This window comes from Hyperoodon ampullatus (genome assembly GCF_949752795.1).
Source record: "Hyperoodon ampullatus genome assembly, chromosome: 2".
NCBI classification, from domain to species: Eukaryota; Metazoa; Chordata; class Mammalia; order Artiodactyla; family Ziphiidae; genus Hyperoodon; species Hyperoodon ampullatus.
In genome coordinates, this window is record NC_136915.1 from 49,187,153 (window position 1) to 49,246,889 (window position 59,737).

The 59,737-nt window shown below is 45.1% G+C and overlaps 1 protein-coding gene across 1 annotated transcript; it reads right to left on the reverse strand.

The window, feature by feature from the left end:
- Window positions 1-801: 801 nt before the first annotated feature.
- On the reverse strand, window positions 802-41,623 carry C8B (complement C8 beta chain; the record flags this gene model as incomplete). Its single annotated transcript, XM_079697494.1, has 12 exons — window positions 802-953; window positions 3,113-3,181; window positions 5,393-5,546; window positions 14,372-14,535; window positions 16,829-16,957; window positions 19,224-19,464; window positions 23,578-23,775; window positions 26,307-26,439; window positions 28,871-29,012; window positions 31,434-31,575; window positions 34,524-34,680; window positions 41,532-41,623. The coding sequence occupies 12 exons, from the start codon at window positions 41,621-41,623 to the stop codon at window positions 802-804; spliced, it is 1,773 nt and encodes a 590-aa protein (XP_079553620.1).
- Window positions 41,624-59,737: the final 18,114 nt, after the last annotated feature.

Genomic DNA, 59,737 nt, shown 5'->3' on the forward strand with positions numbered 1-59,737 from the left:
CAATGAGAAGCCCGCGCACCGCAACAAAGAGTAGCCCCCGTTTGCAGCAACTAGAGAAAGCCCATGCATAGCAATGAAGACCCAACGCAGCCAAAAATAAACAAACAAACAAATAAATAAATAAAAATTTAAAAGAAAAGGGTTTAAAACCCTAGAGCTTGAGTGCCCAGGTTTGCAGCCCAGCTCCCCCACTCCTTAGCTGCATAACTTTGGACAAGTCACTTAACTCTTCTAAGCTGATTCTCCTGCTGCTTAATAGACTAATAAAGCATCCACCTTATAAGGTTGTCATGAGGATGGAATGAATGAATGAATGCACTGAGAGCACTGTGGCCGGCACACACTAATCATTCAATAAATATGAACTGCCAATTGCCAATTGACATTGAATGAGACAGTGTGCTCCTCAAGACAGGAACAGTTTAATACCTATTCATGGATTCATTATTGGGCACCTACTATGCGCAGGTCAGTGGTGGATTGTGGGACTTGCACACGGACAGCTCCCAACACAGTTCCTGGCTGGTAGTAAATGGGAGTGAAATAAAACTGTAGAGATGAGCAAAGTAAAGATTACCAGGATGTCTAAGCCCTTCAGGAGACTATAATTACTGTTTAACTTACCATTTGTTCAAATCAGTGTGCATTTTACAAGTAATATCTTTATTTTAAACATTCTGAATGGCACAGCCCTCCACCTTGGGCCAGCTCCAGATGGGAGCAGGCATGGGGGGTGAGCTGGCCTGATTCCTTGCTGTGTGCAGCCCACAGTAGCATCACCTGCTAGATGCTTTCCCCTCCTTAACAGTTAAGTGTTTCGGAAGCAGGGCCCAAGCAGGGGCTGCCCCTATTTTGAGGAGGTGGATTGTTGCACTGCCTTTGTCTTGTTTTATGTCCTCCAGAACACGGAGACCAGTTTGACCAGCAATTCCACTTCCCATCAATGGGGACATCTATAAGAAAGAAGGTCAATGAATATTAATTAGCCCTTATGACACTCTGGTGCCCTATAGGAGGGGTAAGGTGTATAAACCCTAGGGTTTTGAGAGTCTGAATCTCTGATCTCCCCACTCCAGTCCACTGTCCTTCCTTCAGGCCATTGGCTCACCATGTTCCCTTCCACCACAGGGCCTTTGCACACACTGTTCTCCTTGCCCCAAATACACTTCCCTCCTCTATTTATCTGGTCAATCCTATTCACCCTTCAGATCTCAGTTTAAGTGTTATTTCTGCGAGGAAACCTTCCCTGATCCCTAACTCCCCATCACTACTTCATATTTTAAGCTCTCAGAGCATTTTGTAGCAGTTACAGTTGAAACTTTAAATGTATTTCTGGGACAAGTCAAATGATGTTGGTCTGTCTTTCTAAAGAGCAATCTCCATGATGACAGGAACTATAATCTGATTTGCTCACCACTGAACCCCAGCACCTAAATTGGCACATAGGAGTCCCTGAGTCCATATTAGTGGAATAAATGAATAGTTTCCAGCTTAGACACTTCCCAGCTATAGGATGCTGGATAGTTTACTTCTTCTCAGTGTATCAAGCGGGAGCTCTGTTATCTATGTGGCCGTTGTGTGTTTTAAATGAAGTAATAACACTGTGCTCTACCCTCCCTGACATTTGCCTTTCCCTTGAGGATTTCTGGTTGTTGATGAGACTGGCGAATAATCAATCACATCCGCCATGATAGATCACAGGTCTGGCTGAGCCTCTAACTTGCAGTGTAATTCTGGGTACATTACTTAGTATCTCTGGGCCTCCCCATTGATAACATGAGGTAGCTGGAGTGGGAGGTTTCCAAGGTCTCCTCCAAGCAGTGGAAATCCTGTGGCTGTGCCATTACACTCTTACTGGGCAGGCCACTGTGGGGGGCCTGGTTTAGCTGTAGTAGGAGAGGGAGTGGAGACACCCTTGAGCACTTTGCTGAGGAGAGCAGCAGAGCAGGCACCAAGAGCAAAGGTTACAGAGTCAGACTCACTGGACCTGAACCTGGGTCCCCACACCTACTAACTGTGTGGCCATTGGGCAAGTTAGCTAGCCACCCACTGAACCTCAGTTTCCTCTATAAAATGGGGGTATTGACAGTATCTACTTCATGAGGTTGTTGTGAGGATGAAAGGATTGAATATATGTGAAATATAAAGTAACACTATTTATTTTGCTCTAAAACCAACTAACCGATACTTATTTTGCTCTTACGATGGGTTAGGCATCCTTCCAAGTGCTTTATATGCCTCATGAGAGACTTAAGACAACTCTATGAGGTAGTTAATATCATCATCTCCATTTTACAGATGAGGAAGTTGAGGCACGAAGAGGTCAAGTAATTTGCTATTAAATGATGGAGATGGAATTTGAACCCACACTGAGTCCAAGCCCTCAGCAAGGTGCCTGGTACATAGTGGACTGCTTAGTAAATGTTTGGTGTTTTTATTGGATGTGCCATTTCCTTTTTTAACAGTATCACCAAAAAAGTCACAGAAAGGAAAAGAAAGGGGAGGAGCGGGGGGTGGGGGGAGGCAGTGCTAAGAATTCTTAGAAAATAAACCGGCTAAAGGATCTGAGAACTGGAAGAGATCTTCATCATAGTCCAGTCGTTCAGTTATTAATTCAACTGCAGCAACTGTGTGGGAACCTGCGGACCCATAGGTAAATGGGACATGATCCCTACTCACAGACACAGGGGAGGTAGACACACACAACCCAAAACAGAATGTGCTAAAAGCTGTAATAGATACATGTTTGAAGTCCTATGGGATCCCACAGGAGAAATTAATTCTTCTTGGATGAGAATAATTTTTACAGAACAAGGGGCATCTGTGTTGGATTTTGAGGGCTGAATAGGAGTTCACTATATAAAAAAAAAGATAAACATTCCAAAATGATTCAAAGAGATGACTCGAAGAGGCCATGCATTAGCAGTCCTGTAACATGGAGCACTCTCAGTTGTGAAAATAATAAAATATAAAATCAGGAGTCAAGATGGATCTCAAGTTTCATAGTGTCCAGCTCCCTAGCCCTCTCCCCGACTTTGCTCTTGCTCTTTTGAATTATTCTCTGGACTTCCCTAGACTTCCCTTCCCCAACCAACTCTCACAGGCTCCTTACTTTTCCGATTGGTGATCTCACAGGCAGGGCCTTGGAATCCAGCAGGACAGATGCAGTCACAGCGTGTTCCTGAGAAGATGCAGAGACAGTATGAATCATACTACATGAAGTAAGAGCTCCTAGACTTCACCCCTCCCTCCACATCGTGGCTTTTCCATTAGGTTAAAATAGGGCAAACATTTAATTGAATGGTTTGAAATAAGAAGGTTCAGTGCCAAGAATACCCACTCCTTTCTTGAGGGTCCTTTGCTCATGAAAGGGTGTTTATTCCACTACAGGGAATGATGTCGAGTTGTTGAGGAAAATTACCCATTAGCTGACCTTTGACCTAGACATTGGTTTTGGGGGTCAGAAGCTACATTATTGAAGTCCCTGGGGCCAATGGTCATTGATGCTCAATTTCACCACAAGTAATTGTCTAGTCTTTGCTTGAACATCTCTAGTGATGGGGAACTCACTACCCTTAAATGTCTCATATGCTGCCTTAGGCCAGTTCTGACATTTGGGAGGTTTCTCCTTATGTTAATCTGTCACATGTCACCCTGAAGCTTCTCTCACCTGAATCATATGAACTGTCTTTACAGGACTGTCCCTTATAGGCTGGGCCCTGTCAGCATTCCAGCCTCTGGCTTCCTTTTCTCCATCACCTCCAAAGTAAAGCTTCCAGTGGGTCCCAGTCTCTAGGTCCAAGTTACACACAAGGCAAGGGGGATTTTAGCACCCCTAGATCAAAACCTGGTGCCGGTGAATGCATCCCACTTCCTGCTAAACTGACCCTCACTTACAGGTCCTGGTCCTCAGGCAGAATTTCCCATTCTTAGGCTGTCACTTACATCTGCTTTGCTCATTTCCATCCCATCTGAGAAGCTAGACACACATCCCTCCATCTCAGCTGGGCAGGTGGAATCTTTCTCCCTGAGAACAGATCTTCTGTCATGTCCCCTCTGTTGAGTTTGCTCCAACCATGTGGGTTCTGCCTCGAGTCCTGCTGGCTCCCTGGGCTGGGATATACTGTACCCAGCTGCTCTTGATGCCCTGTTTTGGCATCATGCTGGACTGGACTCTTTCTTAGCCCATCACAACAGGAGCAGAAGATCCCAGGCCCCAGCCTCTCTCACGTTTGCCCTGCCCCATGCAGTGACCCCGGATGTGACCCTCAAGTTAGCAATCAAGTTCTAGTGGGCCATCCATGCCACACACACCCCATCTCCCAATCGTCTCACCATGTATTGGTCAGGATATGCACAAGGTGTCTCCCCTGCTCAGCCCAGGGAGGGCCTCTTCTTTGACCAGGACAGAGTCCCAGAGTCCATCCCCACTCCTTGTTACAGACCACACAGTCTCAGCCTGCTCCTGCCTTCAGTTTAATGCTGCTGTCACCCATGTGTCCCTTGTGGCTAGAACCTAGGTATTCCGATGGCCAGAGCAGCCTGTTCTAGATGCCTGCATTCTGACTTTCTGGGAGATAGTCAGACTAACACCGGTTCTAACACTGGTGCATTTCAGTGCAACCCTCGGGTCAAGGCTAGCTCTCCTGCTAGTCTAAAAGCTTGGCAAAATCATGGATCCTATCTGTCAGTGAATTCACCTGTAGAACAGCTTCCCAGTCCTCACTCTACAACGAATTATCTGCTAGGCTTTTTTTTTCAGAGGCCAATCCCAGTGATTTGCTTTAACTATTTTGGGCTGAGGCCCAGGGTTTCGTGTTTGTGCAAAGCTCCCTGGGTGATTCTCAGGTGCAGCCTGAGAGGACATCAGGTGCCTTGCCATAAGTAGTACCCGAGTGCAGCCATCTCCTTGGTCCAACCCTACTTCACTGTGCTCCAGGGAGGTGATGCTCCATGGTGAGTCACAGCCTGGCCACAGATTAGAACTACCCGGAGAGAAGAGGGTTTAGCCATCCTGATGAGGGTCTCTTCTCTAGAGAGTCTCACGTAATGATCACATTTGGGGACTGAGCATCAGTAGTTCTAAAGATCTCCAGTGGTTCTAATGCCCAGTCAAGGTGGAGAAGCTCATCTTTAAGAGGCTCCAAATGGCCGGGGGAAGGGGGGAGAGGCGCTTATATTCTTTCCTCTGAGAAAAAGAAGGGAGCCTTATGACATCCCTGGGGCCTGAGGCAGAGGACTGGGGAATGACCTGGAAATTGCCCTGGATATACACACGAAACCCTGACCTAGAAACACGCCTCTGGAGGGTGTGTGGATTTGATCACGTGTTCTGGCCCCAGAGCCAGCCCCTCCAGATGACGTCTGCCACAAGCGACACTGGAAACGGTACCTTTCAGGACAGGGACTCCGTTCCCCTGGCAGGGAGCACACTGGCAGGAGCCGACTTCCTTCTGAAACTCCTCCAAGGCCCGCTTCATGTTCTGCCTCACTGTGCTGGAATAGGCGAAGTCCATGGCGGTCACCAGTTCGTACAGAGGCTCTGTCTGGGAAGGGAGCAAAGGCGTTTACTTCAACAGAAAACATTCATCACATAGAAACATGAAGCAAGGCTCTACGGGAATGCGCAGGTTTGCTGCATGCAGACCACAGTGGATTCATACGCAACTGGATGGATGCCCTACCCTGTCTCAATTCCCACCCCACCCGATATCCACAAATAAGCTCATTCGAGTTCAGGTCAACAAACACTTGCTGAATACCTTCTAAGTGTCAGGCATGAAGCATAAGTCATGAGTAAGATAAAATCCCCACTCCCAAGAAACTCAGAATCTAGAGACAGAGACAAAAGGACTAACAGATACACAGTGGTTACAGGTAACAGTGGTAACTTGTAATGGGTAGAGAGGGGCGGCTAGTTAATCTGTTTTTGGTTGGGGAGGGGTGGCGGTTTGCAAGCAACTCTCTGAAAGTATCATGGGAGCATTGTTCCAACGTCACTCCCCATCCCCACCCCCAACCAAACCTGTGAAAATCCTTCGTGGCATGTGAGAGCCACCATTAGGGAGCCATTCCCGAGCTCCACAGAACACCTTCCCACCATGAAACGCTCAGAATACTGTCTATACTACCTCATCTGATGCAAATTCTATCTCTTCGCTCCTTTGTGGTCAGCGTCTCGGGTTGATGTCCTTTTTCCTTCTTCTCTAATTAGATTGTAAGCTCCTGGAGATCAGACCTGTATACTGCTCAGCTGTGTCTCCGGGGTCCCGCCCAAAGCTTAGTGAGGGCCGCTAATAAAAGTGGGTGTAAGGGGCTTCCCTGGTGGCGCAGTGGTTGGGAGTCCGCCTGCCGATGCAGGGGACACGGGTTCGTGCCCCGGTCCGGGAAGATCCCACATGCCGCGGAGCGGCTGGGCCCGTGAGCCATGGCCGCTGAGCCTGCGCGTCCGGAGCCTGTGCTCCGCTACGGGAGAGGCCACAACAGTGAGAGGCCTGCGCACCGCAAAAAAAAAAAAAAAAAGAAAAGAAAGAAAAAGTGGGTGGAAGAATGAAAGGGGGATGGGAGGCCTCAGTAGGGCAATAGCAGCTGGCCTGGAGGCGAGGCTGTGGCGAGCAGGGTGAGTGATGCTCTCAGTGGGCACAGCAGTGTTTGAGAGCTGGAAGCCACAGAGAGATGTGGAATTGTTTGTGGGCTTGGAAAAACAAAGGCAAAGTCCAAAGAGGTAGCTAAACATGGTCAGAGCCTCTTGGCTCGAGTTTCAGCTCCAGGGCCAGGTTCCTCTCCAGATTTTGTTTGTGATTCTGCCCTAATCTGGCCCTGGAGCCTTTAGGGTCTGTCTAAATGCAGGTAATCACGCCTAATAGAAGCCTCCAGTGGGAAGAAAATTGCTTCCATTTCTTAATGCATCCGATGCTGACCTTCACTCCAGCGGGCAAAGCAAGGCCCCTTGGTGGTCCCAGTGTCTGACCGTTTTGTGGTCAGTGAATTGATCCAGAGGCTGTCTGCAGAATGGCCCAGCCTGCTGGCCACACATGGGAGGGCGGGGCTACATGGGGGATTGTTGTACACCCACGATGAGCTCCTCCAACAGCCTGCTCTCCCTGCAAGAGCACCTTGAAAGTCTGCCTTTAACCCCCCAAGCATTTTTCTACCAGTACCGAGATCTGCTCAGGAAATAGAGTAGGTCAGTGGCAGAACCGGAATAAACCGTCCACGTATACTGTGTGCCGAGAGCTGTGCTGGTGACTTACACATATGATCCCACTTCATCCTCACAGAGGAGCCATTACTAGCCCCATTTCAGGTGAGCGTTAAGTAACTTGAACAAAGTCAAAGAACTCATAAAAGCGCATTGCCAGGATTCTAACCCCAAATCTGTAGGTTTTTTCCTACTAACTAAACCAAATCTGTGTTTTATTTCATCACATGATGACTGGTGATAGAAATGGCGATTATTCCCATTTCCAACCTCTATCCCAGGGTTCTCTATGATGGCTTGCCTTGGAACTTGGCAGCAATTCTGCAGGGTTCCCTCCACAGCTCCATTTTCAACTTAATATGGCTCATTTGTCCCTTTTTTGGTTTGCTGGTTCTTTTTTTCCTGTTTTTCTTTTTCTCCCTTTTGTCCTCTTCTTCTTCCCTCCCTCTCCCCCTCCTTTCCTTCCTCCTCCTTTCTTGCCCATCTTTCCCCAAAACACAAAATCCCAACTACTCACATTGATCATTGGGTCCTTAGCACACCTGATCTTGTGGAAATTTTATTGATCATATTGCTGCACAGAGATGGTGGGTGCTGTCTATGAAACTCCATGCAGTTCTCTATAATGGACCCTGGTGACTGCTGTTCTTAACGATAACAAATAATTATTGCCATAGCTACCATTTATTAGGTGCTGAACTAAATATGTATGTTATCTCACTTAATCTTCACAACAGTCTTATGAGTCAGGTAGACTTCTGTATCCCCACTTTACAGATGGCAAAGCTGAGGCACAGAAAAGTTAATGAGATTGGCCAGAGTCACCGTGAGTAAGCAGAGGGCGGAAGATTTGAATTGTTACCATCGTGGTTTGTATCCTTTCAGTATATATTTTTGGATAGGTAGATGGACAGCTATTTACACCAAATTGGTGGCATAAGAAAAGTGAAGTTTTACATTCCACTTTTTTCACTTAACATCATATATTATTGAATGACATTTTCCCATGCCATTCAATAATCCTTGATAAAATGGTTTTTTATGGCTACTGAGTATCCTGTTGTATTGGTGAACTACACTGTATTCAACTCAACCCCTGTTATTGAATCTTTAGGTTGTTTCCATTTTTCTTTTTCCTTTTGCTACTACAAATATGGTTGTCCTCCTTTACCAGCTGGGATACTTTCCAAAACCCCCAGTGGATGCCCAAAACCATGAATAGGACCAAACTCAACATATACTATGTTTTTTCCTATACACATATACTATGATAAAGTTTAATTTATAAATTAGGCGCAGTAAGAGATTAACAACGATAACTAAAAATAAAATAGAACAATGTAACAATACACTGTAATAAAAGTTATGTGAATGTGCTCTCTCTCTGTCTCTGTCTGTTTCTCTCTCTCTCAAAATATCTGATTGTACTATACTTACCCTTCTACTTGTGATGACGAGAGATCATAAAGTGCTTAGGTGATGAGTTGAAGTGAGGTGAATGACGTAGGATTTGTGACATAGTGTTAGGCTACTGTTGATGTATCATCAAAAGTATCATCTGCTTTGGGTGGTGCTAGATCACTGAACCACGATCATGTCAATGGCTGGATGTCAGGAGCAGATGATGTTGATGGTTGGGGATCCCAGGTGGGGATGGAACAGGACAGTGTAAGATTTCATCACACTACTCAGAATGGCATGCAATTGAAAACGTAAGTTGTTTCTTGCTGGAGTTTTCCATTTAATATTTTCAGACTGCAGTTGACCATGAGTAACTGAAACTTCAGATAAGGATTACAGTAACATAAAATGAGGCATGTCTTTATAGATATATCTTTACCAACTTTTTAAGTGATTTCTTTAGTCGATTCTTCCATTTAGGGATATTGGATCAAAAGCTATAAACATTTTTAATGTGTTGGATATATACAGTTAAATTCTTTTCCTAAAGGGTCATACCAATTTATATTCCCATTTCATCATATAAAAGTTCCCATCTCATCGCTCCCAAGGACACTGAGTATTACAGATTTTAATCATCATTAATTTGACAGGTAAAAAAGAATACTGGGGACTTCCCTGGTGGCACAGTGGTTAAGAATCCACCGGCCAAGAGTGGAGAGTGGCATGGACATATATACACTACCAAATGTAAAATAGATAGCTAGTGGGAAGCAGCTGCATAGCACAGGGAGATCAGCTTGGTGGTTTGTGACCACCTAGAGGGGTGGGATAGGGAGCATGGGAGGGAGACGCAAGAGGGAGGGGATATGGGGATATATGTATATGTATAGCTGATTCACTTTATTATAAAGCAGAAACTAACACACCATTGTAAAGCAATTATACCCCAGTAAAGATGTTAAAAAAAAAAAAAAGAATCCGCCTGCCAATGCAGGGGACACGGGTTCGAGCCCCGGTCCAGGAAGACACACTTGTGCTGCAGAGCAGCTAAGGCTGTGCACCACAACTATTGAGCCTGTGCTCTAGAGCCCACGAGCCACAACTACTGAGCCCGTGTAACACAATTACTGAAGCCTGGGTGCCTAGAGCCCCTGCTCCACAACAAGAGAAGCCACCGCAATGAGAAGCCTGCACACTGCAACCAAGAGTAGCCCCTGCTTGCCACAACTAGAGAAAGCCCGCGCGCAGCAACGAAGACCCAAATGCAGCCAAATAAATAAATTAATTAAAAAAAAAAGAATACTGTATTTTTACTTTAATTTTCATTTTCCTAGAGAAGTTAAAATTTTGCATATTTATCATCTGAGTTCTTCTGAGAGTTGTCTATTTCCTTTAAGATATGTTTCTTATACATTGTATCATTCCTTACACAGGGAAGATTTCATGTGTGGCAAAATTATTTTGTTGTTGTGTTATTTCCATTTAATTACATTTATGGGTTTCCTTATTTAGAATTCAGAATTTATTTTTTCCAGTGAGATCTGGCAGTCGAAGTCTGACATTGTCTTACCAGGTCATGCTAACAAAGCATCTGCATTATAACTGAATCACTCTGCTGTACACCTGAAACTAACATAACATTGTTAATCAACTATACTCCAATATAAAATAAAAAGTTAAAGAAAAACACAAAACCTTCTCTTCATCAGAGTAATTTGCTTTTAGGGAATCTTTAAATAAGTTGCTTTAGTAAGGTGTGATGGTCATTATCACTGTTTACCAAATATATCAGCTGCTTTTCCTTCTGGGCACTTGGCAGGGCTGTTTTTCCCTGAACCATCCTTAAGGGCAGGTTTGCAATGCGACTTTTTCTGAGCAGTGAAAGGTGAGCAGAGGGAACGCCCCTTCCAGGTTGAAGCTTTGGGAGCAGAGTGTGGTGACTTTTCCCATTCCCTTACCACTGCTCTCGTGCTCTTGGGAGCACAGGACAAGATAAAGCCTCCATCACCTGGATCCCTGAGAGACATTCAGAAAAGGTCCCTCACCAATAGGGACATGATGTGTGATTGAGCAATAAACTTTTGTTGAACTAAGTCATTGAGATTTGGGGGTGTTTCACTGCTGCAATACCTAGGCTCTCCTGACCTCTAGATGAATCACTCACTACAGTATTTTCTCTTCTATGCTTAACCATGCCAAGCTCCTTACCATGGCTTCTCCATCAGCCTGAATCCCAGACCACAACCTAGCACCTCGACCACTATAGAAATGTACATGGATGGTAGGCTTTGTGACTAGGGTTGCCAGTCAAATACAGAACATCCAGTTAAAATGGAATTTCAGATAAACAACAAATAATTTTTTAGTATATATCCCATGAAATATTTGAAAGATACTTATCCTAAAAAAAAATATTCCTTATTTGTCTGAAGTTCAGAATTAACTGGACATCCTGCATTTTCGAGTGCTAAATCTGGCAATCCTCTATGTGACTCCTTTAATATCTCAGAATGTCTTGGGGATTTTTTCATCCCTTAATGACCATTTCACTGGGCCACAAGCTTTTTCCTTCAAGATCTTGTGGTTGTCACTCCATAATCTTTAGGCATTTAGCACTGTGAAGAATTCTAAGACTAGTACGACTTTTATTTTTGTAGGATCTATTTGTTCCTCAAAGTCAAAAATTTCACCACAATGTGTCTCAGTATTGTTTTATCTTCAGTACTTTTACCTCCTTTTCAATGAGCTGTTCATTTTGCATTATCAGCTCAGGGAAGTTTCCCTTATTATGTGCTTGATTAATGCATCTTCATATTTAATCCTGGATCTTTCTCAGGAAGAAGTCTTTGGTTTTTAGATTTCCACTTCTGTACTCTCTGTCCATCATATTTCTTTTATATCATTGCTTTAATCTCTTTGTCTTTTGCTTCTGCATTACAGAAACATTTTTATAGCACCTTCTACATCACTGACTCAATTTTCTGCAGCGTCAATTCTGTTCTTTATAGTTTCCAATGTAGTTTTTGATTCTACTACTGTGCTTCTGGCTTTCTACATTCAGCCATTTCCCCTTTCATCTGATTAGTGTCTACACATCTCAGCTTCTATTTTTTATTTCATAAATTCCTTATTTTCCTTAATTTTATTATAACCACAAAGCAAATATATTCTAAAATTTACTTCTATTTTTAGATGTATGCTTGTCTTTATCTTTTTAAAATTAACAAAAATTTTTATTTTATTTATTTATTTTTGGTTGTGTTGGGTCTTCATTGCTGCGTACACACTTTCTCTAGTTGCGTTGAGCAGGGGCTACTCTTTGCTGCGGTGCGTGGGCTTCTCACTGTGGTGGCTTCTCTTGTTGTGGAGCATGGGCTTTAGACACACGGGCTTCAGTAGCTGTGGCACACGGGCTCAGTAGTTGTGGCTCACAGACTCTAGAGCGCAGGCTCAGTAGTTGTGGCGCACAGGCTTAGTTGCTCTGCGGCATGTGGGATCTTCCCGGACCAGGGATCGAACCCATGTCCCCTGCATTGGCAGGCGGATTCTTAACCACTGAACCACCAGGGAAGTCCCTCGTCTTCTTTATCTTGAATGTAATTTCAATATTTTGTGTTCCAAGTTCTCTTTATGTATGTCCATTGCTTTATCCACCTCTTCTTTGAACAAAGAGCCATCTCTCTGTAACCAAAGTTCACCACTAAACACTGTGAATGGGCTCTTCTGTGGTCTCTCTTTCTGCCTACCCAGCTCCTATAGGAACTGTGTTTTCAGATCTTGATCTTCAAGGCTCGTTTATGTACACAAGCCTTGGCCAACACTCTGTGTCTAGGAGTTCCTTATCGAGTGGTCTCTGCCCTCCTGGAAGGCAACTGCTGCTCCAATCTGGTAAGCTCACTCTGCTGAGAATTATTTTGAGATAATGTGAAGTCATATGCAGTTTTCTCTTGCCAGAAAGAGTCCATGCCCACAATAGATGTTTCCAACTCAGGTTAGCGATGTACAGAAGAAGTGCATAAAACCTTCAACAAATTCACCTCCTCCACCGCTGGAAACATCTCTCATTCTCTAATCTCTTTCCCCTTTCAACCTCCACAGCCTCTCACAACACTACACTGATAGTGGATATGATACTTTCCAGGGCATCACATACATGCTGGGAAGCCTCTCTGTGCCTTCAGTAAAGTGCTGTATCTCTGAGAATGGTGGCAGGTCTGTTTGAGATGCTTAGCACGCTAACATGTGTGTGCTCTCTCTCTCTCCCTCTCCCTCCCTCCCTCCCTCCCTCTCTCTCTCACACACACACATACACACACACACACGTACACACAAAACACACATCCCATATCATATCACATGCTGCTGGACACTCAACATTCCCAATGCCCAGGCTGGCACTTCCAACCTATTCAGATAGGTAACCAGGGCAATCCATTAACTGTAAGTTTAAAAAAAGATTCAGGTAAGATATAAGTAAAAAGCAAAGACCAGGGATCTATTTTCTCATGAACTCTGTTCTCTCCCATGCCCGTCTGTGATACCAACCAATGTCACCGTGCCATCAGCCAATCCCAGATCTCTCTGGAGCTGCCTGCAAACTATGGTTGACTTTATCCTTCTCGATGCTTGCCAGCAACTGTACCCTAAGTGTCACTACTGAATAAGTGGCAGAGGAAAGGAATGAATGGCAGCCTTCTTGTTCTGCAGAAACTGTGCATTTGACATATAAATAGAGATATTGGAAAACTCCCAGGGTTGGTAACTGCAGAGCCCCTCATCAGAGCTCCAGCCTCTTAACTCCTCTCCTTGGCTGCAAGAGTAAATCTCCGGGAGGGTGGATGTTGGACCATCAATGACTGTACAGACAATGGCAAGAAGAGGACAGTGTAAGATGTGACATGGACACCGTGCTGAAGTCCCCATAGGCAAGGACCTACCACTGCCGATTTGTATGACAGTCTTGTTCTAGCAAACGTCTTTTTAGTTTAAGGCTGCAAAACTGCTGTGGTTTGGGTGACAGGTGGTTGGGATCATTATCTTCTATTTACCAAACCCACAGGAGGGGAGGGAAGAGGTAAAATTCTCAGGTCTGGACCTAATAGAGACTCTTGAGCAGTCACAGGTGGATGCAACCTCGGTGACCTTGATTTTTATCAGCCACAAAATTAAGCATACTTAATTTGCAGACTCATGAGAATTAGATGAAATAACATTCCTAAAGTCCTTGGCAGAGTATCATGAACATAGTAGGTGCCCAAAACATGTTAGTGATTTACCATGATGTATTATGCTGTCCTGTAAGATAATAATGCACGCAAGCATCTTACTGTTCAGCACAGACTGTACTTTTCATCCTTGCACCCTCCTCTGTTTTCCTCCAGTGCCTTAGTTCCTATCACATCACAGGAACTCAGCTACAATTTGTTGGTTGCATGAATGAATGTTTAAATGAACAAATAACTGAATGAGTGATTCCCAGATGAAATGGGAACAATCTTGATTTAAGAATGCTGGAATTAGAAGCTGATGGTTAATTTCCTTTAGCAACTTGGGGGTCCAAGTGAGAGGGAGTCAGGGTTCTCTAGCCGGTGTTGAGCATTGTATTACAATTCGTTCACTCCAGATATATTTTCCAGTATAATGTATGTGCCTCAAGATTAGGGCTTGGGTCTTATGGAGCTCTGTATTCCATACCCTGGCTCAGAGCAATCCTTCCGAAGCTGTTTTCTGAACAGAGAGAAGGATTGGTAGGGCAGTTGCATGTACCTTAATTTTGACGATGTCCGGGTTGTACTGCACCGCCTCTCCCCATTCCTGCATCAGTTCTGCTGTCGGCAGCTCCTTGTATGCCAGGGCAGTGATGTACTCACTTGCCCCTCCTCGCACAAGGACAACCAAGTCATTCACCATGGTGTTTCCCTTGTTTCTGCCTGGAATGGACATGGAGACCTGGCACATCAGGGGATCCATTTTCACACCTTGGAATTTACTGCAACCTAACTGACAACCTGGTTACCATAATATTTATGGAGCTTGCCTAGGAGATGTAGGTGGACAATATGCATCCCTGCCAGCAAGGGAGTCACAGTGCAAGGGGCAAAAGGGCAGTTCAATCATATATGACACAAGCTGGGGACAGGACAAGAAAGGGACATTTATTTTTAGCATCTGTAAGTGCCAGTTGCTAAATGAGTCTATGGAAGACAGATAGCTGATAGATAGATAGATACATACATACATACATAGGGATAGATTAATAGATCATAGGTAAATAGATTGGTAGGTAGAGAGATAGATTATTAATCATTTACATGTCATTCACTAATCTAATGTTGTACATGTATTAACTCAACTAATCTTCACTATGAAATAGGAACTATATAATCCTTACTTTGCAGATAAGGAATCTTAGGCACTAGGGTGAAGGAGTTTACCAACATAACCCTGCGCAAGCTCTAAGTGAAATCATTTCTTTGTCTCAGATGACAAAGGTGGGAAAATTTGTAAAGGGTGAGCATGGGATGTAATAGGTACTCACTAAACAGTGTCTATCATTATTATTTTGACTTCTCATGGAGTTTGCCAGAAAGCCTCCAATCCTATCAGTGAGTCATTCCTATCCTAATTTTTCCATGTGTCCAATGCCAAAGGAACTGGTGGAAAGTTACTATTCCATTCCACTCTGAGCTTGCAACACCTGAGCATCAAAAAAATGGGGTCTTGTATACTACTGGTCGGACTGTAAATTGATATAACCATTTCAGAAGAACTCGGCATTACCTAGTCTAGAAGAAGTATATACTCTACAACCGAACAATTTCACTCCTGGGTATATTCCCTGGAGAATCCCTAGCACATGTGCACCAGATGACTGTGTGAGAATGTTCACAGCAGCATTGATTATAATTGCTTGGCACAGGAAATAACCCCAATTTAACAACAGGATGAACAAAGTGTTATATTCATACACTAAAATACTATGCAGCAGTGGAAATGAACTATAGTTATATACAAAAACATGGTGTTGAATGAAAAAACAAAAGAACTGAAAAGATTACATTCCATTCACATAAAGTTCAAAAACAAGCAGCTCTAAGCCATATTGGTTAGCAATACATGTAAGTGGTAAAACTATCATGAAAGGAAGCAGGTGTTTAACATGGAAGTCAGGATGGTGTTATCTCCAAAGGGAGGGAGGAGTTGTAATTGCCAAGGGTCTTGGGGTGCTGGGCAGTGCTCTATCTAGTAACTTGGATGGAGGGGGGGTTACTTTACAAGTTTCCTTTAAAGAGCACCTATGTTTTCTGCGTGCCTCCCTATGTAAGATGCGTGCTCCAACCCAGCCCCACCAAAATAAACAACAGTATCCACCATGTATCAGTCACAAGAAACTGTTCTAGACCTGCAGTTCATTTCGTTGTTGTTTCATTTTGTTTTGCCTTGGCTGTGGAACTCTTTCTTCACATATGATCACATATACAGGGATAAGCTTAGTAAGTAGAGCAGATGAAGGAGAGCTGTCAGGGTGCAGAAGGGGTCAGGATTGGAGCTCTGCTGATCAGCCTCTCTTTCCTACTCCACTCGCTGTGTCAATTCCCAGCTCCCTTGCGTGGTCTCCAAATTCTCTGCTCCCAGACACCTGGTTCTACACACTGGCTTCAGCACTCACCTCCTGGTCTAACCCACCATGTGGACTCTGCTACATGACTTGTGGCTTAGCCTGTCCTTCTAGTTTCCATCTCTCCCATTGTTTCAGGTAAGCACTAGCTGCCTCACCTGTCTCCCCCAACTGCCTCCACCTGGCTCCTACCCCTCCAGCCTAGAGCATCCTTTCTCTAGCCAGGCCAACTCCTGGCCCCCAGAGGAAATTTTCATTGTTAGATTTTTTTCTTGCCTGAAAACAACCTCAAGTTGCAATTCAAATGATCCCTGCCCTAGGAAGCCTGTCCTGTTGCTCCAGACCGGGTTTGGTGCTTATCACTGCCTTGTCCTTGCTTCTTTGTTTGCCCACTTCATGTGAGTACCATGAGGATAGGACGACCATCTCATTCATTTCGGTATACCCAACACATAGTAAGCACTAGGTAGATTTTTATTGAATGAATTATTATTTTAATTGAAATGCCTTGGAACACCCAGTCTTTAGCTTAAAGAGCGACTGGGTCTGGGGTTCTAGAGAGGGAAGGATGATCAGCAGAGAAGTCACATGCCCTTGCTACTCACCTTTTATCTCATTGAGAATGCCTTTGCACTTGCCAACCGACACACCCAGCTTGACGTAGACCTCTTCTACGGCAACGCCAATTTTAAAATCATTTTTGGCACAGGCCTGGACATCCTTAAGAGAATAATCTGAAGGAAGCAAGAAAAGAGGCTCATGACCTAGAAGGTAATTTGTCCTGTGCCTTTTCCTGTGATTGATTCCAGAGGCCTAACCCTTCCTGGAGGCCCACAGGGACTCAGGTATAAATTAATGGGTGGCCAGCCTGATGAAAAGAAATGCAGGTAGTTCCTAGCACCAGGGTAGAGACCTCATTAGAGATCAGCATCGACTTCCCCTTTCAGCCTCTTCAAAGACTCTGAGGGTTTTTGCTGCTCTCCAAAGATAGGACATGCTCAGAATCACTTTCTAAAAATGTGGCTCCTTATCAAATCTCTAGGGATTGACCCAGTGAGTAGAGGCTGCTGCATGCTGTCCCCTTCCCCTGACCCTTCCCACTCTACTCTTTGATATAGTAGAAAGAATTTGTTCATTGATTAGTTGAGTTAATGCTTACGAAGTGTCGGGTATAGTGCCTGGCAAAGAAAAGGAGCTGATTTCCCTTATTTCTTCTCCGTTTTTGGACCATTGCCCATCTGTTCCTTTCTAATTCTCCCCAAGGCATCTTCCTATCCTGGGCTTGCTGAAGTCTTCGGTATGACTTGTAAACACCTATCTGTAGCACTGTGAGGTCAGGAAAAGGAGAGGAGAACAGCTTTGGTACCTGGGATTGTCTAGAAATGTTGGTGTAGCTCAGTTTTCCCCAAAGCATGTTCCTTGAAACAGGAATTCCATGATGATACCTCTTATAATTCTTGTAACAATAAGAATGACAAGAAACCGGGCTTTTGCAGTCAAGCCAGTGTGACAAATGTTGTATCAAAAGAGGTGGAGGGGTCACTTGATTTCAGCACACCTGTGAAACTCTAAAAGTGGGATCTATTATATGTTTACCCAAGTCGATCATAGAACCTTTCTGTAGGAAGCAATCTGAGGAACTATGAAAAGTGCTTTTGAAACCTCTGGTATGGAGGACAGTACCCTTGATCTTGGCAAAACTGAGGCCACACTGATCTAAATTTACCTTGTACACCATGTGTCCTCTTGCAAGTACACTGGACCTGTAACCAAGCCCTGGCTCTGCCACTGTAAACTGTGTGACCTAGGGCAGGTCAGTTAACCTGACAAATGCCATGTTGGAGGAAAGAATACTGGATTGGGAGGAAGAAGTCATACCTTAGACTTGAAGTTGATTGCAAGTGGGAAGACCTATAATATCTGCACGGAGAATGGACTGTAGAAAGGGAATGGGAGTTGAGTATTAGTTTGGAGGCTCTGAAAATAATCTGGAACATTGCTGCTCAAAGTGTGGTCTAGGGACCAACAGCACTGATATCACCTCAAAGCTGGTTAGAAATGCAGAATCTTGGGTCTCAACTCAAACTTACTGAATGAGAATCTACCTCCTACAAGATTTACAGATAATTCACGTTCATATTAAATTTCGAGAAACACTGGTCTTGGCGTGAGCATAAGGTGGTAACAGTCAAGATAGAAAGCAAAGATAATTTTGGGGGTAGAGCTGATGGGACTTACTAATAGATTGGAAAGAAAGAAAAATAATCAAGGTTGACGCCTAGGTTTTTGCCCTAAGCCACTGATTGAATGGTGGAACCATTCTGAGATGCAGATGACTGCAAAGAAACATATGCAAAAGTTCTCTTTGGGGGCATGTTAAGTTTCTGATGGTCATTAGACATTCAAATGAAGATATCTCAGAGACATTTCCACATGAGCTCTTGGGTGCAAAGAAGAGATTCAGGATAGACATATGCATTGGGAATAATCTACATGTTCAAGGCATTTAAAGCCAGGAGATTAGATGCTATTGTCTAGAGGGAGTTATGTAGAAAAGAGGACTGCCCAGAGGGAGGGCTGGCAAAGGAGGACCAACATCAACCAATTCAAAAAACGACGAGGGGGGCTTCCCTGGTGGCGCAGTGGTTGAGAGTCCGCCTGCCCGATGCAGGGGACACGGGTTTGTGCCCCGGTCCGGGAAGATCCCACATGCCGCGGAGCGGCTGGGCCCGTGAGCCATGGCCGCTGAGCCTGCGCGTCCGGAGCCTGTGCTCCGCAACGGGAGAGGCCACAACAGTGAGAGGCCTGCGTACCGCAAAAAAAAAAAAACCAACGACGAGGAATCTGTAAATGAAACTGTGAAAGTACAGCCAGGGACGGATGAGGAAAACTCAGAGCATAATTCATAACCCCTCCCCCAACAAGGAATAGAAGCCTCTCCCTGTTAACTCACACTTCCATGTGCCCCATCAGTAAAGCCGTGGTCCTTGGGCAACGTACCTGCTCTCTCCATGGCCTCTTTGTTCATGATGAGTGTGTATTCATAAATGCCCCCGAGCACGGCCTCTGTGATGTAGTGGGTCCCGAAATCGCGAAAGAGATCTCTGTACTCCCCGTAGCTGTACTCCAGGGGCAGCCGCTTGACTCTCTGAAGGAATTCGTAATGCAGCATGAGGTTTCTGGGTTTCAGCTTGTAACGCGCTACTTCAAGGTCAGAGCGTGCATGCAGAAATGCACTTTTCTAAATGAAAGACCAACAAGGGAAAAGCAGACCTTTAAAGTCAGGAATCTGGAACAAGAACTTTCCAAATACCATCTGATGTTCTTGGCCAGGAGTCATCACTCATGATTCCTTTAGGAGACTTGAGGGAAGATGGTCTCTTTGACAAGCCTTCATTTCTCAGAAATACTCTGATGGACTTCTCAGCTTGGAAGAGCTTGTTCTTCGCTCACTTCCTTACAGTAGCAAATAAGGACCAAGGAGAAAGGGAAGCAGAAGCAGACAAGGCAGGGAGCAGCAGGTGCCCGTGGACCACTGAGGGGAGACGGGGTTTGCGGACCCGCAAAGGCAACTTCTTGGTTGATGCTTTTTTTTTTTTTTTAAAGAGAAAGAAGGTTTATTCAGGGAGATACACACTCCACAGCCAGAGCGTGGGCCATCTTGGAAGGTGAGAGAGGCCAGTTGATGCTCTTTAAACTCTGAAGAAAAGGCACTCAAGAAAGAGTAAAAGTGGTGCTTTAGGAAGGCTGGACACCGTAGCACATGGCAACGGTCAGCAAAACTCAGCCTGCACTCAGGATCTGGTGCTTGGTTTTGTAAATCCAGTTTCTTTGCAGTGCAGCCATGCCTACTTGTTTATGCACTGTCTATCACTGCTGTCACCCTATGATGGCAGAGCTCAGCGGTTGCCACAGAGACCCTACGGCCTCACAAAGCCTGAAATATTTACTCTCTGGCCCTTTACAGAAAAAGTTTGGTGACCCCTGGTGTGTGGGAAAGACTGAAACATGGTAATGCTAGAGGAAGGTCAAGCATCCAGGAATGTTACTGTAACCCAGAGCGAGAGGTTCCAGCACTGCAGTGACGGCTGAGGAAAAGGCGAATGCGTGGGAAATACACATTCTTCCCTCATCTTAAAACTCTCAGCCAGCTTGACCCATCAGCTCTATACGCCATTCCACCTCTGCTCCCTGCCCTGCTTTCCCCCACCCTAGTCCTGCCCCAGTGACTCATGACTCCCTTCCTCCCATCCTTCCAACCTAAGCAGTCACTAGGTGCTCTGTTCATGACTTTTCTAAATATTTGAGCCTTCTTCCTCTGCCTGGGTTATGATAAAAGCTGCCCCACTGATTTCCTTTCTCCCTCTGGCTGCCCTCAATGCTCCAATCAGAGTTGACGTCCTAAAACTCTGTTATTACAATGCTCTTCTGGGCTTAAAACAAAACCCTGCATTGGCTCTCTACTGCCTGCAGAATATAATCAACTCCCTTACTCTGAATGTAAGACCTTCACCATCTGTCCCCCAGTAGCCTCCTGGCTTCATCTTCTACAACCTTGAAGTTTTCCCCACCCTCCCCCGCATACCTTACTATTCTCCACTGCTCACACCGTACCTCAGCATCCGTCTAACGTTTCACTCTTCCCCACATCTCTTTCATAATATAATTTTGCACACGTTGTTCCTTCTGCTAGAAATGCTCTTCCCTCCCTTTTCTGCCTGACACACACCTACTTATACTCTAAATTCCTGCTTACCTGTTGCTGCCTATGTGATACCATCTCTGAATTTCCCTGACACACACTCCATCTCCCAGGATTGCACTGCATGTTGTTCATATTTCCTTTGTAGTATAGACCATGCTATATTACAACTGATATCAAAATCAGGACTAAGTTATCTGCAAACGTGTTTACCTCTCCTACTAGACCGTGAGCTTGAAGGCAAGAATCATGTTATATTTGTCTCTAGGTCCCAAGTGTCTAGTTTAGTGCCTAGCATGGTGTAACCATTCTATAACTGGCTGTTTGAATCAGGGAGGTGGGAGGGAGGGAGGAAGAGAGAGAGGAGCAAAGGAGGGTACCCCTCTCTTTCTCTCCTAACAAGGCAAGTTCCTTTTAATCATCCTGTCCTTCATCACTATATTTTAGTCTTGAGCACCTACCAAGTGCCATCGTGGATCTAAAGATGAAAGAAACAGCCTCTGTCCCCAAGTTGTTCACAGCCGAGAACATGAAGGAAAATAAGCAGAGACAGTTACAGTCTAGTTCATGTTTATGACTCATTTTCTGCTGGTTGATATTTTGGCAGCAGAGAACTTTCTGAGCCCCTCACCACTCCCTTTTTCTCACATAAATCGCTGTAGACTTTTAATTTCCTCCATGTTCCTCTCAGATTAGTTTGCTACCATATCATGCTCATGTGCAAACTCTCAGCGACCAGAGAATAAAGGCACCTCGTTCACTCTGGAATCCAAGATTCTTCAAGTCCACCTGCCTGTCATCTTACTTCAAACTCCAATTGCTCCTCTTCCACTAAGTCATGGGCTTTGATCTTCACCTTATGGGCAATAGGGAGCAGCTGATACAACTAGATTAGCATCACAAAAACATTTTTCTGGAAGCACATACATTTGAAGGGGCAAGTTGGAAGACAGGAGACCCATTTGGAGGGCTGAAGCCAGAGATCAAAGGGCCTGGGCTAGTGAAGATGTAATCAGAGTTTGAATAAGAAATACTGGATGGCCAAGACATGGAAACAACCTAAATGTCCATCGACAGACAAATGGATAGAAAAGATGTGGTATATATATACGATGGAATATTACGCAGCCATGAAAAGAATGAAATAATGTCATTTGCAGCAACATGGAGGCAACTAGAGATTATCACACTAAGTGAAGTAAGTCAGACAGAGAAAGACAAATACCATATGACATCACTTATATGTGGAATTTAAAATATGACACAAATGAATTTATCTATGAAACAGAAACAGACTCACAGACATAGAGAACAGACTTGTGGTTGCCAAGGCCAGGACAGGGGGAGGGATGGAGTGGGAGTTTGGGGTTAGCAGATGCAAACTATTATGCATAGAATGGATAAACAACAAGGTCCTACCGTACAGCATATCCTGTGATAAACCATAATGGAAAATAACACAAAAAAGAATGTATATATTTATGTATACCTGAACCACTTTTCTGTATAGCAGAAGTTAACGCAACATTGTAAATCAACTATACTTCAATTTAAAAAAAACGAAGAAATACTGGAGAGTGAACCTAAAGGATCTGGTGGCCAACAAATGTGGGAATGAAGAGAAAAGAGAGCCAAATATGATTCTGACATCCCTAGCCCAGAAAGGCAGAAGGAAAAGAATGCTATTTAACACAAACAGCTTGGGAGGAAGAACTTGCTTTGGAGAGTCCATAAGGCATCTAAGTAGTGATAACCAGAGGAGTGGGTGGTGCAGGTCTGAGCTTTACAGAAAGTGGAGAAGCGGTGGTGAAGGCTCATGCTTGCCCTGGTAGAGGAGGTGGGTGAACAGAAGAGTCACCTGCAGCAGCTGTAGAGTAAGAAGGGAAGAGGACCACAAATTAAATAGAGAACAGATGGGGCTATTAGAACCCAGGAAGGAAAGTAACTGATAAGGACCAGAAAGCAAGCAGGAGAAACAGGCATGTGAACACAACAACACCCCCAAGAAGTTAGAGGTGACCCCAGAAGAGGTCTTGGGTAACAATCTGGAGAGGAATTTCATCTGAATATTTGGAACAGAAGTCAAATTGCTGGGAGTCGAAAAGTCTCCAGAGATAATCTAGTCTTGCAAAGCTATATTCTTCAGCTTAATGAAAACCAAGGGAAAAGCTCATGAGAAAATGAGAGTACACAGAGAACTACATTCAATAACCTATGATAAACCATAATGGAAAAGAATATTAAAAAAAAGAATGTCTTTATATGTATAAATGAATCACTTTGCTGTACAGCAGAAATTAACACACTGTGAATCAATTATACTTCAATAAAAAAATTAAAACTGAGAAAATAACATTGTAAATCAACTATACTCCAATAAAATTAAAATAGTAAAAAAAAGACAAAAACAAAAACAATGCCATACTGAAAAAAAAAAAAAAAGAAAGTAAATAATTATAGAAGGCCACCCCTGTCTGGCCTTTCTGAAAAGTAAGTTAATGTAAGGCCAAGGTATTTTTTGTGAAAAGCTTTTTAAGATAGCAAATATAATTGGCTGCCATTACTAGTAGCAATACGGAATACAGACACATCTGTGGCCATGAAAATTCAAATGAATACATAGAAATGGAAGAGCAGCCAAAGGGTACTTACCGTATGAGAGAATCGTTTGGTCCTGCTGATAAAATGTTTGCCGTTACCACTTGTACTGCTAATGCCAAGTTCAAATATCTGAGGTATTTTAAAACCAAAGCCGAAACTAGACTTGCTGATTGTTGTCCCTGTGACATTATGTTCGAAATCTGAGTATGATTCATATCCTGTCAGTGCAAATTCATATCTGCCTTGGGTCTGAAGGAAAAAAAAAGAAAAGGTTCCTTACGTCATTTGACTTACATCAGTTCAATTCAAGTCAACAGATACCCACTGTACTCTTACTATGTTCCAGGTACTAGACTAAGTACTCCAGACACAAAATACTCAGAGGCGCCCACATCTCCACCCCCAGGGCTCTTGATCCAGCAGGAGAAACAGATGTGTCCAACACTATGGGCTGATACTCAGAAGTGGGCGCTTGATTTGGATGTCAACTGACAGAAACGTAGGAGAACATTCTGGGCTGTAGGCAGAGACATGGAGGTGGGCAAGGGCAGGGTGTGGTCCAGAAACTGTAGGGATGCTAGTGCAGTTGTATCAGAAGATACAAGAGTGAGGGGAAGACAAAGGTGCTACGACAGAGCGCGCTGGCATCCAGATGCTGAGGCTTTGGATGACTTGCCAAAATGTGAGCTTAATCCAAGAATGAGCCAACCGAGGAAGCAGCTGAGCATCAGGAAGTTCGTGACAGGATGGAATAGTGGTTGGGTTGGAAGGGATGAATTCGGGGTCAGAGAGACGAGCCAATGTGGAGGCTGTAAGAGGAGCTCAGTGACAGCTGATGACGGGCCGGTGAAAGGCAGTGCAGGGGCGATGCAGGGACAGGGCAGCCAAGTACCTTTGAGAACTTAGAGGAGCTGTTTGCTCGAAAATCAGTGCTCGTGGTGCTGTGCACAGGGAACTGCCAAGGGCTCCCCAAATCGTCTCCGCCCACACCCCACCAGCTTCTGGATGCTTGCCGTCCCCATAACTGCTCAGCTTCCGAGGAAGAAAAGCAGGTGTGATTCCGAGCGTGGCGGGGAGTAAGGCACCCAAGGTGTGAGGCACCATTTTCTCGTTGGGTAACCCTGGACATTGGCCTTAACCTCTCTGTGCCCCAGTTTCTACATGTGTAAAATGGATATGATAACGGGTCCTTCATTGGGCTTGTTCTGAGGCTTGAGTTTATGTGGGTAAAACACTGTACAGTGCCTGGCACAGGGCTCAAAACACAGCTATGGAGAGAGGAAGCTCTATCTCCTGCCTGGGCCAGGAGCTCTTTTTACCAGGAGGATAAACGGCTACTCTGAGATCCTCCCTTGAAAGTGGAGGCCACAGGGATGGGGCTGGACACCACGGGGGAGGCTGTGTTTGTCCCAAGGCTCATTTTGTCTTTTTCAGCCAATAACTATGTGTGGGGAGGGGAGCAGGAAAGGAGAGGGAGGATGGGTAGCAGTCTAACCTAAGGACTGCACAATTTTAGACATGAAAACTACCACCCACGTCATCCAGTCCGGCCCCTCATTTTACAGATGAGGAAACTGAGGCACAGACAAGAGCAGGAACTTAGCCTAAAGTACAACTGGGACCTGTGACAGAGCCAGGCCTGGCACCCAGGTCTCTCCCTCAGCCTCAGGTGTGTGTGTCACACTGTAACACAGTCTATTCTAAACCCCACTTCCTGTGAGATTGCTTTTAAGTCTGTTTGTTAATAACACAGGCTTATCTTGGTAGAGCATTTTATAACTTAAAAAAATGCTTAGAACTAAGCCTGGTTCTCATAGGCAAGGACTTGATAATAACAAGAGTTAACACTTCCTGTCATCTGGCTGTCTCTGGATGCTAGGATTCTTGCATGTCTGTCATGATGATTCTAGTATCACCTGGCATCTGAGACATCTATCTCTTTGCCACTCAACTGCCTACATTTATTCAAACCACTGACTCGTGATTCCAGTCACAAGGTTAAGTCGCTTGTGTCACTTCCTACCCAACTGACCGTTTGCTCTTCCATCACTGATGTAATTCTTTGTCTGTAATGTCTATATAAACTCTGGAAGTCTAGGTAGGGTGTCCCAGCTGTCATACCAATGTTTATATACGAAAGTCTGTAAAATTTTCCAAAGGCAAAATAAAGTATGGACCTACAGTGTCTGTATTTGCTTTTGGTACAAATATGAAACTGAAGCTACCAGTTTTCTCTATCTATGGCTATAAATAAAAAACAAAAATAGCCTGTTTTTCATCCAAAAATAAAAAGAAGAGTTAGCACTTCCTGAGACCCATTAAACCAGGTATTGTGTGTGCTAAGCATTTACACTCACTAATCACCTCACTAATCCTCTGCGTGCAGGTAGAACCTTTATAACTCCCATTTTAAAGACAGGAAAACAGAGGCGCAGAGCCTTTAAGATGATATAGATGGTAAGTTGCAAAGGCATCTGTGAGACTCCAAATCCTAAGCTATGCTTGTCTCTTCACGGGAGCTTTTGTTATTACTGTTAGTATGATTATGGCTACTACAGCTCTGTACTGCCTTTACTATACATGGCACGTCAGCCTCACCACCGTGTCCAGAGGAAGGGACCACCCATTTTACGTATGAAGAATTGAAGCTCAGAGAGAAAAAGCGATGCATCGGCGCTCGCCCAGCAGGCAGGCTGTAGGCCGGGTCTGGACCCATGCTACTGGCTGCTCTGCCAGTGTCCCTGCCATGGCCCTGCGGTGGCTTCCTGGCTGGCACATACCTGTGGGGTGAAGTTTTCCACATTGTATGGCTTCCGAAACCTCGTGTTGAGGATGTAATGGGGTGAGCATGAACCGGCGTAATACCTGTGATCGAGAACTGGGCCCTCCAAGATGTTTGTGAACAAATTTATCCTACAGGGAAGGGGCGGAGAAGGGTAAGAGGTGAGGGTGTAATCTCAACTGGTAGACCTACTAAAGGACAGCCAAATTCCTTGGTACAGCACTCAAGGCCCTCCATATCTGGATGAAACCAGCTTTCCGGCTTCATCTCTGGACACTCCCGGCCACAGTCACAAAGCCAGTCCCTTACTACTTGGGGGTGTTCTTCCTCCAGTCTGCTTTGCTCTTCTTCTGTGTAAGGGCTGTTCCCTATGCCTAAATGCCCTTCTAGCCATTCACTGTTTTCTCTCTTACTTATCTTTCAAGAATGGGTTCCGTCGTTGTCTGTTGTGGGCAGCCTTCACTGACACTTGTACCAAGCTGCGTGCATTAGAGGTCCTCATTAGACCCTATGCTTGCCCCACTCATGTATTTATTGTTCTGCACCTACTGCAGTTGCCTTCTAAGAATGGTCTAGCACGGTAGGCAAGAACATGGACTCTGCAGCCAGATGCCTGGGGTCAAGTTTCTGCTCTGCCATTTACGAGTTACGTAACCTTGGGTACACCAGTTAACCTCTCTGTACCTCAGTCTCCTCATTCGTAAAATGGGAACAAAGAAAATCATATCTCTTGGAGTGGTTGTGAGGATTACACGTGTCCATATTGGTTAAGTGCTTAGAACACTACTTGGTCTGTGATAAAGGCTTGTTATTATTTATGTGTCTGTTGTCTCCCCTAGATTCTGTGCTCCTTGGGGATGGTGGTTTTCTTCTTAATTTCTGTATGACCCCCATCACAAGACACTAAATTAATTCCCATTTACTGAGGGTCTAACTGGAAACAGACACAGTCACAGATGGCTCAGGGCATCACCTTACTTAATGTCCCTGAAGCCCTGGATGCCATTATGTCCATTTAGAAAGAATGAAAATCCTGTCTCTAATTTGACATTCTTTCTCACCGCCTCTTAAGAAGCCTCCATTCCTGGAGGCTTGTCTTGCCTACCATGCTAGACCATTCTTGGAAGTCTGCTTTGACTACTACCGACAGCCATTTTTTTGTTCAAAGGAGCTGTCTCCTTTTAGTTTCTGCCTGTTGGCCTGTTCTGCTCTACCAGAATTGTCTTAGGATCTCTCTCCTGTGACAGAGTTTCATGTAGCATAATAATGTATATTCATTTATTTTTTTTAATACTGTAATAATCAATTACACATATTGGCTCACTGAATCCATGGGTAGTATTATTATACCCATTCAACAGATAAGGAAAGTGAGGCACAGAGAGGGCAACCGAACTGCCCAGCAGCTGGCAGGGCCAGGACTCAAAGTCTGAGTGTCTTAAGTCAAGAGCAGAGTCTGCTTTCTTCCCACCACACCCATACAACTGCCTCTTGTGTATTAATTTATTACCATGGCATTAGCTTATGCATCCCTCACAGATTGGAAAAAAGGGTATTACTAACTTCCATCCACAAATGACAAAACTAAGGCACCTCACAGACAAGTGCCTCAGCCAGGGTCCCGTGGCCTGTGAGCCGTATTTCTGCCCCTCTTGCAGGGTCCAGTCAGCCTCTGCTACTGGCTCTGAATGTCCACTGTCACCCCCTTTGCCGTGCGACTTCTGAGAACCTTCTTAACTTTCCAGGCCTCAGTTTCCTCATCGAGGAGATGGGGCTTATAATCACTAGTTTCTAAGGTGGTCCTGAGAGGAGGTTTTCCCCACATGAGGCGTCTGTATCTCTAATGACAACCTTTCAGGATGGAGGTCTGACGCTCATTTAGGAAGAGGGAGAACCCCATCCAGGGCCACTCTGCTCCCCACACTGTGTCACACACGCTGATTTGTGAGGCGTCTGAAGGGAGGCCCTCCTCTTCCCCTGGAGGCTGAGAGGCTGCAGAGCGCAGCAAGAAAGGAGAGTGAGCACCAGGGCAGTCTGGTCCCTTCTGACCCCTCACCTCCCCAGAGGATTTCACCAACTCAGAGGCCCCCAGATTGGCTGCACACAGAGTGGCTGCAGAGCCATGCTGGAAATGCACTCCTTCACTGGCTAATTACTTAGCACCTTCTCCTCTGGGCCAGCCCGATAGAGAAACAGATAAACCTCCCTCGCAGCTGTCAAGGGGATTCAAAGGTAATGCTTAGAAAGTACCTAACACAGTCACAGAGCAGGTGTCAAATAACCCTTCCCCCAGCCCTCGCGGGAGCCTCCGTGGCCCCAAAAGACAGCTCTGCCCCCAGTGCTCCCTCCTTGCAGCCGCGTAGGTCCATCTCTCCGTGGGATGTGCCCCCGGAGGCCCTGGGTCTGTCCTCAGGGAGCAGCCGCAAGCATCTGCTTACAACCCTGCCTTGTTCAGAAAGGAAAAAAGGAGCCACTCTGTTTACAGGTCCCTCCCTGGCTCTTCTCCAGAATCACATTTAACTGTGTGCCCTTCCAGCTCTACGACAGAAGGCGGTAACTTACCCACTGGCCAGGCTGCCGATGGCCCAGTATTGGTCCATTTCCTGCTGACATTTTTTATAAATCCTTCTACAGTTCCCCTCATCTGACTGGTCTCCACAGTCGTTGTCCCCGTTACAAAGAAGTCTGCGGTTTACACACCTCCCTGGGATGGAGAAAGGGGGTTACTCATGGTCCGAGGCTGGTAAGAGTGGGGGGACTCACATGGTTTGAGACCCACTGTGGGCTGGACACTTTGCTGTGCCTTTAACGCTCTGTTTGCATTAGTCCTCGTGTATCGGGGTGGGTGGGTAATGGAATCCACAGTTTATCCTCCCAAAGAAGCCAGTGTTATATTTCTGAAAGTACTTGAAGGCAGATCTGCTAGGCAGGGGTCGAGTGGCCAGACAGGAAGGAAGGCTGGACTCCTCTGCTTGGCACTGGTGAGAGGTGGTGGGTTCAGTGGGTCCTGTAACAGTACTAGTCATGGGACCTTCCAAATGTTACCTGACCCCCCCCCACCTCAATTTACTCATCTGTAAAATAGAGACTCCATCATACCTACCCCCTAGGGTGGCTGGGGATTTAAATGAATGAAACAGTACTGGCTCATGGTAAGTGCTGGATATGTGTTGTTATTACCATTATTAGTGTTTTGATGGTCCAAATGCACATTGCTGGTAAGTACTGGCAGGAGGATTGGAAACTATAGCTTTCTTATCACAAACTCTCCCCACTAAACCACACTGCCTTCAACACCAGAGCCATTCGGACTACTTTTAATTTTTTTTTTTTTTTGTGGTACGCGGGCCTCTCACTGTTGTGGCCTCTCCCGTTGCGGAGCACAGGCTCCGGACGTGCAGGCTCAGTGGCCATGGCTCACGGGCCCAGCCACTCCGTGGCATGTGGGATCCTCCCGGACCAGGGCACGAACCCGTGTCCCTGCATCAGCAGGCGGACTCTCAACCACTGTGCCACCAGGGAAGCCCCGGACTACTTTTAGATGATAAAATTATTTGGACTGTATGTTTAAAATTATTTGCTTCCTTGAAACTCTTTTCCCCATTGACTTGACTTCCTTTCTTATTTGTATATTCTTGGGAGATAAAGCCCATAAGACAGGTAACCTTTTTTCCTCAGATGTGTCTGGTCATTTTTAACCAATGTTTTGGGGTATTAAAGGCAGAAGAGGGCTTCCCTGGTGGCACAGTGGTTGAGAGTCCACCTGCCGATGCAGGAGACACGGGTTCGTGCCCCGGTCCGGGAAGATCCCACATGCCGCGGAGTGGCTGGGCCCGTGAGCCATGGCCGCTGAGCCTGCGCGTCCGGAGCCTGTGCTCCGCAACGGGAGAGGCCACAACAGTGAGAGGCCCGCGTACTGCCAAAAAAACCCAAAACAAAACAAAACAAAAAGGCAGAAGAGTAACAATCTGGTTTTCACATGTTCCTTACAAGGCATTTAAACTAAAGCCTGCCCAAATAACCATTACGGCTTTGGTCAGAATCATGGAACACTGGTCATAATTAGTCCATGGACACCCCTGTAAAAGTCTTTCAGGTTTATTGGATGGAGTTTTGCCTTTGAAATCAGCCCTAGAAATTGCTCTAAGAATCACTAATTCTTTCTGAGAAGATCCCTAAGCACCGTCCACATGGTTACAGAGAATGTAGAGAGTTGCAACTCCCATCTAGATAATTTGGGTCAAAATACTCTTATTTTTGCTGGAGCCTTGGAGAAACAGAGAGGCATATGTTTGCCTGAATGAGCTAGAGGAATGAATCGAAAAGACAAGTGTTTACTTAGCTCTGCCGCTGATGATTATTCGTGTGCTCCTACCTTCCTTCCTTCCTTCCTTCCCTCTGTCTGCCCGTTCATTTCTTTTTTTCCCTTGCTTCCTTTAATCGAAAATGTTTTACTATCTCATGGGTTAAGGGTTATGTTGTACTTGGTGATACAGAAATGCAGGGACCATCTCACCAAAGAATTTTCAGAGATAAATGATGCTACCCACCCTATTTAACTGTTGCAGGTGGCTTTGCTATATTGTATTTATCCTCAAACCTCTGAGAAAGCCAGCAGAACTCACGGTCTGCAAAGAACTTTCACATCCATTGTGTCACTTGATGCTTATAGCAAACTTGTAAGGTATTAACATCACTTCTGATTTTCTGTTTAGAGAACCAACAAGTGCTAAGGTTAAGTGACTCCTCTAAATTACAAAGTCAAAGTAGATTTAACTCGGGAGTTCTTATTCTAGCACACATAATTTTGGTGTCCTTAATGTCAGTGAATGTAATTTGAATTCCCCAATTCCTAATTGTACCTCCTCCACTTACCTGCCGTATGATCTTGGGTGAGTAACTTCTCCAAGTCTCAATTTCTCAATTTGTAAAATGGGGGTAATATTAACACCTACACGGTAGGGTTGTTTTTATGAAATAATACGTGTAAAAAGAGGTCAAGGAGGCCTCCTGACCTGACACATGACCCTGATCTTGAGCACTAGGCAATGGCCAGTCCTCCCATCATCAGGTGCCATTGGCTCACTTGATAGCGTTCCCCTCCCACTCCTGTGTCCCTTTATACCTGTTTGCGCACACACAAAACCTTCACATCGCACTTGACTTCTGCATGGTCTGTTGGAAACACAGTCTTCAACTTCCTTGTCAGAGAAGCTGCATGGTTCCCCATGGAACTGAGAGGGCTGGAGCAAGTAGGCATGTCTGTACTGTAGCAGAGAGGAACAAGGTGAACCAAGGGCAGAGCCTCAGAGACCTGGGGAGCTAAGGGGTACACTTAAGGATCTATATTGCCATTGGCTGGTTGTCTATTTCAAATAGACTGGGAGCCCTCTGAGGGCAGGGACCTTATCTTCAATTTCTGCATCCACAGTGATCAGTAAAGATTTGCTAAATGTGGGGAAAGTGTGGGCTTTGGAGTCAAAGGTAGTAAGTGCATTGATGCAGCCAGTTCAGTCTTTCAGCTTGATTAATCCAATGGGTTGATTCAAGTATTCTCATTTACTAAGCAGCTTATAACACAAAAGCATGCACTTTGGAGCCACTGACTCTGATACTTTCTAGTTATGTGATATCAGGTAAGTTACTTAAGCATTGTGATCTCAATTTACTAATCTATAAAATGGGGATAATGAATTACCTAAATGTACAGTTACGGAGTTTCAATTATATGTATGAGATATATATGAAACCTCATGTTGTCTGGTACACAGTAGGCACTCAATTGCTTGTGCTTATTTTTCTTTTTAATTATTAATAATTTTTAGCAGTCAATATTTCTCTATCTCTAGATTGTTTATTCCAGAAATATTGATTGGATTTCCAAACTTTGGATTGAGCCACCCAATGTTGAAAAAGGTAGGTCCTATTTATGCTTGTTTGGTTTTGATCATAATCATGCCCTCTGGGCTGCCCTCGAGGCAGCTGCAGATGGTGGTGGTGGTGATGATGGTCAACACCAGGCAGTGACAACACAGTGCAATGGGCGCCATGACAGGGGCAGTACAGAGCGCTCTGTAAACGCAGAGGGGAATCCGCAGTGCAGCCTTAGGAGACGGTGAAGCGACATCTAAGCTGAGCCCCAGAGGATGAGTAGACATGTCAGGCAAACATGGAGAGCTGGCTGAGGAGGGGAGAGAAGGGCAATCTGGGTGGAGGGAACTGCTGTGCCAAAGCTGAGAGACTAGACAGTATGCACCTTGTTCCAGGAAACGAGAAGAAATCCATCACAGCTGGAGTGAAGAGTGAAGGAGGGAGAGTGGCAAGAGGTGGAGGGAGACGTAGCCAGGAGCAGGTGAGGCAGGGCCTCCCGGGCCTCAGTAAGGCTGGATTTAGTACTTCATTACGGGGAAATGAGAAACCACTGCAGAGGAAGGAAACAATCAGATTTGGGTGGCGTCCAAATGCTAGCTGCAGTCAAGATTTTGGTACCACCAAACGGGGCAAAGCAGGATAGCAGCCCCTTTACGGACTGACATGTTAACCAGCCACACTTATTACGTGCATGGTATCTGGAAATCTAGAAAAGAAACATAGACAACCATCCACCCATGTTCCTTTGCTTTCCCAGAGTCTTTCTTCCTGGAAGGCAGAGGCTGGCAGGACAGGGATAATGTCTGCAAAGAAGATGCCAGAAGACTAGCCCCAGGCACCAGAGACAAAATGGGTTTGAGGAGTGTGGAGATGACGGAGGAAAGACACTCCCAATTCCAGTCGAAAGGTTTTGATGAACTCCCAGCCACTGACCCGGCAGACAGCAGTGATGTCCACTGAGGGACCATGTGTAGCAAAGTCTGAGTGCAGAGCTCTGTCTGGCTGAGCTCTGTCTACGGGCTCATGCTGGGTCTTCCTGGTTTATGGTGCAGATGAAGCAATTATCCAGATAATTGGATCAATGTTGATCACATCAGCAATAATGCCTTCTTTGGGAACTGAATGAGCCTGCCTGGCTCTCCACATTGATCCAATTAAGCGTGCAATTGTCCTGGGCCTACTTCCACAGCCTCTTTAGAGTCGTAGCCCATGGCTGGTTCAGTTTCCCAAGGAGCCGGGGAAATGAGAACCGTTCTCTTTTCTCTTGACACATATCCTGTTCTTAGAGCTGGCTCCTGGGTCAGCCCTCCCGTGACAAGGAAGATCGAAGAACAAATACTGCAGAGACTGTGTGTTTTGACTGGTAGAATGCTAGACAAGGAGGCCAATGGCCTGAGTTCAAGGTCTGTTTTTGCTACTGGGTGAACCCAAGAAATCATTTACCTGCTCTGGGTCTCTATCTATCTGCCTAACAGAAAGTGTAACAATTATCCTCCCTTCCTTATAGAGATGTCAAAAAATATGATGAGATCAAACAACACATGTTTATGGAGCACCTCTTACATGCCAGACATTGGCCTATACACTGACGATACAGTGTTGAACACGTTTTTCAGCGCTCACCATTTAATGGAAAGACCAATAATAAAAGAAAAGGAAATGATAAGTGTTAGGATACAGGAGGAATGAGGAGCTATTGTAGTTCATGAAAGGGTGTCTATCTGAGGGCACGGGGGGCTGAGAAGTCAGGGAAAGCTTCTCAAAAGAGGCGGCCGCTAAGCAGTTTCAAATCGTGAGGAGGTGTCAGCTGGTGAAGGAGGGGGAAAGGTCACTCCAGCCTAAGAAAGCAGCATGAATAAAGGAACAGACAGAGTGTGACATGGTCAGAAAAATACACGTGTTCTGTGTGCTGGCATGGGGGATGTTCTATGGAGACGTGGGCATGGGGGGCCTTGAATACCATGAGTCTGGACTTGATCCTAAGGGCCATGCATAGACTTCGGATGTCCAAGCTGGGGGAAAGACTGGCCAGACTTTCATTTTCAATAGCTCCCCTGGGTGCACCATGAAAGATGGATTGAAAGAGCAAGGTTGGAGGTAGGAAGTCTAATTAAGAAGCTGCTAATGGGAGCAAGCACAGATATGCTTGGAAAAAATCTGAAAGGTCAAAGAAAGGATCTGATTGCTCCTTGGAAACTCAGAGGAATAAAATCCATTAACTAAATCAGCCAACATTTACCCAGGTCCTACTATGATGCAGGCACTGTCAGTAATGCCTCAGCCGATCTTGCTGAGGATTAGGGCTCCTGGAAGCTTAGAGGTCTCCCAAGGCCTGGGTACCTACCCTTTTCTTCTGACAAGGATCACATGTGGTCCAGGCGGACCAGCTGGACAGTTCACAATCAATAGGCATTGAGGTGACATCCACACTCCGCGTCTGTCTAGTCTTGGCAAGGCTCTCGTTGACTGCATTTGACTCAAGAGAGGGTGGCCTTTCACCCCTAAAAGGTCATCATAGAGAAGAGAGTCAAGTATCAGAAGGGAATTAAATATACATCTAACCACCTGTCTGTCCATTCAATAAATATATATTTGCTCATTTGTGCAAGGCTATTCCTTTATCAGTCAGGTATAGGTTATTTCATTCAACAAGTATTTATTGAACCCCCAGTTACTGCCTGACATTATGGCTAGCAAGGGTCAAAAGAGTGCTGAACTCTGATCAGAAGACAGTCCGTCAGCAGCTGGATGATCTTGGTCTGGTTTTTCAACCTCTGTGAGCTTCCCTTTTCTCACCTATATAATGAAAGAATCATACCTAACTCATTAGGCTATTTGTAGGATTAAATAAGAAAGTATATGTGAAAGCACTTTATAAACTCTAACGTGCTTTAGATATGCAGGGATTACAACCACAGCTAGATGTATGACCTCAAGTAATACTCTCCCCATCTTGGGGCCTCTGTTTTATCCCCTGGAAAATGAGACGTTTGGACTAGGTGGTCTTTAAGTTGCCCTCTCACATTATGAGTCTATGAATTTTTTTCTGAGAACAAACCATGTTCAGGATACTATGCTAAAGAGGATACAGAGAATTATAAGACACAGGTTTTGCCTTCTGGAACTCACAGTTTCGCTTAGGATAGGAAAAGAGAAACATGCCTCACGCCTTAGCTCTTCCGGACTTTATCCGGTAGGCAAGGTTTTTAAGCATGCAGGCTCCACGGTCAGAGCTGAGCTTTAGGACATCACTGTGGCTGCAGTATGGAGGCTGGGTGGAGGTGGGAAGAGCCCTGAGGCAGGAAAAGCAGGTAGGAGGCTCGAGCAGTGGTACCAAGGAGTGATGTGAGCCTGCACCATTGCAGCATCCAGGGGAGAGAGAATGGGGAAGACAGACTTACTAGAGGATTCTCAGGTGGAATGGATAGAGTGGTGGGTAATAGGATGGGGGGTGTGGGTTAGAGAGAGGAACAGGTTTAGGTTGATGCTGGTTTCTAGTTTGAGTGGGTGGGTGAGTGGGGAACTCAGGAGCAAAGGAATCTGTCGAGGATGATGGAGTTCCAGGTGTCTGTGGAACACCTACGTAGAGTCATTTGATAAATAGTTCCTACATAGTTTTGGAACTCAGGAGAGGGATTTGTACTAGGGATACAGATCTGATCATGAAAAGCTTTGGGAGAGGATAAGACTGTTCTTGAGAGATGCCGGTCAAGGACAAGACCGTGGGGAACATAAGCACAACCAGCAGACAAGGAGAGACTGGTGTCCCCCAGGCCAGGGCGAGGACAGTACATAGGGGTGGGTAGGGGATGGGGTGAGGCCAGTGGGGGGCGGTGCTGGGAGAGGCAGATGGTGTCACATCTGCAGAGCAGTCAAGTAATATGAGATCTGAGATCTGTCTAGAAGATAAGGCAACACTTTTTGTTGAGTTCCTGGCAGTCTTGGGACATCGAGTAAAAGAGGGAATGAATGGGCATGTTATTTAATCTGCCTAGGCCTCTGGTTTCCCTATGTGTAATACGATGGGTATATTATGGTTTCTATTTTTCTTCCATCTGAAAGAATGTATAACACTGCAAGAAACTTTGTAATTTGTGTTTCTTTTCAAGGTAAAAAGGGACAAGAGAAGAGAACGAGAATTAAGATTTGTTGAGCGCCCAGGACGTGTCAGATCCTGCCTGAGATGTTTCACCCATGCCATCTCATCTAATCCTGACAGCAATGCTAGAAGGCAGCAACCTTCCAGAGAGATGAGGGAAATGGCCGAGAGCCATGCAGCTGGTATGTGGTCATGCTGGAGTCTGAGCCGAGGTCTGCTCAACTCTAGTCTCTGTTAGGTCCATTTCTCTATGCTGCCCGTAAGGGAACCAGGCCAGCATCCACTCTGCCAGTCCCCTCCATCTCCATGCAAGGCCTCTTGCATCCCTGTGTCCAGATTCAGTCATTAGGCAGAGCATCACATAGTTTCCGCTTTCTCAAAATTTTAACATATCACTCCAGACAAGGTCATTAACAATACAGTCTCACTTGGCAAGAGTCCTAAAAAAAGAGGATAATATTAACCACAGTGAAATCTATCTCCATGACCACCCCAGAGATCAGCAAAAATCAATTGCCTAGTAAAGCTGGATCTTTAATGAAAGGTCAAAGACTAGTGGGAACCACAGGTGTAGTCTTTAAAATGGTTACTTGAGGCAGGATGCTGCCCAGCAGCTGGGGGCTTCAGAATGTGCTCTTATCTACTAATCTGCCCAGGTTTGACAAAACAATATTGTCTGTCATTTGTCTTCTCCTAAGTAGGTATTTGACAGCTCTGCAGGGTATCCTCTTTCTGTTGCCACTAAGAAATAGTTACATTGTGTTTTTAGCAACTTTCCACCCAATTCAGGCCACAGTGGAGACTGAGTACATAAATAATGTGCACACTCGCTATTAAGAGTCACAATTCTTTTCCCCTCTGAGATGTGAAAGCCTGTTAATGGGCAAGATGATCACTTACAGAAGGAACTTGGTAAAAAGTGGTTACAGGGCTTCCCTGATGGCGCAGTGGTTGAGAGTCCGCCTGCCGATGCACGGGACACGGGTTCGTGCCCCGATCCGGGAGGATCCCAGATGCTGCAGAGCGGCTGGGCCCGTGAACCATGGCCGCTGAGCCTGTGCGTCTGGAGCCTGTGCTCCGCAGCGGGAGAGGCCACAACAGTGAGAGGCCCACGTACCGCAAGGAAAAAAAAGTGGTTACAACCACCAGATCTCTTTTCATTATGGAGGTGGCAATACGATGAAGTAATCAGCTGAATAAACAGCATGTTTGTAAATTATATTGGATAAATGTGTGTGGTTTATTAGTACTATAAAATGCAAATCTGAAAGCAAGGCTAGCATTAAATTGCACCTTTAATTCCTGGGACTAGCATGGACCCAACAGAGGACAGGGGCAGTCAGGACATCTGTGTATGGTTATTATAACACGTGTCTTCACGCTGTGAATTTACAGAGATGAACCAGATGGACGTTCTGACCAACTGCCTTGACTTCTGTCATTCAAAAATCCTCTGTTTTTTTGTGTGTTTTTTTTTGCAGTACACGGGCCTCTCACTGTTGTGGCCTCTCCCGTTGCGGAGCACAGGCCCCGGACGCGCAGGCTCAGCGGCCATGGCTCACGGGCCCAGCCACTCCACGGCATGTGGGATCTTCCCGGACCGGGGCACGAACCCGTGTCCCCTGCATCAGCAGGCAGACTCTCAACCACTGAGCCACCAGGGAAGCCCCCTCTGTGTATTTTTAATGTTGAAAAATTAAACATGCCCAGAGAAGTACAGAAAACAAAATAATAAATACTCAGGTATTCACAGCACAGGATTGGCAATTGTTAACATTTTGGTATACTTCCTTCAAGTCTTTTTTTTTTTTACATAAAAAATAACCTTATAAATTTGACATCTGTGTTTTACACCAGCCCCAGTTCACTTTCTTCTCTTCTTCAGAGGATACTACTGTCATGAATTTGCTGCACATCCTTCCAGTTTTTTAAATGTTTACATACATACATACATATAGACACAACACATAGCGTTGCTTTTGTGAGCTGCACTCATACTGGACATAGTATTCTATAACTTGCTTTTGTCAATCAACATTGTATTTCTGGACTATCCATGTTGATTCATAAAGAGGCCTTGTTCCTTTCTTTTATCTACATGTTCCATCATAAGACATACACTGCATTCAACTTATTCTTTTTCTTTTTGAAGGATGTTTATATATTTTTTTCATGTTTTGCAATTGCAAACAATGCTACAGCAAACACCCTTCTACAAGTCCTTGGAACGTTTCCTCTACGTAAGGACTGGCAAGGAGGTACCTGCCGTTCCTCGAGGTGCATGGAATGCAGCTGCCAGCAGGAGGACATATTTCACTTGGTTCCTGTCTCCTACTCTCTTTCTAACAGGAGTCTCTGATCAAAATAAAGATGGATCCATCGCATACGGCAAGATTAGGTCAGCAGTAAATTGCGAGCCATAAGCTTACATAGATGGGGTGCATCAATATATTTTGGCTTTCTGGGGCCTCCCTGGTGGCGCAGTGGTTGAGAGTCCGCCTGCCGATGCAGGGGATACGGGTTCGTGCCCCGGTCTGGGAGGATCCCATATGCCGCGGAGCGGCTGGGCCCGTGAGCCATGGCTGCTGAGCCTGCGCATCCGGAGCCTGTGCTCCGCAACGGGAGAGGCCACAACAGTGAGAGGCCCGCATACCACAAAAAAAAAAAAAAAAAAAAAAAATATTTTGGCTTTCTGTAGAAATGCCCTGACACACAACAACTTTCTTGTCACACACAATTTGTTAGGCAGCTGCATCCTTTGCAAATAGCATCCTTCCTCTTTGCTGGAAGGGGGCAGCTTCTGGGTGGTGGATTTTCAATTTCTCTTCTCTGTGTCATTTGCTATTGTAGAAATGAAATTTAAAGCAAACTCTCAAGGCAACAAATGTGTGGTCCAGAGATAGAGAAATGGCCTGGGAGTCCAGCAAGTCAGATCCACAATGCAGGTGGAGAAGAGATAATGCATTAGCAAGAGGCAGAAAGATACAGGGACATACAGGGGCTCTGGAACCAGAAAAAAAAACAGATGTGAATCCATACTCTGTTATATTGATATACTAAGTGAGGAACCTAGAGATAGTTCTCTCTCCAAATCTCAGTTTCCCTCTCTGTAAACTATAAACAATAGCACTTATCTCAAATAGCTTTGAGAATTAGACTTAATATACCTAAGTGCCTGGCACAGAGTGGCAATAAGCAAACATAAGTCTTAAGATGACATAATGAGTATTTCATCTGACTTGATTACAAGAGTAACTAAAAACAGAAACCTTTCTTAGCTAGAATAAAGGAGGTCTCAGTATTTCCTGTTGCAGAACTGAAGGCTATTCCTCCACTTCGTGTATGAAATTCAAACACATGCCACGTTCAAGACTGCCCCATGGAATCATGGGTAGAGGCCAGAGCACTAAACCTGGATTCAGGTAAGGGTTTGAGACTCATGAGATGTGAATGAATCTCTTCTCTTCTCTGAGGACCCGTTTGCTCTTCTACATAGTGAGTAAGGATAACACCCCATCTCATGACATCGCTGGATGATTAAGCAAGGTTTCCCAACCTGTTGTCTATACTCACCCACTCACATCTCCACTTCCTACCTCTGGGTCTACTTCCTATATATAAATCTGACTGTGTCGATTGATCCTTTGCTTAAAACCCTTCCATGGCTCCCCACTGCCTAGAGGATAAGGTTCAAGCTCCTTAGCTGGTGTACAGGCACCACCACCCTGCCCCAGCTCCACCCAGGATCTGACTCCTGCTGACTCTTCCTTGGTCCCGTCTCTGGCAGCTCCCCACTTTGACCTGTGCTCAAGGCTTACTGAAGTAGATGTGTGGCTTCAGGAACAAGCCAGGCTCTCTCATCTCCCTGCCCTTGTCTATGCTACTTCCTCTGCCTGGAACACCCTTCACCTCCTTGGCCATTTGGCAAATACCTATTCCTATGTAAAGATTCAGCTCAAGCATCCTCTCTTCCAGAAGCCTTGCCAGACTCCATCTCCGGTAAAGCCAGTCACTCCTCTCTTGTTTCCCACCTGCCCCTGTGCTATTTATTGCAACAGCACACATAATATGTGCTCACATGTTGGTTTTCTCCATGAGAACATGAGCCCGTTGTGTCCTATTCACTTCTGCAGCCTCAGAGCCTGACAAGGGGCCTCACGTAGGGGTCCATCTGTAGGGCTGTTATAATCCCTTTAAACCCTCCATTCCAGACACATTTCCTTGCATCCTGATGGACACATAGTACACACAAGGAAGGCCTTGGCTTCTTTGTTCTTCTCAGGGCCAAGTTGAGATTCTTGATAATCATAATACCTACTATTCATTGAGTGCCCAATGGGTAGCGAACACTCATCACCCTAGTCTCCGGGTGGTGCCCAACGGGGGCTGAGTGCTCAGCAGAGCTGACACCAGGGGGTGCGTACAAAGGGTACCAGGTGTTCCTCCCATGGGAGACTGTGCGCACACAGCTTTTATGGGATGAGTAAGAGGAATGGCATTAGCAGTCCTTCTTCCCACGGGATGGCTCACAAGGAGCCTTGGACAGCTGACAGCTTTAGCCTCTGATGGTAGCGGCTTCTCCTGTACCAGAAGGATCCCCCAATTGCCATGTCAATGGTGCTTCTTTCAGTGGAGCCCAAGTTTGAACTTCCACTCAGATTAAGTTTGAGCTTTCAACTCAGATATTTGTTTTTAGCCTGTTTTGCACCCTATTAACAAATACTAAAAAATGATGAAATAAATTAGCTAGCATTTAACTGCTGCGAACATCTGGAATGTGTGTGTGTATGTGTGAGAAAGAAAGAGAGAGAGAGAGCGAGTGAGAGAGAGAGAGAGAGAGAGAGAGAGAGAGTGCAAGAGCCTGAGAACAAAGAGTTTAGGTTGATGAGCAGGTAGGGTAGGTCACTCTCATATTAAAATCATTGTTATGAATTGGTTTTTTTCCCCATACATAACAACCCTTTTGCATAAAGAATCATGCCAAGGCTTTGTTCAGAATACAGAACAAGTATTCTCAGCATGACAAAATACATTGAAACATGTCAGTTTCCTACAAGAACTTTTGTTGAAGTTGTTCGCTGGGTTCCACAACAATCTGAAGAGTTGTTGATATTATTTTATCAGACGCATGCAGATTGCTTCAGGAGATGTTCCTTATTTAATAGGCATGTGACAAGGAGAGGGTCACTATGATGTTGCTTTATATTCCCCGTCATAGTATGGATCAGGGAGTCATTCGGAACCGTCACTTACCTGGAACCCGGCAAACTGAGACACGCCAGGGCAGCACAGAGAAGAAACAGCTCTGCGGGTGCCCTCCAAGCCCACACCCTGGATGTCTTCATTTTCTCTATGCGACAGGAGATCTGACTGAGGCTCCTGGATCCATGCAGAGCCTGCACAGGGAGTGCTACTGTCAGCTTCTGTCCCCAGAGAGCAAACAGTTGGGCAAAGTAAACAGAAAGCCACCAGTAACCAGAAATGCCTTAGACTTTGCACGGACAGAAGACTTTATCTGTGACTCCAGAAACCAATGAGAATGATGGAAACCTGTGCTGCAGCTTGGTTTTTATTCACGTATAACAGACTCCGGGGTAAGCAGCTGAGAGGACAGACGGTTAGTGAGGCAAGAAAGGCTGGGCTCTAGGTCCGGACTGCCTGGGTTCAAGTCCTTTCTCTGCCACAGCTTTGGGACCTTGGGCAAGTCACTTTACTTCTATGCCTCAGTTTCCTCACTTGGAAAGTGGTAAGGATCAAATAAGTGCATACAAATAAAGTGCTTAGAACAGGCCCGTGCTGGGCACACTCAGACATGTGAGCTATTGTCACTAAGTAAATACAGGGTCTGGAGCCAGACACGCCAGGCTTTGAATTCCAGTTTGCCTCTTTCTAGCTATGTGATTTTGAGCAAGTCAGTAAGAGGCTGTAGAGCCTTAGAGCCCATCTACCCGAATTCAGATTCTCTCTGTATCTTTCACCAGCTGTGGACCCAGGGCAAATGATGAACCTCTCTGGGCCCAAATTTCTTCATCTACAAAACAGGGATAAAATAGTACCCACCTCACAGGATTGTGGTGAATATTAGATAAATTGAAATATTTAAAGCACTTTGAACAGTGCTGGCACATACTATGTTCTCTCTCTATAAGTGAGATGATTTTTTTTTTTTGAGCTGACATTTTTATTGACTCTCTTTGATTCTGTTTCCTCTTATGTACATAAACTGGGAGGGCTCTGCCTACCTATCACTTAGGGTCAGGAGGGTTCAGATGAGATGCTAAGTGTGAAAATGTTTCACAAATAGGCATTATAAAAATGATAACTGGGCTTCCCTGGTGGCGCAGTGGTTGGGGGTCCGCCTGCCGGTGCAGGAGATGCGGGTTCGTGCCCCGGTCCGGGAGGATCCCGCATGCCGCGGAGGGGCTGGGCCCGTGGGCCATGGCCGCTGAGCCTGCGTGTCCGGAGCCTGTGCTCCGCAACGGGAGAGGCCGCGGCGGTGGGGGGCCCGCGTACCGCAAAAAAAAAAAAAAAAAGACAACTGTATGAGGCTAATTAACCAAATACGTGTTGTTCTTATTATATAACTTTTGTGGGACTTTATTATATTTAGGGAGAAATAGATGGCTGCCCTGACCTTGTTGGGAAGTGAAGTATAGTAGATGATTGGTATCAGATTTAACATTTGTCTCCAGTATTTGCTGATAACCCTGAGAGCCATGGTGATAGTAGCACATGGAAAAAACTCAAACACCTTCACCCTTCACCTACCACTTCTCCCACGTTCAAAGTCAGAGGACTTTCCTTAGGGGTGAGCACAACAAAGGCAGGTACCACTCATGTAGGGTGGGTCAGACTTGTTTTATTTGAGCCTGGAAAAGTGCTTTCCCTTCATCTTTTCATCATTCTGAATAGCACGCTGATTGCCTTGTCGTTTCGATGTGGCCTCACCATTAAACTGGATGAAAGAAAAATGTGACTCTAAGGGTCTCTTGAAATGGCAAAATTCAAGCAAATGTTCACCTCGATAACTCTAGAAATGATTCCTAGAAATGACTCCCAGGTTGCCTGTGACCAGATGTGAGGTGGGTGTCTTCACATTTTCAGTTCCACTGCCGACCTAGTGTCAGCCCCGAATCCCAACCTGGAGATGGTACCAACCCTGCCTCTGGCGGGGAGCACAGAAACTCCGTGTAAAAGAGGCCTGGTGCAAACTCGAAGGCCATATACAAATGGCCTGGTCTCTCAGATGTACCCCCATCACTGACTCCTTAGAAGCAACAAGTTAAAGTACAAACTACAGTGACCTGGCATTTACGAAACTCATCTGCAGCCCATGAAGAGATGGAGGAACATGGTCGATGACCGTCTTGTCTCTGTTGATCTGGCAGGTGTAGGTGAGCAGCCTCGGAGGGGAGAGGCAGCGGGCAACTTGAGGGTGGGCTGGTAGAAGGAACACAGCCTGGATTTGATTTCCTTGAACAAGCTACCTAATTTCTCTGAGACTGTTGTTTTCATCTGGAAAATGGGGATCATAATGCATTATTACTGTTTTTCATCTGGAAAATGGGGATCATAATGCATTATTACCTACTTCCTAAGGTTATTTTAAGGCTTGACTATATAAAACATTAAGCCCTTAACTTACTTTCTGATGCAGGTTGGAAGTGCCAGCCTGCTCCCATCCTGACCTGTCTGCTGAAGTAGCTGGGCTGCGGTTGGGAGTGCAAATAAGGCAGAGTAGCAAGGGGATGGATGGAAAGCCACAGAAGGCGGAAGACCCTTCGCATTAACTGTGCCCAGAACACAGAACACAAGTTCTGCTCTCAGGCCATCCTGTGTGCATTCCAGTTATTATTATCCCAAGCACAAGGCATTTTCTCATTGCTGTCCCAAAGGATGCAGTGACCTGAACTTTGACACAATTGATTGTGGTGGTTAATCATTTGTAAAGAGGCAGAAAATTGCATTTCAGGAAAGATCCACGTCCTTTCTCGTGTCTGCCTGCATTTAAGAGGAGCCACATCCTTACAAGATAGGGTTCTTTTTTCACCTCCTAAATCTAGGACTCAGGGAGGAAGCCACAAATTTTAGAGAGGGCAGTTATATGAATGAATCGTGTGCTCACTCACCTCCAGATTTTTTGTGCATGCTGTCCTCTCGGCCCAGAATATGTGCCACGTGGCTAAATAGGACTCATTCTTTATGTTTCATATTAATGTCACTTTCTCAAGAAAGCCTTCCCAATGGTCTCTCCTGGGTTTGACTCCAGGCTCCAATGGGTTTCCTGGAATTCCAACCTCATGGCGCCCCCTGGTGGCATTAGGTGCCGCTCACCTGAGGTCATGCCAGGAGGATGGCAGCCTCAGGCTGTGCTGATAATACACATATTTTTCATGGACAGTTCTTAGCAATTTAACAGTTTTCCCCATATATCATCTTGTTTGATCTTGACAATAAAAACGAAGTATCGTCTTCCATGCCTCTGAGATGAGGTTCCACAATTGGTTCTATAGTTGCTAAGTAGTAAATCTATGACTAGAGTCAAGTTTTTTCTGACTCCTAACCTCTTCTTTTTGTAATTTCAAGGCTTTGCCCTCTTCTTAGGAATTTCCAGGACTGATGAAGGTCTAGCACAATTATCACACCTCACCATTCTCTGGCCATAGCTCTCTTCTCTGACCAGGAAAGAGCTTTTGAAAACAATCATGTGCCTTCAGGCTTTTAAATTATATGTAGAAATTCATAGCTCTAGGTCTATGGATCCACTGACAGTGTTGTTCTTCCAGACTTTGAGAACTAATTTTCTAGCCTCCAGTTCCATAATCAATGCTACACGTTTTAGGGTTTTTTTTATAGCAGCACTCTGGTACCTATTTTTATAGTAGTTAGCTTTTGCTGCATAACAAATAATCCCCAAATTTAGTAGCTTAAAATAATAGTCATTTATTAGCTCAAAAATTGTTTGGGTCATCAAGTAAGTCTGGGCAAGCTGGGCAGTTCTGCTGGTCTTGCCTGGGTTCATTCATGCAACCTCAGCCAGCTAAGATGTTCAGCAGGGGGCTGGCTGATACAAAATGGCCTTACTCACCTGCTTGAGGATTTATTCTGTTGGTCTGTAGGTGCTGGCTATTGGCCGACGTGATAGGGTAACTAAGCCGTATGTCTCCAAAAAGACTAAGGTTTTTTCATGGTGATCTCATGGTTCCAAAGAGCAGCAAGAAAGCATAGACTCCAATGCACAAGTGCTTTTAAAGCCTCTGACTGCAGTATGTTTCTTAATGTCCCACTGGCCAGAGAAATGGCCAAGCCCACATTCAAGAGACACAGACAGATAATACCTGTTGATAGGAGGAAAAGGAAAGTCACTTTGTAAAGGGGTGTGCATACAACGTGGGAAGGAATTTGTGGACATTTTGCAATTTATCCCAGACATGTGCCACTTTCATGCTGAAGCAGTTAAAAGCCTGTGTACCTTTTCTATTTCTCTCTTCTTCTGTCCTGGTGATTTGAAAGCATGTGTTGAGATAACAGGGTCTTATGATGGAGGGAGCCTACAACCCTGACACACTAGTTGAGGAGAGTCACTGCTGACCCATAAAGAACTTTCTATGAGTGAGAATTAAACTTTAATTGTGCTATTTCATTGAGATTTTGTGGTCTATATGTTACTGCAGTAACAGCTACCTTATCCTGGCTAATACACTCTTCTTTTACATACAAAACTTGGGGTGTATGTGCATCTTTCTGGAGAAAAAGTCCATAGCCTTCCTCAGATTCTCAAAAGGATCTGAGAGTCAAAAGAAGTAAAAACAAAATGAAATAAGAAGGAAGAATTCCTTTAAGAGATGGAACTTTTTCAGCTCACAAAATTATCTGTGGTCTCTTTGAAGGCAGTGTGGAGTAGTCTGAAGTGTTTGGGACATCAGACAGACCTAGATTGGCATTTCATTTCTCTCATTTATTAGTTTATATCCTGGACAAATCCCTTAAGCCCTCTGAGCACTGGTTTCCCTAGTTTCAAATGTAGGCTTGTGAACTAATGCTTCAATAATCATTTATTGAGAGCTACTAGATGCCAGGTACAATGCTAGGTGCCTGGATATAAAGATGAATATGTAATAGACCTTCCTGTAAGAGCTGACACCCTGGTGAGAGGGACAGACACAGTAATACATCAGGGCAGTACCGTGTGATGAGTGCAGTGCTGGAGACATGCATTCGTATGGTTTGGATGTAGCCCAATGTGCATGTGTGTGCGTGTGCACGTGGTCCCTGAGAAACATTTCTCAAAAGTGATGCTTGAGCTGGCCCCTAAGGGGTGAGGAAGAGGTAGCAAACCAAGCACCAAAGGGAGGGCGTGTGGCAGTACAGGGAGAGGCCAGAAAAATCAAGATGCAAAGGTAAGAAATCGCACAGGGTTTGTGCGGAACCAAAGCCACTCAGTGTTGCTGGAGTCTGGAGTTCAGCTTGAGCAGTGGAAAGAAATGAAACCAGAGAGGCAGGCAGGAGGGGCCTGATGGGCAGGGCTAATGATACGGATTTTATCCTGAGTGCAATGGGGAGCTCTTGATGGGTTTCAGGAGGGAAGGAAGGGGCCAGCTTTCTTTGTGAGAGAGATTACTCTGCTGCAGTGTAGAGAATGGATTAGAGGGAGGCAAATTGGAGCAGAGAGACGGCTAGGAGGCTGTTATAATAGTCTGCCGAGAGATGATGAGGGCCTGAATTAGGGCAGTGGTGGCACAGGAGAATAAGGCATAAACGTAATATCTGTCTCCTGTCGTTGACAGAAGCCCTTTGTGAAGGGCTTTGTAAACAATGCAGCTGTGCACAAAGGTGGGGTTATGATGACGGAGATCATGGTTCTCTGTTAAGGAAGGTATATTAAGTCCCCAGGGCTGAGCTTGGCAGCTGTTCCCAGCAGCTCCCCTCCATACAGCTCACGTTGCCTTCTTGGTTACCTGGTCCTGTGGATTGATGTGCCCAGGCTTGTCTCTCTTAAGTTGAGTTCCTGGTCTTCCAGGCTCACCTTCCCTGGATCCCGGAGGGAACGCATTATGCCCCTCTTATTGTTCGAGTCCTAATCAGTGTCTGTGAGCCCCTCGTCTCCAAGGTTTCTGCTGTTGATTTGTCCTTGAGTCCTGGAGAACCTGATTTAAAAGAGCCCTTAGCAGACCGCTGTGATAACTGTATCACCAGAGGTGGTGATGCACATTGGAACTCCTTATCCACGGTGGGGCTGTTATCACCAGGGTGGTGCAAAATGGGGCCAGAAAGAAGTGTGCATGGACCGAGTGGGCAGCGAGATCTTTGGAGGACTAGTTGGCAAAACAATAACCCACAGGAGAAAAGGAAATGGATCTATTACGAACTAGAAAAATGAGAAGGGGGAAAAAAAATAGCCAGGAAAATGAATGAAGAGTCCCATCTTTTCACGGAAAAGAGAATAGCTGTTCATGGATCCCCATCCTCTTCCTCTGAGGCAGTCAGTTACACTACGTTTCCCAGCGCACCCACAATTCGACTTGGCCCTATGACTAAAGTCACGTGGAATACAAGGAGAAGTGATACGTGCCATTTTACTCTCCCTTGTGCCACTCCACACTCTTTTCCCTCATCAGCCTGCCAAATGCGGATACCCAGGGTGACCTTGGAAGCCAGTGCTGGAGAGGGCGGAACCTCTGGCAGCCTCGACTCCTGCACGACTGAGTGGAGCAGAATCCTCCCCACTCCCTGTTGACTAGTCTATGCCTGAGTAAAAAAGAAACTTCTATTGTGTTGAGCTATTGAGATGATATACAATGGAATGCTACTCAGCCATGAAAAAAGAAATGATATTTTGCCATTCACAGCAATAAGGATACACTTGGAGGGCATTATGCTCAGTGAAAGAAATCAGACAGAGAAAGATAAATACTGTATGCTATCCCTTATATGTGGAATTTAAAATGTACAACAAACTAGTGAATATAACAAAAAAGAAGCAGACTCACAGATATAGAGAACAAACTAGTGGTTACCAGAGGGGAGAGGGAGGGGGGAGGGGCAAGACAGGGGTCAGGGAGTGGGAGCTATAAGATAGGCTCAAGGATGTATTGTACAACATGGGGAATAGAGCCTATATTTTGTTATAACTGTAAATGGAAAGTAACCTTTAAAAATTGTATAAATTTTTTAAAATTAAAAACAATTTTAGTTAAAAAAAATAAAAATAAAGAAATGCAAATTTAAAAAAAAGAAATAAATTTCTATTGTGTTGAGCTGCTGAGATTTCAGGGGTTTTCTGTTGTGGCTACCATTACCTAAACTAATACACCCTCCTTCCTACAATTCCCATTCCCCACTTCATGGAATTGGCAAGCATCCCTTGGAAAGGAGTCATGGGTTCACAGCAGTGATCTCAGTAGCCAATGTCTATGATGCAGCTCTGGTGGTGGCAGAAAAGCAGCATCTGTTTAGCAGAGGAGGCTCCCTATCTATGCCAGGGTTTGGTTTGTCTTTTGTGTTGAATTCTGTGTCCTTGACTATGTATATCTCTGTATATAAGTATGGATGTGTGTTTCTCTATGGAATACATAGGGGCCTTGTTTCTTCTATTGTAGATGGTCTATAAAGGGTAGATACCTATTTCTCTCTGGTTGTAAGTAGAGAGGAATAGCTATAGGACACCGGGCATAAGCCAGACAGTTCAGGAAAACAGAGTAAGTGCGTCAAGAATAGGGGATCAACCCTGATGGGGGTGGTCGGCACTGTAAAGACCAGGTAGATGGGAGAGGCCAGGAGTGGGCTCCAAGGTGAGGGCTGGCCAGAGTGCTGAGGGAAGAGGCAGCTGTGCAGGCTCTGCCTCCATCATCTGGGATGTACTTGCCAAATGCAATTGGGAAGATTGGGAAAGCCCTCTAGGTACAAATGGATTGATGCTAGTGATTCGGGGCTGGAGAGGGCACACTGCTTGGCTTCTGGTCATTCGCAAGAGTGCTGATCAGAGAGGACTCTACAGTATATGTGAGAAGAAGAGGGAAAGAAGAAACACTAGAAGACAGGTGGGCCATGACAGTGGTGAAAATCATGCTTTTAATGCAGTCCCTAAACTGGAGAAAACTTTTAGACATAGATCGTGAAACAGCAGTGTGTCCGGGATTCACATGTGGGCAAGATGGATGATTCATAGGTCACCCAGTGGTTCTCAGAGTCTATACATAATTGTATGTTTAATACTGGAGCATGGTACATCATACTTTCTATTAAACACATTTTTGGTTCCCAAACTCTGAGGATATTTCACTGACCCCATAAAGCCCGTTGACATTACTGGCATTGGCAATGAAACATCTCAAGTTCAACCCAGAGCAACAAGTTTTTGTAAATGTTTTTAGATTAAAGTACAGGCAATTGCTTAAAAATAAAATATTGAGTACTCATTTTCTATTTCAGATATTTCCAGGAATGCTAGAAATATGTAAGGAGGGGAAATGGGATTCCACCTGGCAATGTGCCAGGAAACTAATTACCTGGAGGACTTGACATGACTCAGTGAATTATGTAGTTACATTGATTTTGTGGATTAACTGTGGCAAATGGTGAAATTTAAGCTACCCTGTTCATCTGTTCATTCACTCACTAGTGGATCAAGTTCAAACTTTACTTAGCCTGGCAAATGAATAATTTCTCAATCTTTGCCTTAGCTACTTGACCTTCATACCAATCTGAACTTTGCACCAATGTATTTATTCATTCAAATATTTAGATATTTTTTATGTCTACTATGCAGGGAGCCCTGTGCTAAACTGGGGGATGCAGCAGTAAATATCACCCTTGCTCCATGCCCACATGGATCTCCCAGGTTCCTAGGGGAAATAAACTCGAGTAATTGCACACATCTATAATGATGACCCGAGTAAGTGTAAGGAGTAGAATCATATACTTGCCTGATGTCATCGGGGTGGTGGCTTGGGGCAGGGAAGGAACTCTGGGAAACTTCACCTGTGCTTGGAAACCCCAAACCAAAGAGTGAAGTGGTTGAATGGTCAGATTTTTGAATTACTGATGCAATTACTGATGTTACATTGTATGACCCAGAGTTTCTGTGATCTGGTGTTTCCACAAAGAATCATCCCAATGAACCCTCCTACGCTGTCGGTGGAAATGTAAATTGGTACAGCCACTATGGAAAACAGTATGGAGGTTCCTCAAAAAAACTAAAAATAGAGCTGCCATATGACCCAGCAATCCCACTCCTGGGCATATATCCAGATAAAACCATAATTCGAAAAGATACATGCACCCCAATGTTCACTGCAGCACTATTTACAGTAGCCAAGACATGAAAAAAACCTAAATGCCCACTGACAGATGAATGGATAAAGAAGATGTGGCACATATATATAATGGAATACTACTCAGCCATAAAAAGAATGAAATAATGCCATCTGCAGCAACATGGATGGACCTAGAAATTACCATACTAAGTGAAGTAAGTCAGAAAGAGAAAGACAAAAACTGTATAATATCACTTATATGTGGAATATAAAATACGACACAAATGAACTTATCTATAGAAATAGACTCACAGACATAGAGAACAGACTTGTGGATGCCAAGGGAGTGGGGGAGGGATGGATTAGGAGTTTGGGATTAGCAGATGCAAACTATTACATATAGAGTGGATTACAACAAGGTCCTACTGTACAGCACAGGGAACTATATACAATATCCTGTGATAAACCATAATGGAAAAGAATATATAGAGATGTATAACTGAATCACTTTGCTGTACAGCAGAAATTAACACAATATTGTAAATCAACTATACTTCAATAAAGTAAAATTTTAAAAAATCATCCCAAAACTGAGTGGCTTAAAACATCAATTATTTTAACTCACAATTCTGAAGGTCAAGAATTTGAACAGTGCCCAGCAGGAGCTGCCATCTCTGTTCCATATGACATCTGCTGGGACTGGAACATTCCAAATGGCTTCTCCATTCAGATGTTTGTTGACCTGGCTGGGAAGTTGGACAGCTTAGGATTGGCAGGGACGGCTTGACTGGGGCCTCTGACCTCCTCGGGGCCTCTTTCTCAGGTGGCCACCCCACAGGGGCTTCTTACATGGCAGCTCAGGGCTCCAAGAAGCTGCCGGACCAAAGCTTTAGCCTGGAACTGGTGCTACCTTGCTTCTGTCTCATTGTATTGGTTAAAGTGAGTCACAGGGCCAGCCCTTGTGGGAGGGAGCAACACAAGGGTGTGAATACAGGGAGGTGTGATTCACTGGGAACCATCTTTGGAGACCAGCTACCACATTCAGGAAGTAGCATTGTTTAATGAAGTTGTTGTTGTTTTAAAATGTAAGTCTTAATCAGGAAGAGCCTCTTTCTCCCCCCAAAAGAGTCTACAGATACCTTTCTTTAACCACTGCTTCTGGAAAATATGGCTCACAGAGTGGGTAGAGGTTTTTGATTAGAGAGATAGGTATGCCACTGTCCCGCCACCAGGGGGAAACATCATCTCCAGACTCACAGGCGAAGCAGCAATTCTCTGATCAGGACTCGACTTAACTCCGTCTTTGAGAAATGGCAGATGTAAAGACCAAGGTCTTCCTCCAAAGGATTTAAAGCCTCCTGATACATGGAAGTGACTCAGAAGAGGATCAACAGACCTTACAAGCAAAACAAAGCAGGAGGCATGGTCCAACCTGGACAGAGGCTATATACCCTTAGCTGAAGAAGATGTCAACATCAGGACCCCATAGTGTATTCTACATATTTCTGCTTAACTGGTTCATAAATCAGACATATGACACTAGGCTTGCCTTGCACACATGTTAAGAGAACAGGCTCTGAGGTCAGAATGTCTGGTTGTAAAGCCTGCGTCTTCCACTCACTGGATGAGTGGCCCTGGGTCAAGTTACTTGAGTTTTTTGTTCAGGCTGGTGAAGGCACTTAGCACAGTACCATGTATACCAAGATTTCAAGAAACTTTAACAATATCATTATTGATATTGTCTTGACGGTTTATTTCATAATTTCCAATGTATATGTCCCTCCAGCTGGATACCTGATTTGGATGGGCTCCTGTATCTGTCTACTGATGTAAGAATTGTAGTTCCCAGGGTGGGCAAAACCAGAATATAGCCCTCTTGGCACAGGGAACATTAATGTCTGTCTAAGTGCAGCCAGTACCCAACCTTGCAGCATGTGCTGGGGAGGAAAGCCATGGCCTTGCAAGCCTGACTCCTGCACAGGGTTGATAAACAGCAGAGTCAATGTCCAGGACGAATCACCTGGGCATCTAAATCATACTGACTCATCAGCCCAAGAAAGATTTTTTTTTAAAAATTGCTTGATGTACAAAGTTATTTTAGGAGTCTTATGTGGATTTAAATATGGTTTTGATTTTTATGCAAAATATTAGTTCACTAGCTTCTATTTATCCTGAATAGACTATTCTATTGATTCTGGACCCACGTTTGAAGAACTGCATTTGTCAAAGTGTGCCATTGCTCTTCCTCAGAGGCTCTCTTCACCTTGGAAATTGACACCACAGTCTCCGTACATGAGCCAGACATGGAGAAATTCCCTGTCTCCTGAGAGGGTAATATGGGACCGTGGGTATGCACAGACTCTGTAGCCCTGCTGCAGGGTGCAAAAGTGGGTGTCTTTGTCCATTTAAGCTGCTATCACAAAATACCAGACTGGGTGGCTAATAAACAACCAGACATTTGTTTCTCACAGTTCTGGAGGTTGGAAGTCCAAGATCACTGTGCCAACAGATTCAGTGTCTGGAGAGAGTCCCCTTCTTGGCTCACAGGCAGCCGTTTTCCAACTTCATGTGTCCTTACCTAGTAGAAGGGGTGAGGGTGCTCTCTGGGGTCTCTTTTATAAGGGCACTAATCCCATTTATGATGACTCTGCCCTCATGACCTAATCACCTCCCAAAGGCTCCATCTCCAAATACCATCACATTGGGGATTAGGTTTCAACATACGAATTTTGGGGGGACACAAACATTCAGTCTATAGCAGGGGACTTCTGCACTTACTAGCTATGCTTCTTACCTTCAGTTTTCCTGTCTGGAAAAATGGGGTTAATTGTACCCACCTCACAGGGCTCTTGTGAAGGTTAACAAGTTAACATTACATAAAAGATTCAGAACAATTCATGGCACGTGATGAATATACTTCATAAGTATTAGCCATTATTATTCAGCTTCTATATCAAGTGTGGAGGTTTATTCCTGTCCTCAGGCTTCCCCTGTCTGGACCTGGCTCTCAACTCCAAGGACTTCCTTGAACAAGCATGAAAAGGGGGCAGAGAGATGCCCTTTTCCAGAGGTAGAGTTCTGCCTGACACCTAGCGCCTGGCCTGGGCTTTGAGATTCTTCTAAGAGGCAGAAAAGAATGGGAGGGAAAGTTCTGGGTTCACACCAGAGAACAGGGTGTGAGACCCATTCATGCCACCTGCATACCACCTGTATGTGTCCTTGGGAAAGTCACATCTCACACAGTAAGACACTCCCTGTGGACAGGGTAGTCGGGCATTTCAGATCCAGGCAGACTCACTGAGAACGGGCAAGACTGTGTGTCCCGTGTTCCAGCCAGAGTCACCTGAATTTCTTTAGGAACCAGAGAGCAGATGATGGCTGGAGCCAGGCTCCTGGAAATGGGCACAAGGACCCAAAGAGGCTGGCTGCTGGCTGGTTTGTGTTCAGATGCTTGCAGAGTGAGTGGCTCTCTTCTACCGCCAAATCTGACAACCTGTGTCCTCAGAGGCTGAAAGAAAGCCAGCCTGTGAGTGCGTTCTGTGGGCTACTAAATGGCCCCCTGAGTCTGCTCTGCCCTTACAGGCAGGGCTTGCTGGCAGGGCTTCTCTCCAAACCTTCTAGAATCAGCCCAGGCCTCTCCAGTCTGCTCTGACCCTCCGCTCCTTTTTGGTACCTTTTCCTGTTACTTCCACCACCCTGGGGTTCATCTATTTGGTTTTCTCTTTGTTGGGAGGGCAGTTTTGCCTTTCATCAACAGCCCAGACACAGTGCTTACTTCTGTTTTGAGGATTTACCCTTTTGAGAGGGAGTTGCCAAGGAGCGGGCAGTGTGGACACTGGAGGAACAATGGGCCGAGTTTGAATCTCAATTCTGATCCTTACTAGCTCTGTGACTTTGGGCAAGTTTCTTTGCTTCTCTGATCCTCTACACTATAAAGTAGAGAGGATAGTACTTGGTATGAAGTACAAAGAATGTCTAGGACTGTGGCAGGAGGGTCACACAGATGTGGACCCATGTGCCACGAAGATGAATCCAAAGGTCATTCTATCTTAGGGCACCCTAGGGCCAGACTTTAATCCTACATTTAGCCACATCTCAGGCTTCTGACCAAAAGCCCAACCACAACACTCACCAGAACTCTTTCTCTGACATCTCCAGGCATCCCTTTCCAGCTGGGCAGGAAGAATAAAGCCTCCAAGGAGGACTCGCTGCTTTGAGTTTTCAGCTTAGGTGTCAATCACACAGGTGTCCAGGAAGAGAGTTGGCATCCTCTAAATACTGAATGAGAGCCACAGTGATAATGACCATCCTAGCATAGGGATAATCACAGAAGGTTTTATAAATATGGGCTTTATATTGGCCACGGATAAGTGTAATCACATGCTCCCCGTGGTGCTACTTAGGCTATGGTTTTTTCCAGGCAGCTCTGACCCAATTGCAGAAACAGAAATTCTGCAGAACTTTGGAAGAAGGAAAAGTGCCCCTCTCTTCAGCCCCCTCACCGCTCCATGTCTTAGAGTGTGAGTCTCTGTTTGCCAGGAGCATGCTGGAGTGAGGCAGGCAGCAGCCAAGCCTTGACCAAGGCTGCCTTGCCAGATTTCTTGTCAATACCTGTTGACATTTCCAGGCGCCTCTGGTATATTTCTTCATAACATCGGATGGATTACAGGGGCTGTATTGATTTTGTGGTTTCATGTGTGAAAGATCTAATCTTAATCCTCCATTGTTCATTTTCCTTAACCTTTTAATAACATGATAGGGAGGCAACCCATCAGAATGGAAATTGTTTCTGAGTCATGTTGTCGTAAATATATGCCACCGACTGTTTTATTTTATGGGAGCAGCCATTTTTTTTTGAAATAATAATAATGGTAAAATTTGTATGGTGTATTGCAGTTTACAAAGCACTTTCCCCTGTCAACTCATTTAATCCTGATGGCAATCCTGATAGGTAGGAGTTATTTTATTTATTTTGATTTGTTTATTCTGTGAGTCTTTCCACAACATGAATTTTTATTATTATTTGCTGTGTCACAGATGAGGAACCTGCATTGCTCAAGGTCACACACTCTTAAAAATAAGATTTGGAGTCAGGGTGATCTGCACTCAAATCCTGAGACTGCCAGAAGTTGTCAGTGTGTAACCTTGGATGAGGGGTTTAAGCTCTCCATGGTTTATTTCTTTACCAAAAAAACTGGGATGATGAAACCTTCCTGGGATTTTGTAAGGATTAAAGCTGATGTAGGTACACCACCTGTACAGTACCTGGAACCAAGGAGAGGACCAATAAATGTTCTCTATTATAATTAAAATAATAATTAATATTATTATTTAATAAAGGTAGGATTTGAGCCAAGGACTCTCATGTCAAACCTCAGTTCTCCTTTGCTGGAGAGAAATTATAATCTGGCTTTTCTCTTTCCTTCCCTCCTTCTCATTTCTTTCCGTAACTTTTTTTTTTCGGTACGCGGGCCTCTCACTGTTGTGGCCTCTCCCGTTGCGGAGCACAGGCTCCAGACGCGCAGGCTCAGCAGCCATGGCTCAGGGGCCCAGCCGCTCCGTGGCATGTGGGATCTTCCCGGACCGGGGCATGAACCTGTGTCCCCTGCATCGGCAGGTGGACTCTCAACCACTGCGCCACCAGGGAAGCCCCACTTTCCGTAACTTTTAAAACCCCAGTGAACGAGAGTGGGTCAGATGCTGGCTAATGTTCCTTCTGGAACAATACTCCGTCCTCACTAGCATTGAGCTGCCTCACGCTCTTGACTCCGAACCCTTCACTCTGTCCTCCGCCCTTGACAGCTGTCTCTACCCACATTCTGCCCCCTGCTCACCTCTGTTTGGAGTTTGTCTGACTCTTCCTCCTGGCATTTTATCCTCAGGCCCTCTTTCGTGATCTTGAGGCTCTTTTCATCTGGCTCTTGCTTTCTTGATAAAGACTCCCTGCTCTAGTTCCCAGACCAACAAAAACCGACTGCGACCCTCCTCAATATTCCTCAGGTGAGTCCCAGCATCCACAGTGAAATTAACTTGAATCCGGCACAATTACAGAGATACTTCCATTGGCCAACTTTCCTTGTGTCTCTGGCATGTCAGTTTTCTTTTAGCGGAAAACAAATCTGCTCAATCACATCTTCCTTGAAATGATGGTTTCCAGTGCGGCCCTTGGTTTGCAAATTACAGCACCACTTGCAAAAATCCAATTCTTGCTCTACTTAAAACACCATCAGCACAAAGCATGGATGGCTTTGCAGAATATTATATTTTTTTGAGTAAGCTCATGTGAAGTTTGATAAATCCCTTTTCCTCATGATCCATAAACCAGATGTTTCCACTGAGATAACATGGCATTATTTGTGGCAAATCTCATGCATTAATGTAACAGATATTAACTCAGCTCTTCCATCTTCTGTTCAGGTAAATATAGAAAGAGCTGGAGAAAGGTATCACAGCCAACCATGGTCTGGCAGCTTCCTGAAAGCGGGGTGTAGCCCAAGCTGAAGTGAAAAGACAGTCATTTCACTCTCATTGTCCCCAGGAAGCACGGAGTAGTGACAGAGGGAGGGGTTGGGAGTCTGTCTGTCAGGGTTCAAATTCTGGTCACACCATTTATCTGGAGAGCATGTTTCCTGACCTGAAGTTCAGTTCCTTCTTTTATAAAATGCAAGTTAGAACACTCATCTCATAGGGCTGTTGTGCAAAAAAAAAAAACAAAAAAAAATGCAGATATGCTTCATCTCAGATACCATCCTCTATAAAAAAGGTCGTAAGGAGGAGGTGGGGGAAGAAGGGCCTGGTGAAAACGGGGAAACTTGAATGTGGGGGATAAGTAACGAGCTGCTAAGGGACAGAGTCCTGGACTAGCTGTTTGGGGGTGAAAAGGTAGAAGGGGCTGGGGGTCACAGGTCAAAGAGCCTCGTCTAAAGGGAGTGGACAACTGGGTCTGCGCCAGCTTAGCAACGAGGCAGAGGGAGATTCTGGGAGACTGAGGATAGACTTGAAGCAGCACTCCAGCCTGATAAGACAGGAAGTGATCCAGGGAGAATAAGGGGCTTGGCTCAAGAAAGTGTGTCAGACCCTGTAGGCACTCTGGGTAGGACACCCATCTCCCACTCTGATGGGGACAGCAAAGTCAGCTCCAAACCCCACTTGCTGGTGGCACTTACCAACTCTCTCCATGATCAGAACTGACTCAGTGCTGAGCAGGGAGGGGCTGCCACTGAAGCTTCTGGGACACCTAAGGAGGAGAGTCAACAACTGCTCAGGATGTAACTTTATGATGGAATTCCAGAAACGTGGCCACTCATGTCATTTTAATTCCTCCTTGTCTCTTGGAAAGCCTGGGTGGAAATATTAGACTCACCCAGACTTAAGTCTACAGTAAAACGGAGCCGTGTACGCTCTTAGAAGAGAGAGTAAATAGGCAGAGCTATGCTTAGGAATATTTAGCAGACACCTTTGAAGAGGAAAGACAAGGTTACCACTTAGGAGGCTGGTACTGCAGTGGTAGTGGGATGGAGAAAGGGGGATAGATGGACATGCGTGATCAAGGTGGAACTGTCAGAATTCTTCTGTAAAGGCTGGAGAAGGACGTGTGGGTGGTGGATCAGGTAACACTTTTTCCCTGGCCCCTTGAGGGGACCCTGTCTCTATAGGAGAAAGGCTGGATACCTTACCTACCACACTCTCCCTTGCAATAGAGAAGCTCAGGAAGTAAGAAAGGGTGAGGCTGAGAGTCCAACTGTGTGGGGTGGCCCAGGCAAAGCTTTGGAAGGGAGAATATGAGGATCACAGCAGCTCACTCCATAGCCTAATGTCAAGTCACTTCTCTGCTGGACCTCCGCTTTCCACTGGAAGTGTGGGGATCAGTGGTCACACCTGCTTCCAAGAGAGGGTCATGATGGAGTGTATGGTGCACCAGCAGCCACATGGACCTACCTCCACTCCTTACCAGCTGTGGACCTCAGATAATCTATTCATATTTAACAGACACGAACGTAGGGTTTTCATGTGCCAGGCACTTTACAAATGCCAGCTCATTTTTTCCTCATTACAATGATATTCTCATCTCTATTTTACAGATGAGGATATGATAGCTCAGAGAAGTTAACTCACCCAACGTCATAGAGCTACTATGTGACAGAGGTGGGCAGCTGGAATTTGAATTGTATAATGAAGATTTGTGTACTTTACAGTAAGAATTCTGTTCCTCAGTTTCATACACACACATGTACACATTTATCTGTATTGATTTATGCACACACGAGAGATAATATTCCACACTCATGGTTCTGTGAAGAAAAAACAAATTCTATACAGAGCATACTACTTATATATTAAAAAAGCATACTCCTATAACAGGGGTACCTGACCCCTGGGCCATGGACCGGTGCTGGTCCGTGGCCTGTTAGGAACCGGGCTGCACAGCAGGAGGTGAGTGGTGGGTAAGCAAGCCAAGCTGCATCTGTATTTACAGCCGCTCCCCATCGCTCGCGTTACGGCCTGAGCTCCGCCTCCTGTCAGATCAGCGGCGGCATTAGATTCTCATAAGAGCGCGAACCCTACTGTGAACTGAGCAAGCGAAGGATCTAGGTTGTGTGCTCCTTATCAGAATCTAATGCCTGATGATCTGAGGGGGAGCTGAGGCGGTGATGCTAGCACTGTGTGATATATTTTGTGTGATATATTTTTCAGGAGGATGTGCATGAGGATATGTTATGTGCACTTTTGTTGCCAACCAACACCACAGCTGCAGAACTATTCAAGTCTTTGAATGATTACATATCAGGAAAATTGAATGGGTCATTTTGTGTCAGTATATGCATGGACGGCGCAGCTGCCATGACTGGACGGCTTTCTGGTTTCACTACTCGGGTCAAAGAGGTTACTTCTGTGTGTGAGTCTATACACTGTGTCATCCATAGAGAAATGCTGGCTAGCTGAAAAATGTCACCTGAACTTAACAACGTTTTGCAGGATGTCCTTAAAATTATCAACCACGTTAAGGTACATGCCCTTAACTCATGCCTGTTTGTGCAGCTCTGTGAGGAGGTGGACGCAGAGCACACACGTCTTCTCTTATACACACAAGTGAGACGGCTTTCTAAAGGGAGATCACTGGCCAGAGTTTCTGAGTTACGAGAGCCGCTCCAGAGATTTCTTTTAGAAAAACAGTCACCACTGGAAGCACATTTCAGTGCCACA